Source organism: Gossypium hirsutum, chromosome D12 (genome assembly GCF_007990345.1).
Source record: "Gossypium hirsutum isolate 1008001.06 chromosome D12, Gossypium_hirsutum_v2.1, whole genome shotgun sequence".
Lineage (NCBI taxonomy): Eukaryota > Viridiplantae > Streptophyta > Magnoliopsida > Malvales > Malvaceae > Gossypium > Gossypium hirsutum.
Genome location: NC_053448.1, coordinates 6,411,435 through 6,474,321, shown reverse-complemented (window position 1 = coordinate 6,474,321; position 62,887 = coordinate 6,411,435). Strand labels below are relative to the sequence as shown.

Genomic DNA, 62,887 nt, shown 5'->3' with positions numbered 1-62,887 from the left:
CGTGTCCCGAGCCACATGGGCGTGTGACCCTCCAAAACATGAAAATTTTCTTAGTGTTCCAAAGTTTTCGGTTTAGTTTTGAATCACTTCCAACGTATATTTAGGGCCTCATAGGCCCTTATAAGGGATGGTATGCATGTGTATGAATAGTTTTAAATTGAATGAAATTTTATGGCCTGGTTTTGTATGGTTGCTCGTGTTTAAGACCGGTAATGCCTCGTATCCTGTCCCGGCATTGAACATGGGTAAGGGGTGTTACAGTTTTGATAAAGGATTTATTGCTATGAATATCACAAATCGGGTCGGTTTTGAAAATTTTAATTTCCTGCTGTGCAAGAAAACCATTTTTAAACCGAATTTTTTTCAATATTTCGAGCTGTGTCAGATATAGTAGGCATATTATAGAACCGATTTGTGTACGGGATTATGTGATTATTCTTCATAATGCACTTCGTGTGCCAAGATACACATCGTGTGCCAGATATACGCTTCGTGCACTAGGATGCACTTTGTATGCCAGTATGCACTTCGTGTGCCAAGATGCATATCGTGTTCCAGATATGCGCTTCGTGCGCCAGGATGTATTTTGTGTGCCAGTATGCACTTTTTGCGCCAGGATGCGTTTTGCACGCTAGTATGCACATTACGTGCCAATTACCCTACTTTGGTTTATTTGATGATGCACTTCAGTGCCAGTTTGGTGTGTTGGTTGGACGATCTGGGTATCTATCCCAATCTAAGTCAGGTTAATAGGGGTTGTAAAATATACAATTGGTAAACTATATGAATATGATATCAATTGATGCTATTGGATTGAATTATGTTTAATTGTGAGTGGAATACTGAAAATTATACTGTTGATTAAGCAAATCAAGTGAAAACGAGCCCTAGGGGTTGAATGAATTACGAATGAGTCGATAGACTCCAAAAATGAGTTGAATGGTATGAAATCAAAGTAAAAGAAATAAGTACCATGGAACATGAATGTCTTAGTATTAATAACATATTGTAAAAATGCATAAATGAATTCTTGATTTTTGAATTGATATGGAATTGATATGTAGTGGATGATTGTCAATTGTTAAACAAGTTGCAATTGGTTATATATGTTAAAATGTTGAATATGTTGTTTTGGTATTGATATAGGTATGCTACATATACAAATTGATGATTGAAAATGCTTGACACTTTGGAATATGAATTGGTTGGATATTAGATGCATATATGCATATTTGTATCTTGAACCATATTGTTAATGCTCTTGTTATTTATATCTTGAATCATGAATGTACCACTGAGCCCTATTGTTCAATGTACAATTTGTTTCCTCTGTGCGCCGGTATAAGTGATCCTTGGGATTACGAGAAGTAGTTTCAACATCCAAGAAGCGATTCACCAACTCAACAAAGTTTGTAAAGTTCTCTCTTGGTTAGTTAGGTTGGTTTTATATTGTAAATAGTCGGTTGTGGAATTTGGTTGACTAATGTTATCTTGAAGTACTATTTTAGCATATTTTGGCTTGAATGCAATTGGTATATTATTTGGTATATTATTGAATTGATGTATTGGGGATGTTTAAATGTTATTACAGGTCTTTCAAACTAGTACTAAGTTGGTTCTTTTGGAAACAGTGAGTCGCGTCGCAATGATGTACTCCTAAGGTCATGGCGAGATCAACCAAAGAGTTACGTCACGACGACATATACTCAACGTTGCGACAAGCACAGACAGTGAGTTGCATCACGACAAGGAACTCCTGAAGTCGCAACGTCAACCCAAAACTTTGAAATCTTTACAATTTGGTTTTAATTTGACCTCAAGTTAGCAATAGAGCTTTCCTAAGCTCGTATAAAACCGAGAAACAAATGTATATCGTATCATATGCATGTATTACTTGAAATTAATTATTTAATGTACAAATAAAATGTAGATTTATCGTAGTTGCTCTGGCATCAAATGTGCCACCTTGTAGCTCGGACCTGGTGATCGGATCGAATATCGAGATGTTACAGAAACAATTTTTCATAAAAACATTATTAACAATTTGTTAAGTCATTTTCAATAAAGTAAGAAAATCATTTCAATAACAATTGAAAATTTTCCCAAGTGGTGTAATTTAATAAAACATTTTTAATAGCAAATTGCATTTTTTTTTCAATTTCAATAAATAAAATATTTGATTCATTTAAATATTTCGAGTATAACGGAAATAATTCAATAAAGCGTTTTGTAACCAGCTTTAGAAACAATTTAAATATCTCAGGTATAGCAAGTTTGTTTCCGTATTACATTTCACAATAAACATCGTTAACAATTTATCAATTTTTTATAATGAACTGATACAAATTCACATTTTAAAATTAAACGCAAGTAACACAAAATGCAAAGACATTCAAACACACGAGTGTCCAACCAAACACAAAACGATCGATGAAAATGGTGCAAGCACCAACAATGATAATACTCCGTTGTGTGATAAACACGACTTAGTCAACGACTAACTGAACACTAAATGCGCAAAGTGCAACAATGACAATACTCTCAAATGCTCTAGGCAATCTGCACAATAAACAATAAGCAAGATGGGGACCCCTACACTCTATGACATCTCGACTATATCCGATGAATTTCCTACTAGTTTTACCAGTCATTTTTATCATTTAATAAAAAATAGAAATTCAAATAGAGTATCATTTAATCATTGAAGAAAAATAGCATTAAATCAATTATTAGAATGGAAAGAATCGCAAAATAATTTTAAAATATCAAACAATTAAATTAACCACAATATAAGGCAATTGAAATTTAGAGATCACAAACCGAATCTTCTAAGTGTTCGAGGCTTAGACACGAGGAATCCTCAACAACATTCACTTTCAACGATTCACCTAACTCTTTTGTTTCAATATAGAAAAATATATGAATTCATTAAAAACAATTCAAAGTTATCAATTCTAAGGTGATTAATCTGATTTTAATTTTTAAACAAATTTTAATTATTTTAAGTTAAATTAATCTGATTGTATATCTAAGTTAAACAAAATTTCAATTTAAATATTACTCGAACACTAATTATCTTACATCATGTCTACATGTGTCGATTCAAATAAATTAGCTTTAATATATACAAATTAATCTACCAAATTAATTTATAGTGATTCGAATTAACTAAACTTTAATATAAGCAAATTAATCTAAATTTAACTCAAATCAAATTAGCTTGAACTACACCAAATTCAATTTAATGATTACAATTTAAATATAACTCAAACTAAACATAACTTAAATTACATTAATCATTTTTTTTATACTCTCATAATTTTTTGTATTCCTTCGTAACTTTTAATAAACCTTAATGATTTTTTGATACGCTTTTGGAAAGAGGATTTGGGATCGAAAATATACTTTTTGAGTTAAAAATATTATTTTGCATCTTAATAAATTTTAATGGGATTTTGCCAACAGTAAAAAATTGGTAATTTTTAAATTACTAATTTTGCATATTTGTACTAAAAATATTATATATAATGATAAATTTAGTGAAAACAAATAAATAAAATAAATTTTATAAGATTAATCAATATTTGGTATTCCCTCTAATTTTTTATACTTCTAAATTTTTGTTATAATCCCTCATGTTTTTTATACTAGATACTATCAAAAATTTGTTGATCTTAATAAATTCTCTTTATTTAATTTTTCAATATTTTAAAATGATCATTATATATAATTTTTCCCTACCAAATATTAGCATGAAAAATTAATAATTTAAAAGTTACCAATTTTGAAATTTCTCTAATATGTAAATATATATATATTTGCTCCAAAATTATTACTCCTTAGGAAACCATACTAAAAATTCTTAATATGCCTTAATTGGTTCCCAGGTGGAAGCTTGCAAATGGCGACAGGAAGCGTAATAAAACTGCAAGTCATAAGTGTCAAATACAGATATTTTAAGCAAACTGAAAATCCTTGGATAACATGAAACCTAACAGTTTACATCCATCAAGCGGCACAGAGAGGGAAACATGTTTTGTATACCATCGATACGGTTGCAAAGAGGAGAAATGCAAAAAATAAAAATAAACATTATTGACAAAAGAAACAAGGGACTGAAGAATGCCACTACTGAGAAACAAGACCACCATGACAAAACTTTGAAGGTCCCTATCTCTCGGCAAAAGTAAATTTTCAACCACCTCGACACTTACAAATTATTCAGCTTTTTATATGAAATGCAAGTAAAACCACCCATGCATCAATCCCAAATGGACTAGATACCAAGCTTTGAAAGAAGTTCTCTCCATCTTGGGGTCTCTTCATCAAAAATGTAGGTCAAAGGTGATATTAGCACCCCGCTGCCTCCAATCTGTGCACCACACAACATCAAGTTCAGTGACAACACTTGAATCCTTTTTAAGGTTGGGGGAGGGCTGTTATACCTACGCATATAACCTAAGACTAACCAAAACTTTTAATAAACTACTATTGGTGTTGGAACAGGCCCCATTGCCTATAATGATAGCATGTACAAAGCGATCACTTCTTAAAACCCAACAAGTACTTATCTTTATTTTGGGACCAAACTATGTGCATAACTCCCCAAAAGTATATCTTTTCATAATGACCATCAGTAGGTGGGAAATCATTTAAGAAGGAAGGAAAAACACGAGGAAGTAGTGTGCTTATTGGAATACAGATTTAGCCTTGGATTTAAATTCAAAAGTGTAATGGATTAAATAGAGCAAGCACTTGAGCAACAGTAGCCATAACATATAGGTAGACTTTATTATAATTCATCACGAATTACCGCTCTCAATTGTTGTACAGACTTGTATAAAGCTTTCTTAGGTACGCATATGACTATGGCATAGTAGTCAGCAGTTACTTTTCCATCACGCTTACAGAAAACTGGACATACCGTGGGGCCCTGAAAATGCAAATATTAATAACTTTTAGATGTCTTTGTAGATTTAACAATAGCATTAAGAAAATCCTTTAAGTAATTCAAAGTAAATTTTGTAATGATTCCAAGTTCATTCCAAAAATGGATGTAGAGAACAAAATCTTTTCAAACTTCACCTGCAACCCGGCCAAAGATGGCTGGGTCAATACTCGCTCAGCCACTTCCTCTGCGCTACCGCCCCTCATATTTGCAGTTACCTGCCATAAGAAAGCATATAAACAGGAAGAATTCAAGGAAGAAAAGGAAATGAAATCCAAGAGACTGGAATCATGAATATTCGCACCGTGAACTGACCAAGTGCCCTCAAATGGGCCTCAAATCTTTCAAGAATCTCATGTGTGGTGTCCAGTGCACCCTTCCGCTGGATTAACGCTTTCCGGCTTGCAACTAGAACAGCCTGGAGTAAAATGGACTCTTGAGATTAGGCAAGGTACTCTAAAAGCAAATCCTTTTCAAATTGCATACTCCAGACTAGAAGATCACTATCTTGAACATTGAATGAACAGGAAAAGACAAAGATATGGTTACCTGGCTTTCTAATACAACTCCACCTTCAATTTCTTTCAAATTGTTCTCCCTCAATGTAGTCCCACTACTAACAAGGTCCAAAATCGCATCAGCTATTCCCATCTATATTAACAAGAGAAATGATTTCTATAAACATCACATAAATAAACAGAATCACTAGTTTTCCAGATTGCTTTTCCTTATCTAGATCCCTTTTAAAGTCACTCCCTTCAATACAGTAACAACAATTTGTCCAATCAAATATCAACTAGGTGAAAGACAGAAAAGAAAGAAGAGGCGGATAGACATTGAAAGGTGCATTTAAACTAATAAATGATAAGGAAAAAAAATCTTCGAAAGAAAACCCTAAATTACAGGTACTAGGGGAGAACTTAATTCTTACCGCAGGAGCTGCCTCTAAAGCTCCATCAGCAGTTGAAAATATCACATGCTTCAATCCATGTTCTTTCATAAATTTAGGACCAAGCTGTGCAGAAAGGCAAAAAAGAAATTAAATTCAAATAGAATTCGGTCAATAAGCTACTGCAACAGATTGTATGACAAATAAAGTCTGAAAAGCATGAATCAGTGAAGGACATATCATACATAAGTGAAGCCAGTTGCAACTCTTAAAGGTTTCTCAACAGTCCACTGGGGCATCTCAGCCAGCTCCCTCAATGAATTGATATTCTCAAAGATCCCATACTTAGGAATCTGAAAAAACAAAATACAAACCATCACTAGCAGGGATATCAGGAGCTCAATAAATACTTGTAACAAAGAACACTTACTGCAAGAGATAAACGACAATCTCCATAATCAAGGGCATCATGAACAATGATAAGATCTTCATTTCCCTGTAAATGTATTTAAACAATAAGACTTTAATCTGCACTCATTTTTCCAAGGGCAACTCTTTTTGCTTATATGAAGACAAGGATAAATGCAGTATTAGAACAAACCACATTACAACCGAACTCAACTCTAGATAACTCAAACAATAACATATAAGAGCTAGTTCTAAAGTTAACATGACATTTCAAGGCTGGAATTCTACATATTACATAATCACTGCACCGAATTGGATATTTCAGTTACTAGTGATATTTTCACAATGGCAAAGCACTACAAAGGATTACCATGGTTAAATGGCATCCTATACTTCAAAACTTACTTGTCCATATTCACTGACAGTATCGAGCCCCACGATACCAAGATCTAAATCTCCAGATAACAATTTGCGGACAATGTCTTTGGGCCGCTGAAACCAGACTTCTAAATTGGAAAGCTGGGGAAAGAACAGATTAAACATGGAATATCAATCATACATAAACGAGATACAGATGCCAAGTACAATGCAAATCGTGAGATCGAAAAATGACACAAACCTGAGGTATTTGTGCAACATACTGCCTCGGATTGACTTGCTTAACCGACAATTGACAATCCTTTTGTAGAGAATACAGAAGATCGAAATGGTTCAGAACATTATTTTTCAAAGAACAAAAAAAGGAAGTACAATTAAAGTGATTAAAATGTAACGCACATTCAAGCATAATTATTTGAAACTATGTACACATTTGTTACTTAGAAAAGTTACCTTTAAAATAACTTCTCATGGACATAATTAGCCTTAAAATCAAATTTCTAAACAAATAAAATATAATTTAATGTTGAACCAAGTAGAGCAGGGAGTTAAAGTGGCACCTTGAGTAGATCGAGAGTGTCGGCAGCCATGCGACCCTTGCTAGGCAAGCCGAGACGAATCTCATCCCTTTCAGCGATTTTAGAATCGACTGGGGAGTCGACAAGGGCCGTTTGGGACTGGGAGGAGCAACAAGAGATGAAGGTACGTTTAGAAACGGAAACGTAGAAAGAGTGAGAAGGGAATGAGATTGAGAAGGCTGCGGAGGCGCATTGCTGGAAATACGGCTGCAACAGAGACATCTTACAATGGCTGGTGAAAATAAAACCCTAACTATCAGTTTCTAAAATGATTTTGAAGCAGAAACAGTGACGACTCGTGCGACAAACAAACCAGCCGCCGCAAATGGAAGGAAGATACTTTTCAGATTCCTTTTTTCTTTGGTCGCGAATACTAAATTGTTGGAAGCTGTGATTGGATGCGGCCGGAGATATTCTGCTCGATGCTCTTCACCAATCACCTCTGACCCAAGGATAAAGTGCATACAAGCCACAAAAAATTGGATACGCACCCATTAATGGGCTCGGCCTGGCCTAATAGCAATAAATGGTTTCTTTTGTGGGCCGAAATAGCAATTTTTTGTTTATTTAACGTTGGATTGAGTTAGAAAGTTTTATTTTAGGGTTTAAAATATTTATGTATAGCCACGGTTATCCAAAATTTAAAGCGAGATTGTGAGATTAAAATTAATGGTGATAATGATCGTTGACAAAAATAATTATTGAAATCAATTATAAAATGTTACGTGTTAAGTTGAAATCATTATAAGTTAAAATGATAATATCACATATTATGTCATAATTATTTTTCTCTAATTAATTTAAATTAATTTAGAGGTAAACCATAAAAATTTATATGATTACAAATTAAATTAATTAAGGGATAATAGTAAACGAATATTTAATAGAGTTTACATTTCACAATAACTCTTTTAATTGAAGAACAGACATTAGAAAAGGAGGTTACCTCAAAGTCATTCTACACATTCACAACTTAATAAATCTAAAAGTTCTCAAAAGGGAAGATTTTACATACTCTAAGCTCTTTTTAGAATCTTGAGAAATTTCTGAAGAACTTGAAGAAATCCTGAAAAACATCATATTGGTTTTGAAGAACCTTATCTTCGAATATTATTTAACTGAAAAAAGGTAGCCAAAACCTATTTTTGAAGAAAGTCGTCTTTCCTCTTTTTTTACTAAAGAAAAAAAATGTCCAAATCTATTTCAAGAGCATATAACCTCTCAAACCCAGCCTAGATATTAAGATCAAATTCTGAGGGCTACAATGTCCACCAAAATAGCCTAGTAAATCCATTCAGTTTCAAAACATTTATTTGTCTGATTTGGAGAAAAAAAAACACTTTTAATAATTGCCTTAGGTTTTCCAAAACATCAGTTTTATAAGCTAGAAACTTAAAGTCCAGTTTATTGAAATTGTGTCATTTTTAGGAAACATAATTGATTTTGTCGTTTGGCCTTTTAAAACTCCATTTCATTGTTACTCGACGGAAAAAGTGACGCCTTAAACTTAATTCGAAAAACCGTGTTTTATGCTATATTAGGTCGGTTATTAAAAATTGTTCGATTTTTATCCAAAATTCCATGCATACAAAATCCAAATAAAAATGACCCATGCCATAGTCCATATTTAATAAAATTACAATCCCAAAAACACCATAATAAATAAAATAAAAATTTTAAAGTGCTTTATTAAATAATCTGAGACGAGACCTCTGAATCGTCAATTCTGATCCTAACCTTGAAGGTTATCTGTAAGAAGTAAACTAAAAGGGTGAGCTTAAAAAGCTCAGTGTGAGTCTTAACAGAACAACCAGTAGTTTTGCATATATTTAAACAATCATAGTAGGGCACGTAGCCAACAATATCAATGTTGATAATAGTTCATGGCAGTTCAGTAAATAGTGTATATACATGGGCATGTTCAAATGTAAAACAATGCAAAGGGCCTACCCATCCATCCGTTACACACTACGAGTTCCCTAGAACTCATCATTCAAACACCAAAACAGTAAAAGCAGAAGCTCACTGTAGATAAATAGTAGGTGCCTCGCCACATACACTAAGGCAAGTTGTTGTGCTTTAGTCTAATTCACAGCTCTGTCTGATGCTCTCCAACCCCTCCCAGAACCGTTACCACCCTTGGCCGAACCACGACCCCTAGGTGGCAGTTGGACTGCCTTCGGAGGCTAAACTGAACCCGGAGCTGTAGCTTGTACAGAAGCTTGCACCTGATCAGAATGAAGGGGGCAATCCCTAATGCGATACCCCATTGACCTGCATCGTAAACAGGCTCCTAACCTCCTCCAGCACTCACCTGGGTGGCATCTACCACAGCCACTACAAGCCTGAACCTCAGACGATGTAATCGGCACCTCAGCCCTTGGAGGCCCATCAAATCTAGCTTGTTTCTTAGGGTGTTGAACTGAACTAGAGGGACCTGAACCCCTCTTAAGCTTACTCTGACCCTTCTCCGCTACACACCATCTCCGTTCATCCCTACACATCGCATAGTAACTGCATGACACATTTGAGAATAGTTGCAAACTAGTTGCTAGATCAAAACGCAATAAATCCCCAGAATCATATATATATGGCTTAGCCACTAGAATCAACAGATCATTAAACTACCCACACTTTATTCTTTACACAAACCCCAACCCAATGCAAATACAAAGGGATCAGATATCAGAGATGCTTATTCAGTTATACAAATTCAGAGCATATTCAGATAGTGCGGATCATACTCATTTAACAAATATCACGTCAGATATACATACAGATAACAAAATTTTTATCATTAGGTCATCATATATCAAGTTATATAACCTAATTCAAATTATACGAACCTTATGGAAGGCCTATGTTTGATCCGAACGACGTTTGCGACCCTAGCAAAAAAATTAGAATTTTGGCCCACACGCCCGAGTGGATTCACACGGCCTACATAGATGGCCCGTATGGCCCACACGACCTGGCACACAGCCGTGTGACCTAAGTTAGAGAGTTATACGGTCTGACACACAACCATGTTACTCAAGTTAGAGAGTCACACGGTCTAGATACACACCCATGTCATTCGACCGTGTGACTCAAAAATAAAATAGTCCCTCACACAGCCTAGACACACGCCCATGTGACCCAAGCCAATGTCTTACACGACCTACCACACGGACTAGTACAAGACTGTGTGGTGTCGACAACCGTGGATTTTGGCTTTCGTCGTTCGCAAAATTCTCGGTTTTTCATTATACACCTGATATGAGTTTGACGTATAAGCAACAGAGATGATCCGATAACCTAAAACGTCATTACATTGACCAATCAGATGAATTAATCGAACCAATTCGCTAAACTAACAATCGAAACCGAAACTACGTCAAAACACTTCGACTCAAAGACTTGAAACGAAAACTAACACGTACCCTCACACTAAAACAGCAGAACGAGACTGAGAACGTTGAAGGATTTTGATTCACAACACCTTCGTCTAAATGAAGAAATTGAACAAAACAACAGAAAAACTCAATTTTGACAAACAACAAGCAAAATGAACATTATCAAAAATTCACAATAGAACTTACGCTATTAACCCTTCAATCGCACAAACAACACAATTTCCTTGACAAATCAGCAACAAGATCAACAGAGGAAGAAAAGTAAAATAGTAGAAAGAAAGAAAGAAGAAAAAAAAGGGTAAAAAGGAAGGATAAAGGAAGAAATAAAACGTGAAAGAAATTTTAACAAAAATAAAGGAATTTAATTACCTTAAAATAGACTAATTTTTATAAACTAGTATAAGATGTTTTCTCATAGCTTTTGCAGAAACTTGAACACAAGAGCAAAGGGTATACAAAAGTTTAACCATTAAACCAGTAAGCTCATTCTTAACACAAGTTTATGCAAAATTAATCTTAAGTCGAAAGTTTAAAAGTGAGGGTTGATTCAAAACAAATAGCAAAATTTCCAAAAATGGGACTTGAATGTGAAAGAAATAAAACGTGAAAAAAATTTTAACAAAAATAAAGGAATTTAATTACCTTAAAATAAACTAATTTTTATAAACTAGCATAAGATATTTTCTCATAGCTTTTGCAGAAACTCGAACATAAGACCAAAGGTTATACAAAAGTTTAACTATTAAACCAACAAGCTCATTCTTAATATAAGTTTACACAAAATTAATCTTAAGTCAAAAGTTTGAAAGTGAGGGTTGATTCAAAACAAAAAGCAAAATTTCCAAAAATGGGACTTGAACCCCAAACCTTAAGCACATAAATAAAACACTTAACCACTAAAGTAAATACTTAATTATGAAAAAATCTAACGAACTAAAGTCAAATTTTGGGGCGTTACAACAATTATGGAATCATGAAAAAAAAAGATATGAACACGAGGCAATTCGCACAACGACAAAAAAAAGAGAGAGTTAAATGTGTGATTAAGAAATCGACGAAAATATTAATACATTAATGATTTATATTACGACAAAAAGAATGATATATATATGATTAAGAAATCGACAAAATAGAATATACTGATACGAGGAATATATTATTAAACAGCAAAAAGAATACGATTAATAAATAGACAAAAAGAGTCAAAATTAATGGACAAAATAAGATGTATATTTTTTTATTATATAATGTTTAAAACTACCTATAACTCGTTCTCAATTTTTAGCGCGCTTAAGCTCATGTACTCTTGTATTGACAATAATATCAAAATCAACCGAACTAAGACTAAACAGCAATAAATTACATACTTAAAATCTACAAAATTTATCTGTACGTTAATACAAATTGATAATATATATATGTATATATATATCTAAAAAATTCATGAATTAATGGAAACAAATACTTGAAAAGAGAATACATAATAACGTGCATGTTACAAAAGAGAATAATTGGAAATAGAGAGAGCACTAAAATCCAGTGTGTGACACAACCGTCGGCTGTCCTTAGCCCCATTCTCCAGATACTTGTCACACTTCTACTCGAGAATCTACTTTAACTAAGTGTCGCAGCATTAAACACTTTTTGTTTGATTCTGATGACGGCCAAAACTCAAAAAACAGCCGTTTCATTTGTTAAAAGATGTGACCAATATATGCCCAATGCCAGTAAGTAGCAGTGTCTTTCTTTCATTTCTTTCATCATGGAAAAATCAATAAAAACTGATGAAATCAACAAAGCAGCTGTTGTTGTTGAAGTTGAAGCCAATTCTGTCCAAGGGATGGACGGTGATGGTGTTGATGAACAAGGCGGAGAGACATACATGGAATGCAGGCGCAACTATCTTGCTCCCATTGGAAGATACATTGTAGACGGTTGCGAGAAGTTCATGAAGAGATCAGCTAGCGAAGACCAAACCAAGGAAGCCCTCTTTTGTGCAGGGTGTGGATGCCACCGTAGCTTTCACCGGAAAGTAATGCCTCCACAGCCTCATGTCCAAGACAATACCAGATTCCACCGTATTATGGACTTTCTTTATTCCCTTCCCCTAACAAGGCTTGAACCTCGACCGCCAGCACCATGGCTGATGCGATCACTACAGCAGCAGCAGCTTTCTAATTATGAACTAGTTGAGGGTCAAGGGTCATCCTTAAGCCCAGAGGAAGGTGAAGAAAAGACTGACTCTGAGAGCGGGGATGAAGTTAATCAGGCAGTATAATAAATTAATTAGCTTTCCTTCGTTTCTTGTATGTTTTACTACTTTTTCTTGTTCTCTTCTGTAATCATGGATGAACGTTATGTATGTTTCTTCTAGCTTTTGTCTTCATGTTACTTCTAATTAAAACTTCATTTCTCAACAATTGCAAACTTAAATAAATCCTCTCTTTTTATATAACAAAAGGGAGGAACAACGATTTTTTTTTTGGGTAAAAAGAGAGTGCCTCACAACACTCTAAATACAAACATTTCTCCTCCCATACAAGCACTCAAGAGTTTATTCTCGAAACCCATAGGTGACTGATAGAAAATGAAAAAAATCTGGTAAGCTAGAACTAGATCAGTTGACTGAGTTTGCTTCATGATATATATGTGCGATAATAACATTCCGTTGTTGCTATTTAAGGTCATTTATACTTCTTGCTATGGAAAGATTAAACGCCTCCTCTTCCCTACCATTAAGCATGTAAACAATAACGTTATTACCGAATCCGAGGACAACGTTCTTATATTCATATCCCTATCATTAAGTTTTTTTAGTATCCCCTCAATCCATATAATTATAGGTGGATTAAAATTTTCTTTAATGGAAAGAACAAGTTAAGATCTTTGATGGAAAGAACAAATTAAGTGTTTAATCTGGTCACTAACTATGGATATAGCGATAAATGAGTTAATAATAATAATAATAGCTTCAAATACAATATTTTAAGTTGAAACATAAACGCTCAAAGAAGCCTAGAAACAAGCAAAAGCAACGACGTGACAGAGATTCAGTTACAATAACATAAAGAGAAAACAACGAAGGACGACCCTTGAAATAAACAGACAAGACAGTGAAACAGAAACCCTAATTTGAAACAAGGAGGCGAGATCTCATATAATTATTGTTATTTATTTCATTTATTCAGCCACATGCATATGCGGGGGATAATCACTTAGAACCCTTCCGGCTCCGACGCCTGTTGTTGTTCAACCAAACGACGAACACGCGCTTCGTAATTCCGACTTGCTCGCAGAACTGTCGGATCTCAGCGTCGTCGTGCCCCTGGGACCTCCACCCTAACTTATCAGCGAACCTCATCATTTTGTTCTTCTGCTCCACTGTTAGCCTTGTTCTTTTTGCTTCCTTGTTCGTGTTTTGTTCCTCTGCGCCGGGCCCTGCAACAGTGTTATTCCGGTCCTTAACGAACAAGGAAGTCTCGCCAGTGAGCCCATTGTGGGATGCTAAAGGCAAGGGTGCCAGGCATGATGGCATTAATTTTGGTTGAGGTGGAGGAGGCAAATAATCTTTGCGGTGGAAGCTGCGATGACAGCCGCATGCAGCACACATGAATACGTCGTCTTTGCAACAAATGAACTCCCCACAACCGTCAATAGCGTAGCGGCCAATTGAAGCGGCATGGTTGCGCCTGCATTCTTTGTACCTGCAGATTCTTTCATTACTCTGGTCTGAAACAAGACTGCAGCATCTTTGGACTGAAATGGGCTCAACATCTGATTCAGCCTCCACTTTGATCACAACATTACTTGTTTCTCCTTCCATGAGAGAGAGAGAGTTGATAATCAGCAGTGCTGTGTTTGTGGGATGGTTAGGCAAGTGAAACTGCTCTTTAAATGGAAAGAATTGCATCATGGGAATCGCCAGTTGGAATGTGATTAAGCTAGATGATTGACAGGTTTATATTTTGGAGTTCAAACGTGTCCTTAAACAAATAATGGTAATTAAGGTGTTCCTTTTGTTGGGAAGAAACCGAACAACCGAACAACCGAAACAAAGCGAAAGCACAACCGGTGTTCTTTCTCTCCTTATAACTCCTGTAAAAATTATGGCAAGCACAATAGCACAAGATATGTTCTCTAGCAACCTTAATCAACCACAAATCAACTAATGCAACCACAACAAACATAAATAGAGACACCGATATTTTTACGTGGAAAACCCCTCTAAATTAAGGGTAAAACCACGGGACTTTAGAGTCCGATAAAGAGCTCCACTATCATCAAATGTTCAACTACAAGATCACAATATCAAGCCTACAACAAGCATTCAACTCCGACAAGGCTAACAACATGTAATCTTTAGCAAAAGAGAGAAAAATGAGAGAACATCACCAAAAACGTAGCTTCTGAAAAATGGGTATTTCCGACGCTACAAGACTCGGATGAAAAATCCGACCGTACAAAGTCAAGAACACCTTATCGCCTAGCTGCTGTCCAAAAATCAGCTCAATCGAACCACGGATGAACCTTCGATCGAAGAGTTGATCACTGCTGCACCAAACTTGAAAAACTGAAATTTTCTTCTCTCTTTCTCTCTGTTTTAATTTGAGATTTTTTTTTTTTGCTCTCTACCGAATTTTCTGCCCAATACCCGTTAAAAACCCCATAATGGCTTTTGACAAAACATTATGGCAGAAACTATGGGTTTCCCACATAGTGGGACCCATACCCAACAAATCTCCCCCTCCAACTATGTGGGGAATGCCTCCATGCCGGAGGTCAAACAACATGCTTCAAACTTTCCTCTTGGTAAGGCCTTCGTCAACATATCAGCACCATTATCATTAGTGTGTATCTTCTCAAGCTCTAACAGCTTAGCTTCAAGAACATCTCGTATCCAATGGTACCTCACATCAATATGCTTAGATCTAGCATGAAAAGTTGAGTTCTTACCAAGATGAATAGCACTCTGGCTATCACAGTACAGGACATACTTCTCCTGAGTAAAACCAAGCTCATGCACAAACTTCTTCATCCAAAGCATCTCCTTACACGCTTCGGTTGCTGCAATGAACTCTGATTCGGTGGTGGACAATGCAACACACTTTTGCAGTCTCGATTGCCATGCCACAGCTCCCCCTGCATAAGTGATTAAGTAACCTGAAGTAGATCTCCTCGAGTCAATGTCTCCGGCCATGTCTGAATCTGTATACCCAACAAGAACAGGTTTCTCATTGCCGAAACAAAGTTTCATGTTGGAAGTGCCACGAAGATATCTCATAATCCACTTCACTGCATTCCAATGCTCTCTGCCTGGATTAGAAAGAAACTGACTAACTGTACCAACGGCATAAGCCAAGTCTGGTCTCGTGCAAACCATTGCGTACATCAAACTACCCACGGCTGAAGAGTAAGGAATTTTCTGCATCTCTTCCTTCTCCTTTTCTGTGGAAGGACTATGCTTAACACTCAATCTAAAGTGCATAGCAAAGGGAGTATTCACCGCTTTAGCTTTGTCCATACTAAACCTTTGAAGTACTTTCTCAATGTACCTCTCTTGTGATAACCATAATTTCTTGGCCTTTCTATCACGTGTCAGTCTTATGCCAAGAATTTGCTTTGCTGGCCCCAAATCCTTCATTGCAAAGGATTTACTCAACTCTTGTTTCAACTTCTCAATTCTAGAAGCATTCTGACCAACAATAAGCATATCATCAACATAGAGCAAAAGAATAATAAAATCATCACCAGAGAATCTCTTAACAAACACACAATGATCAGAAGTAGTCTTCTTGTAGCCTTGCTCCCCCATAACAGACTCAAACTTCTTGTACCATTGCCTTGGAGCTTGCTTCAAACCATACAAGCTCTTCTTCAATCTGCACACATAGTCCTCTTTCCCTTGTGCAACAAAACCCTCTGGCTGCTCCATGTAAAGCTCTTCTTCCAAGTCACCATGAAGAAAAGCAGTTTTCACATCCATTTGTTCAACCTCTAGGTCATAACAAGCTGCCAAACTCAGTATAGTTCTGATAGAGGACATCTTCACAACCGGAGAAAATATTTCTTCAAAATCAACCCCCTTTTTCTGAGTATAACCCTTGACGACCAATCTAGCTTTGTATCGTGGAGATGAAGACTTCTCTTCTTGCTTCAACCTGTAAACCCACCGATTCTTCAAAGCTCTTTTGCCCTTAGGCAGTTTCACCAATTCAAAATTATGGTTCTCATGCAATGATTGAAGTTCGCCTTTCATCGCTTCAACCCACTGATCTTTGCATTCACTCTCCATAGCCTCTTCATAACATTCAGGTTCTCCCCCGTCAGTCAAAAGAACATATTCATCATGAGAATACCTGACAGAAGATCGTCGATCTCTGGAAGACCTTCGAAGTGGAACTGCTGGTGGAGCTATAGGTGCTTGTTGTTGATCATTCACAACATCATCCATGGGAGTATCAAAGTCACCTATAGTCTGATGGTCACCACTAACATCACCATGCACATCATCCTGGATAGGATCTGGTGAAGAGTCTAGGGGAACCGGATTCACATCGATCAAGTCACCACTACCTTGTGAATCCACTTTCTCCGTCTTATCAATGTCATCAATGGTCTGATCCTCAATGAAGACAACATCTTTGCTTCTCACGAGTTTCTTCTGAACTGGATCATAGAGTCTATAACCAAACTCACCATCTAGACCATAACCAATAAAAATGCATTGTCGAGCCTTGGCATCCACCTTGGATCTTTCATCCTTTGGAACATGAACAAATGTTTTACAACCGAACACACGTAGGTGATCATATGACACGTCTTTACCAAACCAAACTCTATCTGGCACATCACCTTTCAAAGGAACACTAGGAGACAGATTTATCACATGTGTCACTGTATTCAAAGCTTCAGCCCAAAACGATCTTGGTAACTTTGCATCTGACAACAAACATCTGACTCTCTCAATCAATGTTCGGTTCATTCTTTCAGCTAACCCATTTAACTGTGGAGTCTTTGGTGGTGTTCTCTGATGTCTGATTCCCTGTCGCAGACAATACTCATGAAACGACCCTGTGTACTCGCCACCAATATCAGTACGAATGCACTTCAACTTCTTCCCAGTTTCCCTTTCAACTGATGCTTGAAACTGTTTAAACACCTCAAAGACTTGATTTTTAGACTTCAAAGTGTAAACCCATAGCTTTCTTGAACAATCATCAATGAAAGTCACAAAGTAAAGTGCACCACCATGTGATCTTACTTTTATCGGACCACAAACATCTCAATGGACCAACTCTAGCAACTCTGATTTCCTATGAGGAGGATGGCTTCTAAATGAAACTCTTTTCTGTTTTCCTGCTAGACAATGAGCACAATTCTTCAGTGTAGCATTCTTTAAACCCGAAAGTTGATTCTTCTTCACTAAACAACTAAGCCCCTTTTCACTCATGTGACTGAGTCGTTTATGCCACAACTCAGTTGAGTTGTCATTCAGTGTCACATTCACCGTCTCTCGAGAAGTCAAAGCTTGCATCAAGTACAAATTTGAGCTCTTCTTTCCTCGAGCCACAACCAAGTAGCCTTTAGTCAGCTTCCACTGCCCTTCACTGAAGGTGTTACAGAATCCCTCATCATCAAGTTTTCCTGCAGAAATCAAATTCAAACGGACATCCGGTGCATGTCTGACATCCTTGAGAGTTAACTTTGTTCCATTGTTACTTACCAAGCTAACATCTCCCATACCAATAACCGAAACCAAACCATCATTACCCATCTTCAATACCCCAAAATCACCAGGAGTATAAGATGTGAAGAATTCCTTCCTCGACGTGACATGAAGTGATGCACCAGTATCAATCACCCAACTAGTCTCGTCGCATGCTAGGTTGACCAAATTCTGATCACAAATAACTAACAAATCTTCACGAGTAACAGTAGCAACACGCTCGAATTTTTCATCGTCATTCCGGTCGTGTTTATCACCACCACTTTTGTTCTCTTTCTTCCACTTGAAGCAATATTTCTTGATATGACCTTTCTTACCACAATGATGACACTCAAGATTCTTGTATCTCGATCTTGACTTGCTTCGGCTTTTATCTCTACCCTTTCCATCTTTGTTTCTGTTTCTCCCCCTGTTCTCGATAACCAACACCTCGGACTGTGATGTAGAACCCTGAGATCTTCTTCTAACCTCTTCATTCAACACACCACTCTTAGCCAAATCCAAAGTAATAATACCCTGTGGGGCAGAATTAATGAGTGAGACTCAAAAGGTCTCCCAAGAGTCTGGTAGAGTAGCAAGCAACCAAAGTCCTAAAATCTCGTCATCAAATTTGACACCCATACCAAGCAACTGATTCATCATACTCTGAAATTCACTAACATGGTCAGCTATAGACATTCCTTCTTTATATTTCAGCGCCATCATTTTCTTCAGCAAAAATAACTTGTTATTGCCCGACCTCGAAGCATACAAGCTTTCAAGCTTCTCCCACAATGTTCGAGCATGTGTCTCCTGATCAATGTGATTGTAAACATTTTCTTCAACAAATTGCCGAATAAAGCCACACACTTGTTGATGCTCAAATTCCCATTCTTCATCACTTTTCGAATCGGGTTTTTGAGTAGTAAAGACCGGAAGATGCAAAGCCTTCACAAACAACAAGTCCTTCATTTTATTCCGCCAAAGTTGATAATTTGTGCCATTCAACATAATCATCTTGCTCGTATTAATTTCCATAATTATCTGACACAATAACCAAGCTCTGATACCAGTTTGTTGGGAAGAAACTGAACAACCGAAACAAAGCGAAAGCACAACCGGTGTTCTTTCTCTCCTTATAACTCCTGTAAAAATTATGGCAAGCACAATAGCACAAGATATGTTTTCTAGCAACCTTAATCAACCACAAATCAACTAATGCAACCACAACAAACATAAATAGAGACACCGATATTTTTACGTGGAAAACCCCTCTAAATTAAGGGTAAAAACCACGGGACTTTAGAGTCCGATAAAGAGCTCCACTATCATCAAATGTTCAACTACAAGATCACAATATCAAGCCTACAACAAGCATTCAACTCCGACAAGGCTAACAACATGTAATCTTTAGCAAAAGAGAGAAAAATGAGAGAACATCACCAAAAACGTAGCTGCTGAAAAATGGGTATTTCCGATGCTACAAGACTCGGATGAAAAATCCGACCGTACAAAGTCAAGAACACCTTATCGCCTAGCTGCTGTCCAAAAATCAGCTCAATCGAACCACGGATGAACCTTCGATCGAAGAGTTGATCACTGCTGCACCAAACTTGAAAAACTAAAATTTTCTTCTCTCTTTCTCTCTGTTTTAATTTGAGATTTTTTTTTTTTGCTCTCTACCAAATTTTCTGCCCAATACCCGTTAAAAACTCCATAATGGCTTTTGACAAAACATTATGGCAGAAACTATGGGTTTCCCACATAGTGGGACCCATACCCAACACCTTTTTGGGATTTGGATCTATCTGCATTATACATCCTTTTTTGTGTGATTTATCACATGAAATTCAGGATTCATCTTCTCAAATAAAACAACACACGAAATCTGTATCCCACTTTTCCCAGTTAAAGTTAAATTAAACACATTCATAAATCTTTACACAAAAAGAAAAGGGTTTATTTGAATATTTTACATTCTCCCACTAACAATATTGAAATAAAAACTGCGTATAAATCTAATACATACCGAAGGGTTAAAGGACATGAGCCCATACATCTTTACCAAACAAATTGATCTTCCTTTGCACTTCAATCTTGTATTGAACTCCATTACTAACGTCCCTTTTTAGTTGCTTTCGAAGAGTGATTTTGTCGCCAATTCTGAGGTTGTAATGGTGAGAAAATTGGAGCCAGCCTGAAGAAAATACTGGTTTAGGGTAGCTTGTCTTTCGAACGGAGCACCAAAATGTCCATAAACGATGGCTTCTGTCCCTAACCTTCAAATAAGCCCCTTGTCTTCCATTGAAACCTAGAAAATGCTCCAAACTGTTTGTGGGAATGGCTAATCTTTTCTCGATATCTGTTTTAGTTAGTCTTTTGATAAATACCTCCATGTTTTAACTTTTAAATGTCGAAACCGATGATCTTGCTAATTTATACTACCTACCTGACCCCGGTCCCAACAAGTTGACGAAGATCGGTTTATTATATGCGTAGAAAATTCCTGTAAGCTCGCTGTTAGCAAAAGGATTTGTTTGGTTTTAGGAAATAGAAATTGTTTTCATTTTTTTAATAAAAATATTATAAAATATATGTTTAGTTGAAAATTTTAAAAATGAAGTTTAGAATATAAAATAAAAAATATGTGAAATTTTGAAAATAAAAAAAATATTTTCATTAAAAAAAGTTTTTTTAGAACTGAAAATATTGAAAATAAGTGTTTTTTTTTATTTTAAATGAATTTATTTTGGTTCAAACTCATATAAATACAAATATATATATATTTAATATTAATGTCATTATAGATGGTTATCATATCTGTTTTTTTTTTATACAAAATTTAGAACTACTCATAGCCCCTCTCTAACTTTTTAATATGAAGATAATATGCTTCAGCGCACTCGAACTCACATCCTCCTATACTGACAACAATGTCAATGCTAATCGAGTTAAGATTCAATCGACCTTTTTAACTTTTTTTTTTTTAATATTACTTTAGTTCCAATCTATAGGAATGTAATAATTTTTTTATACAAATATTTTCATCAAACTTTTAAAAAGTCGTTAAAAGTTAAAAAGCAAACAGATATGTTAATTGGTAGGGACAAATATATTATAAATATTTTAATTCAAGAGAAAAGCATACTGCACGTCCAGAAACAATGGATCTACATGGTTTACTAATTGTGATTACATGACGGGTTTGAACAAATATTTTAAGATTTATTGTTCAGACAAGTATTTTATGACTTTTGTAGCCCATAAATGAAATTCAATGAACTACATTCTTAATTAGCTGTGACTCGAGAATTTCCAAGTGGGTCCAATCCCATCGAAATATTTGACTATTTGGTGTGAGTTCTTTTTTTCCATCACCCGATAATTGGAGAAAAAGGGAACATGAATGGCTGCTGCCTTCGAAGTTGCCTACAGACTCCATTCCCCTTCTTTACAAGCCTTTCCAATTTAACTTTTAATTCATGACCCACCACCATACCTATCATATTGGGGATTTCTTATTTCGAAATAATTTAATTAATTTACCTTTATTCTTTTAATATCTATCCATTACGATGCGTCACAACTAGAGGTGATCATGGGCCGGACCAGGCCGGGTTAAGCCCGTGCCCGAAATATGGACTTAAAATTTTGTCCAAGTTCAGCTCGAGAAAAAATTGTTAAGCCCAAGCCCGACCCGACGCGGCCCATATTATATATATTTAATATATATAATATATATTTGATTAAAAATAATATATAAATATATATTTAATATATAATTCGGGCCGAGCCCGGGCCAAAAAAGTTTTACCCAAAGCCCGACCCGTTTTCTAAATGGGCCTCATTTTTTTGCCCAAACCCATATTTCGGGCCTATATTTTTACCCGAACCCTCCCATCTTTCGAGTGGGCTGTCGGGCTGGGTCGGGTAGCCCAACCTATAATCACCTCTAGTCACAACTTATTATAAATATAATTTTAGATTTATTAATTATTTTTCTATAAAAAAATTCAATTTATTATTTTAAAATAGTTAAAATCCATTCTTAAGTACTTTTATTATATACTAAAAATTTTATCACAGGTGTATATATATGTGTAAAATCACGTATTTAAAATAAATAATTTTTGAAATAAAATTAAAATGTATAAAAATATTAAAATAAAACTTTATTTGAAGTGGTAAAATTTTGATTTTATAAATGTTGATGGCTGCATAGGTTCAAATATTAAGATTTGTAATTTTTCTATTGTTTTATTAAAAAAAAGAAAAGACAAAAGTAATAAAATTTATTTAAAACATGAAGTTTATTTTCATAATTTTATTAATTAAACTGATGTCAAATTAATTCGGAACACTAACTTAATTACTCAATTAAATAATAATATAGATATTACAATATACATGAAAATTAAATTAAATTAAAATTCTCCATTAATAGATCGTCTCCCAATAACTTGAATTTTTATATAACTAGAAATATGATCCCACGTTGCGAGGAATTTTTATTAGTTTTATATTTTCATAAAATCTTTGAAATTTAAACTTGTAGATTAAAAAGTTCAAAATTCAAATATTATGAACTTTACAAAATAAGTTATAATTAAAATAATAATATTATTATTATGTAAAATGCAAAGCTAAATCAATTTTTTGATGAAAAATGTGCCCAGGTATGTCAATTATATAAAATTTAAAAAAATTATTTAAAGTTAAACTATATACAACATATTTCATTTTTTTATATAAAAATGATTTAATTTATCTATAAAATTTTTATTTTTTTAAATTTATCTAGAAATATATATATATATGTATGTATGTATGTATGTATGTATATTTAAAATAATATTATCAAAAGTAAAATTTTCATAAAATTTAAGAGTTTTTATTAAATATGAAGACATTTACTGGAACACCCCATACCCAACCTAGACGTTAAGACCAAATGTGAAGGCTACATCAAAATGTTTAAGAGAAAACCAACCTTTAATTATTTTAAAATTCGTCTTATAGAAAACACTTAACTAATTAAACCAACATGGAAATCCGAGTTTACAAACCATAGTCCGAAATAAAACATACGTTAGTTTAAGTTTAAATAAATAGTAAAATATCTAGTAAGAGATATAACCGAGCTCCTGACACCCCGAGCCTTCCTAAGTGTGAGGTTTATTTGTAATTTAGTCACAAATAGAATGAGTTTATAACTCAATGTGTGTTAAAGTTATAAAGACAAGACATCAATATAAATATAATAGTGATTTTCTCAAACTCAGATACAAAATCGAAAACAGATGATACTCAATATTTTCGTAATAGTTCAGATAAAATGCAGAGTAGATCAGATACAGATACAGATACAGAACATATCAGGATCAGATGCAGTTTCCTACCCCTATCTGCTACACACCATCTCCGGCCATCCCAACACACCATATACGGTATCAAGTACCCATCTATCCCTACACACCAATTAGTGTTGGTACGTCACATTTTAAAGTGATTACAGACTAACTGTTCAATCAGTATGTGATAAAATCTCCAGAATCAGTTACAGATTTGTGGCTTAGCCACTCAATTTGGCAAATCATTAAACTGCTAACACTTCCTTCTTTATATCATTCCCACCCAGTGCAGATGCAAATTACATATATCAGATACCAATGATGTACATATAGTTATCTAAGTACAATTCATAATCAGATAATAAATATCATTGACATTTCAGTTGTCGCATCAATTTTACATATAGATAATCAATTATTCAACCTCAGATTACTGGACATCTAATTATACGGTCTAATTCAGATTGTATGAACCCTCACGGAAGGCCTACATTCTATTCGAACAACGCTTAAGGCCCTAGGAAAAAAATTAGTAATTTGACCCACACGTCCATATGGTCCACATGGCCTGCCACACGCCCATGTGGCCCTCTTAATGTCTCACACGGCTGTGTGGCTCAAAGTAGTGAGTTACACAGTCTAACACATCGCCAAGCGTACGCTCGTGTGACTCCAATCTCAAAATATCTCACATGGTCTTAACACATGCTCTTGTCTCTAGCCAGTGTGACACTAGTTCACAAACAATGAGTTACATGGCCTGGACACACACCCGTGTCCTTGGCCTGTGTGACCCTAATTCACAAACAGTGAGTTACACGGCCTAGATACACACTCGTGTCCCTAGCCCATGTGACCTTAATTCACAAATAGTGGGTTACACGACCAATAACACGGCCTGGTACATAGCCATGTGGCGTCGGCAATCATATTTTTCGGCATTCGAAATTTGCAAAAATTCAGGTTTTTGTTACACACCTAGTATAGTTTCGGTATAGGAACAACATAGAAGAATCCCTGAACCTAAAACGACCATCCAATAACCAATTAAACAACTTAAACGAAACAATTTACACCAAAACACTATCAACCAATTATGTCGAAAACTTCGACGCGAAACCCCCACAATGAACCAACGCTTACTGACGAGTCACAACAATCCCTTGCACTAGACAGTTGGAGGAACGTTAAACATCTCTCGGCCTTCTCCCACACGTACCAAAATAACCACGACAACAAAAGAAATTAAACTCAAATTCAAAATTAAAAGAGAAAACCCAACTTCACCACAAATCAAACGAATAAACTAACATTTGAACCTTACCTCTGACAATTACAATCAACCTTATAATAGTACAATCCGACAATAAACCACGCAGAAGAGCAAAAGATGGTTACACGAATGCAGGCGAAAAGAAAATGCAAAGAAAAAGAAAATAATAAAAAGAAACAGAGAAAAAGAAAGAAGGATAGAAAACGTAAAAAGAAAAGAAAAGGAAAAGGAAAAGGAAAGAAAGAAAGAAAAATTAACTAACATGTAAATTAACAAAAATAACTAACTACCACATTGCACAAAATATATCCCCATCACTTACGTAGAAACTTGAGCACAAGACCAAAGGCATCAGAAAAGTTTAACCATTGAACCAGCAAGCTTATTCTTAACATAAATTTACATGGAATTTAACTTAAGTCAAATAGTCCAAAGTAAGGGTTGAATCAAAAGAATAACAAAAATTTCTAAAAGTAGAACTTAAACCCCTAATCTCAAACACACATAAATAGAACATTTAGCCACTAAAACCAATTCATAACTATTGATAGAATTTAACAAACAACAATCCAAAATTTTGGGGCGTTACATTTACCCACTACAAATAATATAATTATAAAAGTTGGTTATCTAAAAAAATTATAAAAGTCAATAATCTAAATGAATTTAAGAAAACAAAAATGAAAAATAAAAATGATTGGTAAAATCTAAAAATATTTTTCAAGATTAATTTTTATTAGTTTATAAAAATATGTAAACGAATAAAAAAATTAAGACACAATAATATGTAATTGAGTTATTGTAATACCATTAAAAAATAAATTTTAAATATAATATATTTTTAAAAAATATAAATAATTTTAAAAGAATAATTAAACACAATAGATTATAATAACAATTTTGCAATGAAATCTATTAATGATAAAAAAATTACATGCAATGCTAAGAAAAAAAAATCATAGTTAATAGAAAATTAAAAGCGTGGTAATTAATACCGTTTGAAATTAATAAGTTTAAAAAATTTTAAGTAATTTATATGTTTTCATGAAACCCCTATTTTGACATTGGATTTATTTTAAAATACTAACATTACCTCAATTTGCTCCTACTTACTTAAAAAACAGTTGGTTTTATATTATATATTAAATATTTTAATGGTGATAACTCATTCCAATAATAAGTAAAAAATATTTTCATAGGAAATCATAATTAGAAAATGTTTGTAGTAATTTAAAGTTAAAATCTGTATATAATATATAAGAAAATATAAAAAATTAAAGATCTTTTTTGAAATAAAAGAAACAATTGCATGCAATGCAAAAAAAAAAAAGGTTAATACAAACGGGTCTATTTTGAAATAAAAGAAAAAAAAGTGCATGCAATGCAAAGAAAATTCATGATTAATACAAAATTAAAAGTATAGTAATTAATACAATTTAAAATTCATAGGTTTAAAATTTTTTTAAGTATTTTATGTATTTTTGCGAAACACCTATTTTGACCCTAATTTTTTTAAAATACCAACATTGCCCTTATTTACTCCTAGTTATTTCGAAAAGAAATTGCTTTTATATTATATATAGATTTCAATTACATTAAATTAAAATATTTTAAATATTTGAATGCTTATGCTTTAAAATAATTATAATTATAGTTTTAAATATAAGAAATTATAACTTTTGTAATGATATGTAATTGCGAAGAGTTAAGTCATGATACTACAGTAGAATGACTCGAAAAATACCAAAGGGAACTGTTGATGAATTTCTATCACTATTTTAGTATCGTGATTGAGCTTTCCTCAATTACATACCATTACGAAAGTAACTCAATCAGTGCTTGTCCAATGACCTTGTCATATGTGTGTTACCCTCATAGGATATCCTTAATCCCTTTGGGATAAATCTATTCTCCTAATATGATCCTATTTTATCTCACGATAACCATTACATCTTCTTTCATTAAAAGTCAATTACTATCAAATATTAATCAAGTCATTCATCACAAAGACAAACGACTTGTGGCCTAATTTACTTTTCATCTATCATGTATGCCTATTCACCCATTTCTCGAGCTATGAATTCCACTATTTTGAATGACACTACATATTACAAAAGTCATATACCCAATGCACCAGCTTTCGGTTCCTTATCTATTTGAACTCAGACTTTTACTTACATCAAAGTATATGAGTCATGCATATTTAGTCCGTCATCCACTCAGGATTAAGGTATGCCACACTATGAATGTCACAAGTAAATAAATCCATAAATAAATTCAAGATCTATTCTTTTTGGGTCCAATCTGATGTATTGGTAGTCCAATCATTCACATCTATCTCTATCTTCTAGAAGTCATCCGCTCCGATGCCCAAGATAAGGCATCTCCATAATTGGACTAGATAGATGACATATTAGTCTTTAAATCAGTTTCCTCATTTCTGATTTGACTAAGGACACATTTATGTTTGCTTACTAATATAAGTTGTCTTTCCGTATTACGATCTAACTACATAATATTGTTTAGGATTAGTTTAAACATTAGACAACCATTGAGCAAATATTTGCTTCTATTTTGATTTACATGAAAAAACCAAATAAGGACAATATAAAAAGGGTATTAATATAATTCATGAATAATTTTATTGACCAATCTATTTGAAAAGATTACAAGTGTACATAGACGAAAATACTACACTTAGGGCACCCGATCCAACAGTCTCCCACTTGTTTTAGTGAAACAAATGAGTCAAGTTTTGCATTCCTATGCCCTCCATATGTTTCCCAAAGAACTCTCAAGCTAGCAGAGTCTTGGTAAAAAAAATTCATAGGGTTTGTCCTTATATACGATCTTTGACTACATCCATTATTCCGTGCATAAAGTTATAGAAATCACATAAGGGCCAAATATATGGTATGGAAAAGCTATGGAAAAGCTATGGCATTATATAGATGCCCTCTTCAAGATAGTCGTTCAAGAATGCTATCTTGTGGCACCCTAAACCTAGTCAGAATGGTCCGACCTAAATTTTGAATTTACATTAGTCACCGAAGTGACTCCCAGTTTAGACCACCACAAAGCACACCAACCAACCATTCACACCACTCAATTATTCAAAGAATATTTAAAAAGTCTATAATCATGTTTCTATTGTGTTACTCTGATCATTCAATTAACAGAAAGAATAAACTTAATATCTAACAAAAAAAATACCCCATAAGCTTCAATTACACATCCGTGCATGCAAAAAGGTATTTTAAAAGGCTATGTTTGAAAAGATATTGGAAACTTGTAACAGCTCGATTTCGAATCTAATCAGACATAGTGGTTTCGGGACCACAAGTCCGAGTCAAAAAAATATTTTAATATTATTTTGTGTGCATTTGATTGTGTGAAATTTTCGTGTTTTAATTTCGTCGTTTAAGCGTCCGATTTAATAAAAGGGCTTAATCGCGTAAAATAAAAATTTAGGGGTTAATTATAAAAGCACCTAATTGTTGATGTCTTTTTAAATGGGAGGATTTATGATGCAATAAGACCATAAAGTAGATAGTGGGTGGCATATGACATAATTGACCTTAATATATATGTTATATATATTTATTATAATAAGGTTAATTTAGTCAATTTTTAAATTAAACATTATAATTAAAAATAAATGATGAAAAGATGAATGTTTTCATCTTTTCTTAGCCGAATGTTAAGCATGAAGAACCCAACAATGGCTTTCTAAAATTCGGCACTTTCATAGCTTGATTGAGGTTAGTTTTGTTTCGTTTTTTTTTATAATTTTTTTGTTTTTGAGATCGTTGCTTTGTGTACTACAAGACCCATGCTTTAATTTTAGAATTTGATGGTGATTTTGAGATATGCCATTGATGAATGTTTGAGCTTTTTGATAGTTGATGATGAAATATGAAAGATGGGTGAAAGATTAAAATGTTTTGTCTTTGAATTTTTAGTGAAATTGAGTAAATAGGGCTAAATTGTGAAATTAAATTTTTGGGGGACTAAAATGTGAAATAAATGAAATGTGTGGACTTGTATGAGGACCATGAATATTCGGCCCTTGTGTGGTATGGGCAAATTTTGTGTAAATTGTGTTTTATGCAATAGGGAGTAAATTGCAAAAAGTGTAAATATTAGGGGAAAAATAGTAATTTGCCAAATTATGTGTTTTTGGACTAAATTGAATGTGTTAATAAATTATCTCATTTTGAATATATTTAGATCGAGAACCAAAGAAATCGGAGTTAGATCGGGGAAAAGCCAAATTAGTCGAATAATCGTCCGTCTTCGATTTTCCATCGTCCGAGGTAAGTCTATTAGCAATTTAATGTTATTAAATCAGAATATATATATGTATATCTATTGTATATTTGATGAGCTATAATTAAAAATATATGAATTGAAATTAGTTAAGTATGAATGTTATATATATGCATAAATGAAGTTCGAATATATGTAAATATATATGTATATCTATTGTATATTTGATGAGCTATAATTGAAAGTATATAAATTGAAATTAGTTAAGTATGAATGTTATATATATGCATAAATGAAGTTCGAATAAGTATATATGAAAATGTATAAGATCTTGAGTTTAATTAAAGGTATGGATGATATATTTATATATATAAGGTTTGAATATATATGTATATACATGTATAAGTTTTTGAATGGAATTAAAAGTATGAATTCTATATTTTCATGCATATGTGTGAGGTTCGAATATATAGTTATGTGTATATATATAATTTTTTGAAATGAATGTAAAGTATGGACTTTACATATACATGTGTGTGGTTCGAATAGATATAAATACATATACAAATACTTGAGTTGGATTAAAAGTATAATTTGTAAATGCTTGTATGCTTCGAACATGGATTACAAATTTTCTGGAGATAAAGTTGAGGTTGTGAATTATACATAAATGTTATGAACATGTGTTGCTATTAAGAAATGTACGAGGAATCATCTTTGTATCTGTGAAATTGAAATTTTCAGGCTAAGCGCCTAGCAGGCTTAATGCCGGTGAATTTTTTGGAATTTACGTCTAGCAGGCTAAGTGTCGGTGATCTGAAATAGGCTATAAGTCTAGCAGGCTAAGTGCCGGTGATCTAAATCAGGTTATAAACCTAGTAAGCTAAGTGCCGGTGATCTGAATCAGGCTATAAGCTTAGCAGGTTAAGTGCCGGTGAATATGTTAAATTAAGTGATTATATGCATTTGATATATATAAATATGTAAATGATTTTGGGTTATATAATGGATAAGTATATGAACATTTATTTATATGCATTTGATGAGCATATAAATGTTTGGATCTATGTGTTTAGTGAATAGGTACATATATATTGGTTGTTATGAAGATTGTTGAATATATATGTAGGCATTTGGCACATGTGGATTAGAAGTATAAATGTGCATTTGGTTCATGAAGTTGATAAGTAAAAATATAAGCTTTTGACATATGTATTGAAAAGATCATAGAAATGCATTCGATGAAATCCAAATGATAAGTATATTAGAAATTAGTATATGCAATTAATGATTATGTCTGTAACTTGATTATAATCATATAATGTTTATACATATGTTCGTTTATATGTATTTTTAATTTGCTATAAACTTACTAAGCTATAAAAGCTTACTTTAATTGTTTTTGTCCATTTGTTTTATAGATTTTGGAGTCGCGTTACGAGCTCGGGGATCATCAGCATAGTCTATCACACTATCGACTTCTTTTGGTATTTTGTTAAGTTGATCTCGATTTTATAGCATGTATAGACTTGAGTTTATTTTTGGTTAGTTTTGGATCATAAAATATAAATAGCCATGCGAAAATGGTTTAATTTCCATGTTTGTGATCAGTTTGGTTTAAAAAAAATGTTTTGTTCATGATCATGTTGTTTAAATTGGGTTTTATGTGTTTTCGAATGTGTGCTTTGTTTAGTAATGCCTCGTAACTCTAATCCGGGCGACGGACGCGGGTCGGGGTGTTACAAAACTGTTTTATTTAAAAACATGTGCTTAGGTTTAAATTGTAATATAGTAAAATATCGAAAAAAATTCCATTTCACAAGGTTTGAAAATAATATTATAAGATTATACATATAAGTTTTGTTTCAGAAGATTAATTAAAACATTACGCACACTTTCATAAAATTTGTCATTTAATTAGTTCGCGGGCAACTAACAATTTATGTAATTTGTCCAATTTTACATCTCATGCATACAAAACACATGTTTGATTTCAAAACACAAATGAAACATTTTGGTCTTACCTCGATGATCAGCGGCTCTTCCACCTACACTTACAATGTAACAACCCGTTTTTCAGTGGTGTCAGAAATAGTGGTTTCAGGGCCACAAATTCAATGAGTGATATTGTAAATATTATTTAATATTTATGAGTCAAAAATAGTAATACAATAAATTTTTATTTGATAATTTATGTTATTTGAATGAATAAATAGATTCAAGTGGTATATCCCTAAAGTCAAGTGGTTTTCCAAAAAGAGATATCGGGACCTCGTTTCTATAAATCGAGCCCATAAATATTTTATTAAATATTTAAAGAGTGTTATTAGGGTCATATTAAAATTTGGTTAAGAAATTTTAACGTTTAAACAGTTAATTAAGTAAAAAGGATTAAATTGAAAAATGTGCAAAATTAGATTTCTATTAGTTAAAAGGGGTCAAATAGCTTTGAAAAGGTAAATTAATAGACTTGTATGGTAATTATACCATATCCTAAGTTAGTGGATGTTTATGGATAGGTTTTAGTGTTATTTTAATTGTTATTAAAGGATAATTTAGTAATTTGATAATTTAAAATTATAAAATATGATAAACAAAAGCCATTAAGCCATTTTTGTCATCTCTCTTCTTTCCTATGTTGAATTCACCATTTTTGAAGGGGGGGAAATTCGGCCAAACTCAATGCTTGTGCATGGTATGTGTTTGATGCCTATTTGTAGGGGTTTTTATGTTTTTGAGCTTGTATTAGCTTAAGTTAGCTAGCCTGAGAGTTAATTTGTAAAGTAGTTAAAAGTTTAGGGACTTGCCATAAATGAGTTTTTAGTTTTTGTGAATTTAATTGAAATATTATTAAATTTGGTTGTTAAATAGACTTGTTTTGTTAAGTGATTTTTTAGTGATTTTAAGGTTTAGGGATTTATTTGTTAAAATAGTAAAATTTCATGGAAATATGTGAAATGGAAAAAAATATGGGTTGTTTTTGAATCTATTAAAAATCGGCTAGCATGATTTTTAGTTTAAAATGGTGAATTTGTAAGTTTCAAGATTATGGATTAAATTGCACAAAAGTTAAAATATTATGGGTAATTTTGTAAATTTACCTTAAAATGAATTACATGCTTGAATTAGTTATTTTAATTTTTTTTAATTTTTTAATTGAATTAAATTACTATTTAGATCAAGATATGCAACAATCGGACTTGAATCGTGGAAAAGCTAAAGTCTCGGATTAGTTCTCGATTCAGTTTTTACAACTGTTGTAGTTGAGGTAAGTTCGTAGTCCTTAAACTCTAACTTTATTTATTTAATTAGTTTGATTATTAGTTAATTTGATAGTCAATTATATGTATTCAAATTATTAGTATTTTAAATGTAATGTTATGGAAATATATATATGAAAATGGTTATGGAGTGGATTATATAAATTTAATATAGAAGATTAATTTAAAGGATTTAAATTATGAATTGAAGAATTATGGAATGATGTAATTATGTGTGTATTTTTTGGTTTATCTGACTAGTGCTAGGCACACAATTGATATCATCGATTTATCCAGCTAGCGTTGGGTGCAAAATATTATCGGTTTATCCGACTAGTGCAGAGCACACCTATCGTTGGTGTACCCGACTAGCATTGGGCGCAAAACTTTGTTATGGTTTATTCGTCGGGCACCGAGTGCCAAGAACAGGTTGATCCATGTTGATGATGTATAAACAATCCATTGAAGAAGGTCGAAAAGGATATCAATGAAAATGTCAGTATCTCATCCTTCAATAGTTCGTTATTCAGGTAACATGTTTCGAGTGAGATGTGTATCACAAGTAGGAATATGAAATGAATGTTTGACTAGTATAGTTTCATGATGAATATAAATGCATTGTTGTAATTATATGTTTCATGAGTCTTTAAATATGTTAATTAGTTATGTTTGTGGTGGGTTTAGAGAGTAAAATGAATATATGAGTATTTTCTAAGTATTCGATGTTATTTTTTTAGGTACATCGGGTAATCAAGGATTAATGGAATGAATATGAATATATTTATGGAAGGTTACAAGGTTATAATTTGTAAATTGAAAATTAATGTTGTGAAGAATTGATATAGGATTTGATAATGGTGAATTAGGTGTTGAATGGAATTTGGAAGGCAAAGTTTATTACGCACGTTCAAGATTGGTTGTATTTAATGTCTTATTGATTCATTTGCTAACATTTGAAACGTGTGTGTATAGAAACGAAAGCTGTGCTATTGGCATATAAATGAATTCATGTTTGAACCTTTGAAACATGTATGTATAGAAATGAAATATGTGAAATTGGCATATAAACGAATTCATGTTTGAATGGTTCAAATTTTTTATGTTCGGTAAGACTAAGTTCATGTTATACGAGCTTACTAAGCTTAATGCTTATGTTAGTTATTTCATTTCTTTGTAGGTCATTGGAAAGCTTGATCGGTTGGGAACATCGTCGGAGCATGATCACATTATCCATCGATCTGTTTTGGTGGTTTTTGAATGTTTTAACATATGGTTATAAATGACATGTATAAGGTTGTATGTTAAATTGGTATGTTTTGGGTTGTGATAAGATTTGGTATGTTTTAATATATTTTATTACTGATTATGCATGGTCTTTTGAAATTAGGAAAGTAATGGTTGATTGATACATGTTTGGTTCATTGAAGTGATTAAATGATATATGTTTTTTGATCACATGGTTTGATCACATGGTGTATTTTGGCTCTTTTTATGTCTAGTAGTATATATGTAGTTCGATTTGGCTTGTATATGTTTAAACTTTTATGGATGTGGTCATTTTAATTTTACCTATCTAAAGTGGTAAGTTTTGATGGTTTAATTTGAAAAGAAATGGTCTTTTGGTATTCATGATATATGATTGATATATGATATTGTAATTTTAGTTCATGAATGGTTTTGGAGTGTGAATTGGAGAGTCTATTGATGACATATTGGTTAGTCATAGGTTGGATGAGAACTTGGCATGTTTCTTATGCTTTGAATGTACTTTTAACCATGTGGAATAGGTTAGATTTGGTGTTCATTAGTATGCAAGTAATTGAATTTGAAATGGCTTATTTTAGGGGCACTTTTTGCTACACACGGCTTGGGACACGGGCTGTCACATGATCGTGTGCCACACACGACCACCTCACACGGTCATGTGTCAAATTAATTTAGGTGCAGGTTTCACATGGTCTGGCAAATGGACTGCGACATGGTCGTGTGACCTAAGTCAGTGAGTTACACAGTTTGACACATGGGCTGGGACACGACCGTGTGTCCCATAGTTCAAATGCTCACACGGCCTAGCAACACGGCCATGTGACCCCTATTTTGAAAATTTTCAAGTTTGGCCTGAAATTTCTGATTTGTTTTAAATAAGTCTCTGATTGTTTCCAAACTATTTTTAAAGCCTCATAGGTTCGATTTTAGGCCCGAAAAAGTAATTATGCTATAATTTAATCATGTTATCAAATGTTAATATATAAATTGCATGTTAATTCCGTTTCAATGTTAAATATTCTATTTTTTAAGTAATGCTCCGTAACCCTAATTCGACGACGGAGACGGGTTAAGGGTGTTACATACAAGTTAGTTGATCAATTAATCAAAACATTCATCAAGCATTCATAATCTACCGTTCAATCATCCATCTAAAACAATAATAAAAGTTCCAAATCAAATCAATTAAAGAGTCCATAATGTCCAATTACAACCCAACGATTATAACAAAGTCTAATTCTAAATCCCACTATTTGGTCCCACATTGCCTTATTCATTTGGGTTGGGAACACATCAACATACCCAGGTGTAGTCTTGTTTTGGATCACTTGGATAGCTCACTTCCACACCTCCTCGCACACTATATCACTGCAATGTTTTAAAAGGGAGTGTCAGCTTATTGAAGCTTAGTGAGTGCTCAAACATACCACAAATAAACACATTAATCAGGTTAGGGTAGACATATCATAACAATTCACATAATATTATAGTTCATAAAAGACAGTGACCCATGCAACACAACAGTTCTCGTAAATAAGCAATGCACATAGACTAAACAATTTACATAAAGTAAGCTATTCACGTAAAATATCAGTTCATGCAAAATAACAATTCATACCACATTATAACTCATATATTTCAAATGATGATAAGTTGACATTTTTTTATTTTGAAACATATAGGGGACTCTATCACCATCTATAAGTGGACTCTATCACCACACATTGGATACACAAATCTCTATATAACACCTCGCTATTGACTCAAAAGAGCCATGCATTGTCTCCGATATAAGTGTAGCATGAATGTTGACACTCTTATTGTAATAGTCCGTTTTTTAGTGGTATAAAAAATAACGGGTTCAAGACCACAAATCTGATGAGTAAGTTCATATAATTAGTATTTAAATTATACGAGTCAATAATAAATTTTATAATGAATTTTGATTTGAGGATTTTAACTAATTGAATTAAAAGTTAATATAAATGGTTTGGTTAAAAAGACAAGTGGTTATTGAAAATAAGGTATTACGACTTCGTTTCCGTAATTTAAAGTCGTAAATATTTTTATTAAATATTTATAGAGTTCTATTATATGTGAATTGTAGTTTGGCCCGATAATTTGGATAATTTACTACTTTATTAAGGTAAAAAGATTAAATTGTAAAAGAGGTAAAAGTTAATTACTATAGATTTAAAATAGTAAAAGGACCAAAATGGTAATTAAACCATGGTCAAAAAGTCCAAGCGGTGATGGATATGATTAAATCCACTAGCTTTTGGCCTATTTGCTCATATAGTCCTAACTAGTTTAAGGTTAAATTGAAAACAAGCTTATTTAGTTAAAATTTAAAATAATTGAATGACCAATTGTGAAATTAAACCTTCCTTATATTGTAATTACACCATATTCTCATATGATGGAAAAATATAGACATGTTTTATTTATTTTATAAATCATAATGTAAAGGTTAAAATTGTAATTAGGTAAATAAGTAAATTATAACTAAAATAAAAGTTAAATCAATGTGTTATCTACTTGATTCTTCTTCCTAAAGGCCAAAACACCATATTTATACTTGGGGGAAGCTTGGGCTGACCTTGCTCTTCGAATTGGTAAGTCGATTTTAACCTATTTCTTGTAATTTTTATGTTTTTGAGATTATTGCAACTAGGTCCAGCTAACTCGTATTTTCGCTTTCAAAACGGTAAAAGATTAGGAATTGTGCCATTGATGAGTTTTGGATATTCTTGAAGTTATATGGTAGATTATTAAATTTGGTTGTTAAATAGAACTATTTTGTAAAGTAGTTTTTGATGATTTTAATGTTTAAGGACTAAATTGTTAAAGAGATAAAATTTCAAGGACTTGATGTGAATTAGCTATAAAAATGGGCTGCTGTAGGGTTATACATGATTCTACAAGGTTGGGTTTTATTTAAAATTGGTTAAATTGCATGTTTTAGGTTAGGGACTAAATTGCATAAAAGTAAAATGTTAGGGGATATTTTTAAAAATGTCAAAAATAGACTTAATTGCATGAAATGATTTAATTTTACAGTTGGAATTAGTGAATTGAATGAAATTGTTATTTTAGGTCAAGAACGAGTGAAAAACTGAGGAAAAAAGAAAATTATTGAATAGTCCCTGTGCTTTTGTCATTACTGCAATTTAGTCAAGTAAGTTCATTCGATTTAATTTTAATACATTTTTAAATGTATTATATAAAATTTAATTGTGTGTCAGATTATATTTATGCATGTAATTGAATATAGAAATAATGAATTGATATGATATCGAACACTGATTGAGAGATTCTGAGCCGATGAATGTTTGATTGTTGAACTAATGCTTGCATCAGGAATATGAGATAGTGAGATATTTACGTATTGTTCTATGATGGAATACCCTAAACTGATGAACGTAGGATAGAGTACAATCGGCATACCAATAGATTATTATGTGCGCGGTATGGTAATGATCTGAGTAGTGAAGATGATTTGTTTATTCTCTGTTCACTGGATATATCAAGGTCAAGCATTTGTTGCAGACTATCGTGTTATATTATAATGGTACCTGGTGTGCTAGATGGCGCTAGCTCTTATGAGCATCTGGTGTGTTGGATGGTTAACCATGTACCCGTATTCGTATATTGTTCATCGGGCATTATTTTAATGATCACTAAATGTTATTGAAATGTGGAAATGAATTTGTACTATTGTTTGAGCATTACTCACTTGTTGTAAGTTGTTATTGATAGGAACTCTGTTAAGGACCTTATTGTCGGGAACATTGTTTATAAATTATATTATTCGAATTATTATGCGTAATTTAGTAAGCTTTACCGTTCAATCGGTGAACTTATTAAGCTTTACGAAAGCTTACTCATATCAATTGTCTTATTTCTTGTAGATACATTCATGATCTGGAAGATCGGATCAGCACAAAGAAATCACACTATCTAGGGATCATTTGCTAGCTTTTGAATACATCTTGGATTATATGGCATGTAATAGGAACATTTGGTCATGATTGTAATGGTTCATAAGTATTTTGTAATGAGTATGCGATGTGCTTTGATGTAGTGGTATGAGTAGTTAATGTGGTATGCATGTTAGTTTCAAGATAAAGTAAATGGATGAACATGAAATTGTAAATTAGCATGAATTAGATATGATAGGTGAAATTGAAGGCAAAGTATTTTAGGTGTCTAAAGATGCATAATTGCTTATGTAGTATAATTTGATACGCTTATATCCTTGATATATTTATAACTACTTGATGCATGAATGTATGGTACCAACTTAGATGCAAGTGATATGGTTGTTTGATGTGATAGGGCAAAGGTTATAATGTTATATTTCATAGATAAGTGGAAATTTGATATGCTTGATGTTTGAATAATAGTCTTTATGGGATGTTTGTTAAACTTTAAATAGGTTTGTCTAAAGGGATCATGATTTAGAAGTAGCATGTTAAGTTGGTATGGTTTGTAAATGGTTGTCTTGATAATGAAAAGTATGAACATTATAATGTGATTGGTATGTGATACTTTAGTGTGTTTTAATGAATAAAAATGACATATTTTAGCTGTCCTAGAATGTATTTATAGACTTGTGAACTTGTAATATAAATTGGTTTAGGTACTTGTGCATTTGGGGTAAGATATAAGAATGAATTTGGACGTTTTTGTGCACACATGGCCTGTCACACGGCCATGTGTCACACACGGTTAAGCACACGGGCGTGCCCCTACATCACACGGCCTGGCCACAAGGCCGTGTGGCCCATGTTTTAAAATTTTTCAATTTTTCCCTGAGCTTTCTGTTTTGTTTCGAATTGGTCCCTGATTGTTTCTAAATTAATTTTAAGGCCACATAAGCTCAATTTAAGCCCATAAATGTATGTATTATTATAACACCCCTAACCTATATCCGTTGTTGGATTAGGGTTACGAAAGGTTACTGTACAATTGAAACATTTAACATACATTTCATATATGAACACATCTTATAATCCATACATTTACACACATATCATCCCTAAATCGAGCTTTCATGGCCCTAAAAATACCTTAGAAACAATTCGGGACCAATTTGGAAACATTTGGAAATTTTAAGAAAAATTTGCAAATTTTTTGCTACAAGGGTCACACGGCCATGTGGCCAGGCCGTGTGACTCACACAGCTAAGACACACGCCTATGTCTCAGACCATGTGGACATTTGAAGTAGGGACACACGACCGTGTCCTAGCTTGTGTCTGTGCCCATGTAACTCACTGACTTAGGTTACACGGCCAAGCCACACGCCTGTGTACCAAGCCGTGTAACTCTCGAAATGGCCTTACTTGCCCGTGTGTCAGGCCGTGTGCTAGGCTATGTAACTGCCTAACTTGCATGCAAAGGAACCTACAGGGGACACACGACCGTGTCACCAGGTCGTGTGTCACACAAAGCTGAGACACACCCATGTCTCAGGCCATATAGTCTAAAAATCACCTAAAAACAAGCCTTTTCCAAACCAATACAAGCATAACCAATCAACTACCTAAATTCACTTTAAAAAGGGACTTTTAACAACAATAAAACTCAATAAAACATGTTCAAAACACACCTAAACAAACATCTTAATACCTAACCAATGTGTCCTCATTGACACCACATTTAAAACATCCATCCACAACCAATATACCTTTCATATGTATCTCAAATAAAACTCAAACAATCAAATAACTGAATATAGTATAAACATAACCTGTACTCACTTTTTTTCAAAACAACTACTTTCATTTGACATTGTCCTATGAAATAAGCATATAGGAAAAAACCAACCATCACCCAAAAAATATGCAACATAACATATATCTATGTATATATATATACAAGTTTATAAACACATATCCAAAGTATTCAACTTCAAGGACATAGACACACCCTAGGTACATGCCAAAATTACAAAAAGAAGAACTCACTAATGTTGAGTACAAGATTCTTGAAGGATGCCAAGTCTGAGTGTACTATTTATCTAACCTGCGAACATGGAAACCAATTCACATTTAATAGATTTTATTTATATAATGAATCACAAGAATAACCAATTCATATGAGTTTCTATATCAACCAAATAAAAGTTATCATTCTTCTTCAAGAATAACCAATTCACCTTATATATCTGTTTTATAATTGTTTATAATATTTATATTATGTAATGTTATAATTGTGATATATATATGAGATGATCCAGAGTTGATCGATTAAAATATAAGAAGTGAGGTAATGAGAAAATACATGTGTTGTATTATTCTATTCACTTATTTAGGTTATTCGATTACTGTGAGAAGTATGGTAATGAGAAATGCATGTCTAGGATTAGACCCTTCTTAAGGTTCTTGTGATAAGGACAAAGGTCCTGCTGTTTGAACTTGCTACACTTTCTGGTGAGTTCATTCTTACTTACATATATTTGAAATGCATGTGTTTATGTTTTTGTAAGGTAAGTGTTTGTATTATGAAAAGATGTTGTGTTTGCACATGAGTGGTGAATGTATGGTATTACTAGTATGGTTTGGTTTGTTTGTGTAAAAAAAGTAAGAACCTTTCTTCGTGATTAAGCCACTACCCTCTTGCTTTTGATAAGATCCACATGGATAGAAAATGAAAATGAATTCATGGCATTGCCTTCAATGAAATGAGCATTGAATTGGTAGATCGTGATACATGAAAAGGATCATGTCACCTCTAGTAGGGCAGTAATTATTACAAACCAATTTGGAAAATCACAACAGACAAATGAAAAGAATGAAATGAATTATGTGGCTTGATCATGGACTTGGGTGTGGCTAACACGAAGAAGGTTGCTTGCATGGTTGCATGGGCATAGTATGTATACGCCAAAGGAAAAGTGTCTAACGTATAGTCTATTTGTGTTTGGTATTCGCCAACTGGTGAACTGTATAACTTGTTAAGTTGGATAGGTTCATTTGAATTTAATGTGCTCTCTAAAATGTTTGTTCTGGAATTCAATAAGTTCTTTGAACTTATTCAATTACCTTTCCTTCTCAGGCCTACTGACGAAGTAAAAGATCTGAAAACTACGCGAGAGGACTAGCGTCGTCGCAAGACTTCTAATATTTTGTATTATGCTTGGCATAGGGGTGGTGTCTAGATGATTTATTTTGAAGATCGATCTATGTATCTAAAATTATGCTTAAGAATTACAACTCCTAAAAAAAATTTAGTGAAATTTCTGTCTTTGAAAATGTATAATCTTATTATCTTTGAATGACAAATGTTTTACAATTCATATTCACTTAAACTGTATCTTTATGATGTCCACGCTAGTTACAATTTTTAATGAAATGATGTTCAAGTAGTGATGTGCCATTCCTGGATCCTCCTTAAGGATTGGGTTTGGAGTGTTACACATATATCTACTATATACTTATAACTTAAAGTTATCAAGCTTTACATTCTCAATACAAAATTAATACCAATTCATCCCACTTCAATACAATCCATACAAACATTTCATTATACTTATAATAACAACATTTCAAACCTACCACTTCTAATATCACTTCATTCATTCATTTCTGTAGTCTTCCAACTCGTTTGAATCCGTTTTGACCCCCTAAGTTTGGATAATTTGCTTAACATACTCTATCATATGACAATAACATTTCGTATGCCTTTAATCACAAAACACATTAATATAATCCAATTAACCCCACTCAAATTTTTAAGCTGAATACTCGAATTAGTCAATCTACATCTCAAATTGGCACTGTAGTGTATCATTGGTTAACCCGAAGTATAGACCTGTACATTTGATAAAGTAACCAATTTGCAATATAATCACACAATTCAGTTCACACCCCTATCATTCTCAATTCATCAATTCTTCATGTAATATAACATATTTCAGCTCAATTTCGTACCAATTTCCTATATCAATTAAGTCATGCAACCTTCTACTCTATTCAATTTAGTCCCTATTTCGATATTCAATTCCTACCATAGCATTTCACTCAATAACTATTATTATCTTACATCAGTATTGTATAATACACTATATCATGAAAGTTTAGTAACTAAATTAGTTTCGGGTCATAGAAATACAAACCAAAAGCTTGCATCACTAGTCATCGTCTCGTGTCTTTCCTTTCCTTTTCAATGATCTTGCATCATCTTTAGTTACAAATAATAATTTAGTAATAGTATGATATCAAATTCTATCCAAATCACATTCAATTACAAAGTCATCCATATTTTGTAAATTATTCAATTTAGTCTCCTATCTCCATAATCAACCAAATTCACACAAATATGATTCGATCAATGATAATCAACTATTAATTCATTAAATATCTCAAATTACTATTCATAATATTAAATTTATTATTTCTTTACGATTTAGTTCATATCTCACATTTTGTACCAAGTTGCAAACAATTCAAATTATTATTAAACATACATAAATTCATAATTAAATTATATAAAAATTTAAATAAAATCATACCATATGAAATTACCTAGTTAAATCAAGAAACAAGTTGAATTGCAAGGACTAATTGATAACTTTGCCTTTACCCCGATTATTTCCGATTTGGTCAAGTAAAATTTATTTTTTAATACCCTTAAATTTTTACATTTTATTCAATTTAATCCTTAAAACTAAAATTGCAATATCTTTCAAATTTGAGCCCCAATTTCGAAATTGATCTCAATCACATCTTTCTAAGGCTCTCTACTGACCAATATTATATAAATATTACACCAAGTTTGAAATTTATACACTTTAGTCCCTGGATTAAAAAACTAGCAATTAAACTTTATAAACTAGTCCTTTTTCATATCTAAGATTAAAATCTAACAAATTAACATTAATTTCATCAAGTATTAAACAAGGGAAACTTTTGAAAACTTTAACTAATACACGAGCTAACTAAATCAAACTCTCAAGACCTCAAAAACATAAAATTTAAAAGAAAAATACTTCAAATCACTTCCTCTGCAAGGACCGAAACTTTTGAAGCTTAAAGCAATTGCTTCCTTAGGTATTTTCTTTGTTTTCGGTGGAATAAGAAAGATGAACAAATGTTTCATCTTTCTAACTTTTATTTGTTTTGTTATAATTATTATTTTATATTTTATATTGTTTTAATTAGAATTTTAATATTATTATATCATAATAACTTACCAAACCGTCCACTATAATTCTAAAATGGTATATTTGCCATTTTAGACCTTGGTTTAATTGCTTTATAGATCCTTAGACTTTTGGCTCAATTATAAATCAATAGTTGCGAACTTTTACAATTTAGTCATTATAACTTAATTAACAATCAATACGATAAAATTAAAGAAAAAAATTTAATATATTTTATACTAACCTATTTAATATTTACAGACCCGAACATCAAAAATGGGGTTCTGAAACCGCATTTTCGATACCACTAACTTTCGTCTCATACAATTTAATTAACTTTAATCTATTTAATCAATCCACTATTAGCATCACCAACCAGTAACACTCACCTTGACATGGTCTAATTTTTATTTTAGACCTTAAGCCATTTTTAATTAAAAATTTATAGTGATTGGACTTTACAATTTAGTCCCTGAACCTTAATTAATCACTAATTCGGCTAAGTTATCTATCCAAAATTCAATTCATATATATAATAAATCAGTAACTACGTTTATTAAATATTTACGGACTCAATTTACAGAAATGGGATCCTGAACCCGTAATTTTCAGCACCACTAGAAATCGGGTCGTTACAATTTTATATGATATTTTACCAATACAATTGGTGTGGGTTCAAATATCTAAATATGCATATTTTGTTAATTTTTAAATAAAAAATAAAGTACACTCAAATAATATAACTTATTTTAAATACGAAAGGATATTTCTGTAATTTTTCTAATTGAATGCCCAGTTGGCTCATGACAACAACTTAGTCAAGGTCTTAAATAATAGTATAGATATACAATTGATAGAGGTAATAAAGTGAAGTAATAAAGTGTGCATAATAAAATTAAAAATGTATAATAAATTAAAATAAAGCTTTAGTTAAGTGGTAAATTTAATGTTTTACCAATGTAATTAGCATGAGTTTAAATCCCACAATATGTATATTTTTTATAAAAAGACTAAAACACCCTCAAGTGAATAACTTATTTTAAGGACGCAAAAAAATATTTTTGTAATTTCCCTAACTGGGTTGTTGTCTAATTGACTCGTGACACCCACTTAGTTAGAGACTTAAATAATAGTAAATATAGATATAAAAAATTTATAACAAATATATTTATTAAAAATTTATATAAAAAAATTGCTTTAGCTCAAATGGTAAAAGAAAAAATTTTATATACATAGTGTCTTTAGTTCAAATTTCATTATGGACAAATTTTTATTAATTTATAAAAATATAAAAAATCAAAAATACCCATATAATTATATAAATTACTTTGAAAATAATTTTTTTTATAATTTCCTGCCTGAGTTAAAACCCGATTGATTGGTAACACCAACTTAATAAAAAACTTTATAATAATATAGATTTGTTAGAAGAAAATAAATAGTACATTCAAAATAGCATCAAATTCTATTATATTTATATTTAGCAAATATGAGCTAAAGAGGCCTTCAGAGATAGGTCTAAGTTCTTAAATATTCAAGTGTGATATAATTTATATTAATTTAATTTTATATTATAATTATTCGAATATATATTTTTGGGTATTACATTTGTATATTATATTTATGATAGCGAAAGTTAAATAAACGTGAAACATTACTTAAAACAGACCTTTATTTACTAAGAAAAGTCTACGGCTATAGTTGGTTCACTGAACAAAGGACAAGGCCAGTTTCTTTAACTAAAATGGATGCATCGCTCTTTGGGAAAAAAAATATAATAACTTATTTGACCCAAAAACTTTACAAAATGATCATTTTAGCCTTTTATTTAATTTTGTTTGCCTTGTTTAACCTTTAAACTTACGTTGTTTGTCAAATCACCCCAAAATAAATAAAAATGTTAATGTCTACTAACTTTCTTGGTAGGGCATACATTTGGATGCTATGTCAGCAATATTTAATTTTTAAATTTTAAAAAATTTAAAAAAATTATTTTAAAATTTAAAATTTATTAAAAATAATAAAAAACATAAATCTTTTAAAATATTTTTTAATTTTCAAAAAATTTATTTAATTGTTACTGTAATATATACGTGGATGTCATGTCAACAAAGTTAACAAGTCTTGATTTTTCTATTAATTTTTGAATAATTTGACAAACAATACAAGTTCGAAGACTAAAAAAAAGAAAAATTAAATAAATAGTTAAAATGAACTATTTTATTATAAATTTAATAAATTATTATAAAAAATTTGTGATTTAGAAAAATCAGCCCAAAGTTAATTGTTCACGTGAGTCAACGCAGCAACTTGACAAAACTAAAATTGATATAATCCACTAAACGAGTTTCAACTTGATTAAAAATTATTAAATTATTAAAAAATAATTTTTAATAAAGTGATAAATAATGCTATAGTTTTTTTAAATATATTTTTACATATTTTTTTTAAATAGACATGATAAAATTTAAAACTTACAATATCAATTCCTAAAAATAGGCATAATTGTAAAAAAAAACCTTTAATATTTGGAGTTTTTGGTTTTGTGCATTTACCTTTTTTTTATTGACACCCTTAATGTTACGATTTTTTTAGAAATCAACCCAATTTTAACGGTAAACATGAGTTGACCGTCAGTCAAACGGCAAGTCAACGAAATAGCCTATGTGGCATGGCACATAAGCACGATATCATAGATGACGTTATCAAAATATTTTTTTCATTTTTTTCCATCTTTTTCTCTCTTTCTCTCCTCCCTTTTAAAACATTTTTTGTCAACGCTTTCCCAGATTTTGTCTCTTTCCAAACACATCTTTAGTTTTTTCTCTCTTTCCAGATTTTCTCAACGCCTCCATGAGTTATTAGTTTTTTTCTCATCAACACATCTTTGTTAATGGAATGACATATAACAAATATCCAAAAGGGCATGCAAACTAATGAAATCCATTTTCTTCAATTTTCTCACTAACCAAACAGAATAAAACGAATCCATACAACAAAAAGAAGTTAACTTTCTAGTGTTTTAACAAAAACCCAGCAAATCCCACATCCCATTTTATACTAATTTAGCTAGATCTACCAACTTTAACCTCCAAATTCAGCATTGAGAAAAAAAAAGTCTAGGAAAGCATTGAGAAAAAAAAATGTAAGCATGATTAAGAATTGTTGGAACACATACTTTTTTTCTCGATTTGAAGTTCAATTACATAACAAGACAATAAGGCTTATCTAGTTTTAAGAAATGTTGGGGATGATTTTGTGAACCTTCTCGCCATGTTTGTCTCTATTAATTTGAAGGAGCTTGTTTGGTTTGTGCGGTTGGCCTCTATGGAAGGCCAGAAACTGTTCTGTTTTTTAGAACATTCCTAGGAATTTTTTTGAGTTGTGTGAACAGGGATCTCTCTGCCTTTTTCTAGGGCTAGAAGTGACGACAAAGATTTACTAAATTGGCAAAAACCTCCTTCGCATTTGATGGAAGCTTAATTGTGATGCATAATTTGATATTGCAGTGATTTGCAGGGACACTAATGGTGATAATGCCCTTATACTTCTGCTGAAACCATTGCAATTTGTCAACTCTGCTCCTTAGCAAGTCGGAGAGGTTGGTCTCATGTTATTGTGAAGTTTTGACTGCCTGCAGCTTATCCAAAAATTAAATAACTCAATTTCTTGTAAAGATTAGAGAATATTTGGCTCTTGTTGTAATATTGTGTTTTCTTGGTTAGCTGGTTTGATAGGGTAGATAATTCAAATCATGTTTTCTTTGTTGAAAGATTGTAATATTGTGTTTTCTTAGTTAGTCACATGTTTCTCAATTTCGAATCATGTTTCTAAATAAGATAATCCGAATTTGGGTGTTTGGAAAGAGAAAATTTGGGAAAGCATTGAGAAAAAAATGTTTTAGAGGGGAAGAGAGAAAGAGAAAAGAAGAAGAAGAAAGAACATGGAAAAAAATGAAAAAAAAATTGATGACATCATGCTTATGTGGCATGTCACATAAGCTATTTTGTTGACCCGTCATTTGACTTACGGTCAACTTACGTTTACTGTTAAAATTGGGCTAGTTTTTGAAAAAACCGTAACATTAAGGGTGTCAATAAAAAAAGGTCAATAGCACAAAACCAAAACCCCCTAACTAACCCTCCATTATTCTTTCGTAAATCTTGTAGCACATTAACTCTGGATCCCGATGAATCTACCCTTTTTCTTATCTTGTCGATCATCACTTTGTTTCCTACTATTCCTCTTACTCTGGCGGTCAACTAACATCCATGGTCCATACTTCTCATTTTCAACACCGTTATTAGTAGTATCTAAAATTCCTTGATCCATGACTAGAACCGGTTCCTCACCTTTTTGACGTTCCTGTCCTGAACTAAAACTGCACATATCTTTCATATGACCGTGGAAACCACAAGCAAAACACACATTGGGCAAGGATTCATACTCTACTCGTCTGATACGACCATCCACTTTGGTTCTAGAAATCAAAGGTGTAATACTCGATTTTGGCCCGGGTAAAAGGCTCAAAATACAAATGGGCCGATGTGGCCCAAACCAAACTACAGAGGCCCAAAACCAATGGCCCAAAATCATCAGAAACCCTAGGGTTTCTAATCTTCAGCCGCCACAACCACCAAGCATCCGCGCCGCCTCGTACGAGCCTCGTACCTACAAAGCAAAGAAGAAACAAAGCAGTATATGGCAAGAAAATATTGAAATCGAATCAAGCAGATATAGAAAGATTTCTTTTTACTTTTTCTTGTTTCATGATTGCTATAAAAGCAATCTTAATACACTGTAAAAAGGGGGGTTGACATATACTGGATACAAAAAAAAAAGCTATAAAATACATCAGTTTTCTTTAAGGTGATTCTCAAAGTTTTTTTTTATTTTTTATTTTTATTTATTTATTGATCTGTTCTTGAATAAAAGAAAAAGAAAAGAAAGAAATTCTTACCTTCATACCAGCGTCGTCGAAATCTCGTTTACTCTATCCAAATCGGGGTCTGATGAAGTTTTGGGTTTGAAGGCGGCAGAAGAGTGTGAGAGGATTTAGTTTTTTTATGGTTTAATGAGAATGGAAAATATTCTGATTTTAGGGTTATAGATAGCTTTTATATTGCACTTTTGGGTAATTTGCGCATTTAATCCCTTTTATTTTGTAGTGTTTTCAAATCAGATTTTATTTATTTTGAATTTCAGCTTACATTTTTGTTTTTGTTTCATTTAGATCCTAAGCAATGTGCAGCGTTTTGGGGGTGAGGAAATATTTCCAATCTGCCCTCATGTAATCCGTATATTACACTTTAGCCCATCATCTTATTTATAATGCTATTCTTTTCTTGTTAATTTAGATTCAATTGTGATTTAATCTGTTTTTAACATTTTTTATTAATTTATTAATTATTTTATTATTATTATTGGTGGTATATTCGGCCATATTTTCATTTTTTTATATACATTATCCTATTATACACTATTATTTTGAGTTTTACTTATATTATTATTGTATTTTTTTATTTAACTCAACATAATATATGTTTTTTTGTGGTTTTATTTTTTATAATATATTTTTTAAATCCATTTTTATATTTAAGTACTTTATATTTAAGTATTTATACAATAAATATTCTTAAATATTTTTTTAAATATTTTTATACGGGTGCAATTTATATCAAATTATTTCTTATACATGCATAATAAATCATCGATTACATGTTATTATATTATTTCCATTTATTTCATATATAATTTATTTCTTTTTAAAATATTCCATTATATACTTCATTTATTTCAACCTTTTTTTTATACGTACTATTATATATATACTGTTATATGATTTTTTTTTCAATCCCTATGCATAACTGATTTAAATATATATATATATTATTTTATGTATTTTGATGTATTTTATATATAATATCTACTTTTAAATTTATTTGGATACTATATTTTTAGATGGTATTTATTTTTAACTATATTTTTTATTTATTTCAAATTTCCATATATGTATATATTTATATATTTTTCTTGTTTTCATAAATGCATTACGTATTTTATATATAAGTTTTATAACCCTAAAATTTTATGTATAAGTTATGTTTACGTTTTCATAATTTCCATGTATATATTTTGTGCCTTTTTTTTTCTTTTTCTCTTTATATTTTTTTATTTCCTTCATTTGCTTATTGATTTGTGTTTTCATTTATATTTTATTCATTTGATACTTTACATGTCGTTGCTTTTTATGTACATTAATTTCGTTTATTTCTATGCCATTGTTGTATTTATTATTACATTTTATATTTAATGTAGCATCACATCATTTTTTTTCGATTTTAAAATTTTCAAAATTGAGATAACACTCGTATTTACGATTTTCAAGGAAATTGAGCCCTAACGTATTGGGTTCCGATTTTCTTCGTTAAATCCAAGGATCGAGGGTTGCTCATTAATAAAAAATATATAAAATAAAAAGCTTGTTGTTGGGGAGTTAAATATGTTGTACCCTAACGTATTGGATGTGACGTATTGATTTCTCGAGACAAATATTTTTTGAAAAAATAATAATAAAGGAAATATTTCAAGTTTGGGATTTTGAGGAATTGTGCCCTAACGTATTGGGCCGCGATTTCTTAAATCTTAAACAAATGAATATTCTTTTAAATTTTTATTACACGAGTTTTAGACTAATTCATTTTTGAGGAAATTAGAATGTTGTGCCCTAACGCATTGGGTGTGACATTTTCTTTCTCCGAAATGATAAGGGTATTAATAAGTAACCTTTTTAAGTTTTTGCTAAGGATTATATTTTTCAAATTTTCGACATTAAGACACTAATTAATTAACTAGGTACCAATTTTGGGCGTTACGAGGGTGCTAATCCTTCCTCGTATGTAATTGACTCCTGGATCCGTTTTTCTAAAACTCGTAGACCAAAGCCATTTTTTTAGGTGATCCAATCACACCTTAATAAAAGATTGGTGGCGACTCCCAATTTTCATTTTTTAAAGTCGACAACCTAAGATTTTTTTTTTCAAAAAAATGGTTTTGACAGCTTGGCGACTCCACTGGGGACACATACAAGAGTCGAGCCACAAAGTTGATTAATTTCTGTCTTATTGTCGAGAAAATAAATTTTTTAAAAACAAATCATGAGATCATTGTGCATTCATTCATTTTCTTGCTTAATTGATCTTTGCATTATTCATGACTTGAGTTGAATGATTTTACCCTTCTAAGTGGGAGTGAGAAATTATTCCTTCGTGAGGTTTTCACCTCCGTATAGGATAATGGATCGCTTTCGGAATACATCGATACCTATGCCTTCGTGAGATTATCATCTACGTATAGTCATAGGGAAAATGTGTTCCCCTGAACCGAACTTGATCTATATGAGCCTATAATGGGTGAAGATCAAGGAATCTGTTGGTTCGGGTACCCTTACTTTAGAACCGAACCACATATAATGAGCCTTAGGAGCCCACCTTAGGTAGAATCACACCGAATGCCTAGAGGTCACCCGAAAACTTGGTTTAAATTTATGATCATTTTATTGTATTTTGTCCATTTTTGTTACGATTATAATTACTTCAGTTTGTAATTACTTTATTGGTTTGAATTTTGATCTTTCTGCATATTGCATTACATGACCACTCGATTATATCCTTTTAAGTGGGAGTGAGAAGCTATTTCCTTCGTGAGGTCTTCACCTCCGTGCAGGATAGCGGATTGCTTACGGGATACATCCGTACCTGTGTTTTCATGAGATTTTCATCTCCGTGCAACCATAGGGAAATGTATTCCCCTGAACTGAACTTGGTCCGTATGAGCCTATAATGGGTGAGGATCGAGGAATCTGCTAGTTCAGGTACCCTTACCTTAGAGCCAAACTACATATAGTGAACCCTAGTAGATATCCGACTAGGTATTTTTATTTCTTGATTATATTGTATGGTTTTATATGATACTGACTTTTTGTGTCTTATTTTAATTGCATGACATGGCATTTCATTTCATTATAAAAGGTGTCGGTTCATATTCAGTTGCTAGATAGAAAGCTTATCATGGAAAAAAGGTTTCTTGATAAAGTGGAAAATAATACGGCTGCCTGAATATATTCTAAGAAACATAAGAAGGGTGATAGAAGAGTTTGTGACTTTACTTTGTGGCCCGAGGATTTAAGATGATTGTCTAAGAGCTTTCGACGTTCCAATTCCCTTAAAGAAGCTGATGAGAATTACAAGAATAGGAAAACGATGGATCGTGACCAGGACCAAGAAAAAGGGAGCTAGCAGTGGCATCTATTGGAAATTTGCGGGATTTATCTTAAGCATGCTGATGAAGAAAAAGATCGATGTTGTCTATTGGAATATAAGGGCGTGATCGTACATATATCTGCTTTATGTAAAGAAATTTGCTTTCTAGTAAAGTTTTCTAAATGTAATTGAATCAGAATCAACGTCTTTTTTGCATTCATTTCATGCATTGCATTACTTCATATGTATTTAAAAATATTAAAAGATTCTAATTAATTTAAATCACTCCTCAGTTAATCTGGAAACCAACCAGCCTACTAAACACCGCTACGGTACTCGATCAAAAACTAAGGACATGGATCAAATGATGGAAAGGCTAGAACAATTCCAAAAGGAAATGCAGGAGCAGCTTCAACAGCAAATGAATGAGCAGCAAAAAATGATAAACAAAATGATGGAATCTCAAGGGAGTATGATAGCCCAGTTAACTCAATGGTTGAACAAGGGAACTGATAAAGGAAAATGCTCTGTGCTCAATGTTGAAGAAGGAGACAATGAGGGACCTGTCTATCCTCCAGACTTTACCTCCCAGCAAGTTGAGATATACTTGCGTAGGTCCTCTGTTACCATTAATTCTCAGCAATTTCAGGACGACACTGCAACGCTAATAAATCTTCAGGCAAGATTAGGCTCTAACCCCGGAGCCAACCTTGTTAATCCTGCTATCCCTGACTTCGATGAGACGGCTGGAAAGGAGAAAATGAATGATGAATTGCCAAAACAGCTAGAGGAAAAGTGCAAATGGCTAGAAGAGAAATTTAGAGCGATAGAATGTGCGGAGAGCTACTATGGGATAGATGCTAAATAATTGAGCCTGGTCCCGGATTTAGTACTCCCTCACAAATTCAAAATTCCAGAGTTTGAGAAGTACAACGAAACCAGTAGCCCCGAAGCTCATATTACCATGTTTTGCAAACGAATGACTGGTTATGTCAATAACGACCAACTACTGATACATTGCTTTCAGGTTAGCCTCACAGGGGCAGCATCCAAGTGGTACAATCGATTGAACCGTACCCAGATTAATTCATGGAGAGATCTAGCATAGGCGTTCATAAAGCAGTACAGCCATGTGACTGACATGGTACCTGATAGGATCACTCTACAGAACATGAAAAAGAAACCCGGTGAAAGTTTTAGGCAGTACGCACAAAGATGGAGGGAGGTTGCCGTCCAAGTTTAGCCATCACTTCTAGAAAGAGAGATGACGATGCTTTTCGTTAACACATTAAAGGCCCCATTTATCACACATATGTTAGGGAGTGCCACCAAAAGCTTTCCTGACATAATCATGAATGGTGAAATGATTGAAAGTGCCATAAGGAGCGGAAAGATTGATGCTGGAGGGAATAACAGAATGCAAGCCTCAAAAGAAATAGAAAATGAGGTGAACAGCGTGAATATGTACAGCAAATAGATTGCTAATCAGTAGGGTTCATCAAGACAAGAATCATGTGTGAAGCAAGGTACTGAAAAACTTCAGTTCACGCAAATTCTAATGTCGTACAATGAGCTGTATCTAAGCTTATTCGATGCACATGTTGTTTCTCCTTTACATGTGAAGCCTCCACAACCTCCGTACCCCAAGTGGTATGATGCGAACGTACAATGTGATTACCATGCGGGAATTACGGAGCACTCAATAGAGAATTGCATTACCTTCAAAAAGCTAATTGAAAAATTCATCAACATGGGTATTGTCAAGTTGGATGATTCATCTAATCCACTACCCAATCATGATTGATAATGGAGTGAATGCAATATATGAAGATGTGTTTGGAAGGGTTCACATCAATTTCATATACGAAGACATAATTGAGAGGGACCTTATTGGATGTCCGCCCTTATAAATTTGGGAGTGTTCAAAATAATTGGATTGCGGAAGAAATTTTTGTAGTTTCTAGAGCTTATTTAGAGTAATGTTTAGAACATTCTTGTTGTTTTTAGCCTAAAAATGATAGGAATTCCTTTGTGAAATAGGCTCATGTCTGAACATCATTATTCTAATAAAATACATTTTTGCATTTATTTTTGAGCCAACATTCTTTCATTCTTTTGAATTTTCTTCTACATCATTCTTTCATTCATAATTATATTATACAAATAACTATTTGTAAATTCACACATTCTTTTGTATATTCTTTTGCGCTTACTATGGGTCCCCAGATATCAATGACATGAGTGACGCTGCTACTGACTCAGAATCTCCTTCTGAGCGAGACATGTGTTTAGAGGGATCTCATGACTTTGAAGATGACATAGATCGTAGCCTATTTCTGGACCTATTAAGGATGGTAGAACAAGTCGAGAAATAGATCTTACCCTACAAAGAATCATTAGGATACATGACTTCTCCTTATGTGAGGCATGAAGGTCATTTGGTCGATCTCGCAAAAAAAAGTTTGACGGTCACCGATTCATCTTTGTGGTCGTCAATTACTTTACTAAATGGGTGGAAGCTGCTTCATATACCAATATCACAAACTTGACAGTTAGCAAATTCTTGAAGAATCATATGTCAGTTTGCAGTCTGTTCACGATTAATTCCATATCGCCTAAACAAAATATGACACAAAAAAAACCTCTGCCGGGGCAATACCTTTCCCTTGGGCCCATTGTGGTTTTGCCTATTGAAGACAATATTATTTTTCTCTGAGTTTTTAGATTAATTTCGATTGAAGAGGAATGTTCAAAGTTATTCATTATGGTCAAATGCGTCAAAAGCAAATGATGTGAACTCACAGAAAAGGGTCTGCCCTAAAGAATTCCTTGAGAGAGACCTGGTATTGAAGAAGATCTTTCTCATACAAAAAGAACTTCATCCCAAGCTGGGAAGGACCTTATGTTGAAGGCCTTATCTGGAAAAGCGTCGATCAGAAGGGATAATAAGGACATGTCTAATCCTATGAGTTCAGATTCAAAAAAAAAAGGAGGTCAAAATCAAAATCAAAATTAAAGTGATAAAAAGAAAAAGAAAAGAAAAATAGAGAGGCCAAAGTGAAAACCCGCAAAGGGCACCTTGAGACCAAAGGGGATTTGAGTTGAAAACCTAAAAAGGGTAGCTCAAATATTGATCAGAATGGGGCACGGGGTGATTAGAGTAACTCGAATTCTAACTAGATTGGGGCATGTAGTGATCTTGTTATACCTAAATTATCAGGAAAGGGTAGGCAACATCTTGGGGCATTGGCAGAGTACTGTGGATCTCCTAAACACATGTCAAACTCAAAATTGTCTTCAGAAAGTTTGTACACAGAAGTTCAAGCTGTGATATCTGGGGCACCCAATTTTCATACTATTGAATTAGTTATTCTCGGAATACCTCATTCTTTTCCAAGATACACATTCCCAATCAATTTATTTGTTACCATTCTTTACTATTTTTGATAATTTATTCCTTTTGAGCTATGCTCAGAGTTAATTTTATTCTTATCCATGGTTATGACCTTTTTGCAAGCATGTTGCATTGGAATAATGATTAATGGACTAATAAAACTTTCACAAGGGAAGTTTGGCATATTACTTTAGAAGTTTCTAAATAATACAGGAACCTGAAACAAGACTATTGTTTAGAACACACTAAGTTTAAAGGTTGGAAATTTAAAAAGGAAAAGTCTAAATTAGAACTTTCTCTCTGGATTCTGTTATAAAAAACATTGATTGAGCAAGGTGACAGGATGTCAGGTTGGTGACAAAGCTAAAATAAACAAGCAAGCAATGATCACCAAGCAATAGGAAGAGGTTTTCTCGGAGAAGAAAACATTTATTTGCACATGAGCCTTTAGTGCGACACCTTAGGCATGGTGTAAAGGACCAAAGAATTTCACATTCTGTATCCTTGAATTGCATAGGAGTGGATTGAGAAAACACCATATATTTCTACCCTCAGGTTCCAGTGGGAGAATGATGGTACAAATTTTTGCGTTCCAGTGGATTAAACTTTGAGTGGGGGCAATCTGACTAAGTGTTTCTTGGGAGACGCCAGCAGAACAGAAAGGCGTTGTAGCACGTCAATGATAAGGCCTTAATAAACTTTGAGCAGTGATAACCTAAGAAGGATCATTCTCAAAAAAAAATTCCACATTCATACAAACACCATTCACACATATCTAGTTAGGAGCATTTGATGCATTTTGATCATGTCATCCTAATATTAGGCATAATTAGGTTCATTATACAGGTCATGTTCCCCAGAGAGCAGATTAGTAAAAATAGCAGATCTTGCATTCCTACACCGACAGCGAAGCAGATCAAAGACACCAGCCTTGCCTCCCTAGGTTGCAGCGAAGCAGGTTAAAAATAGCAAATCTTGCCTTTCTGCACTGACAGCGAAGTAGATCAAAGACACTAGCCTTGCCTCCCTGGGTTGCAGTGGAGTAGGTTAAAAATAGCAGATCTTGCCTTCCTACACCGACAGTGAATCAGATCGAAGATACCAGCCTTGCCTCCCTGGGTTGCAGCGGAGCAGGTTAAAAATAGCAGATCTTGCCTTCCTGCACCGACAGTGAAGCAGATCGAAGATACCCAGCCTTGCCTCCCTGGGTTGCAGCGGAGCAGGTTAAAAATAGCAGATCTTGCATTCCTGCACCGGCAGCGAAGCAGATTGAAGACACCAGTCTTGCATCCCTAGGTTGCAGCGGAGCAGGTTAAAAATAGCAGATCTTGCCTTCCTGCACCGGCAGCGAAGCAGATTGATGATCCCAGCCCTATCTCCCTAGTCAGCAGTGGAATAGGTTAAATATTGTGAATCCTATCTCCCTCGTCAGCAGTGGAATAGGTTGAAAATTAAGAATTCTATCTCCCTGGGCAGCAGTGGAATAGATTAAAGATTGTAGATCCTATCTCCCTGGTCAGCAGTGGAATAGGTTGAAGATTGAGAATTCTATCTCCCTAGGCAGCAGTGGAATAGATTAAAGAACCCTATCTCCCTGGACAGCAGTGGAATAGGTTAAAGATTGTGAATCCTATCTCCCTGGTCAGCAGTGGAATAGGTTGAAAATTGAGAATTCTATCTCCCTGGGCAGCAGTGGAATAGATTGAAGATTGTAGGTCCTATCTCCCTGGTCAACAGTGGAATAGGTTGAAGATTGTGAACCCTATCTCCCTGAGCAGCAGTGGAGTAGGTGGAAAATAGCAGATATTGCCTTCCTACACCGACAGTGAAGCAGATCGAATACATCAGTCCTATCGCCTTGATGTTGTAATGGAAAAGATTGAAGCCATGATGACGAATCTTATCTCCCTGGCGTTAAGGCTTGGATTAGCTGAAGTGGAACAGATTGAAGCTGTGGGCAGCGAATCTTATCTCTTTGGCATTACAGTGGAGTAGATTGAAGCTGCAACGGCAAATCTTACTTCCCTGGCGGTGTAATGGAACAGATTAAAACTACGACGGCGAATCTTGTTTCCCTAACATTGAAGATGGCAAATTTTATCTCCTTGAAGTTGCAGTGGAGCAGATTAAAGCCGATAATCCTATCTCCCTGAAGTTGCAGTGAAGCGGATTAAAACCTTGAATCTTATCTCTCTGAAGTTGCAGAGAGCAGAACGCATCTAGTCTTATCTCCCTGAAGTTGTAGTGGAGCAGACTAAATAAACAAATCCTATCTCCTTAAGGTTGTAGCGGAGTGGATTAGAATGATGGATCTTATCTCTCTGAAATTACAGTAGAGCAGATCGCATCAAATTCATCTTTAAGTTGCAGCAGATCAAGCCGAAGCTATAGGTCTTATCTCCCTAAAGATGCAGTGGAGTAGATTGAAGCGCTAGTTCCTATAGCTCTGAAAATGCAATAGGAAGGAATGAGGCTACCTGAAGAAGAAGAGTACCAGAGCCCAGCACGACCGGGCAAAATTAGGTATATTTTAAGTCTTTGCTCTGTCCCTGTTACACGATAACGAGCAAAGAGGGGCAGCTGTAATACCCGATTTTGGCCCAGGTAAAAGGCCCAAAATAAAAATGGGCCGATGTGGCCCAAACCAAACTACAGAGGCCCAAAACCAATGGCCCAAAATCATCAGAAACCCTAAGGTTTCTAATCTTCAGCCGCCACAACCACCAAGCATCTGCGCCGCCTCGCACGAGCCTCGTACCTACAAAGCAAAGAAGAAATAAAACAGTATATGGCAAGAAAATATTGAAATCGAATCAAGCAGATATAGAAAGATTTCTTTTTACTTTTTCTTGTTTCATGATTGCTATAAAAGTAATCTTAATACACTGTAAAAAGGGGGGTTGACATATACTGGATACAAAAAAAAAAGCTATAAAATACATCAGTTTTCTTTAAGGTGATTCTCAAAGTTTTTTTATTTTTTATTTTTATTTATTTTTTTGATCTGTTCTTGAATAAAAGAAAAAGAAAAGAAAGAAATTCTTACCTTCATACCAACGTCGTCGAAACCTCGTTTACTCCGTCCAAATCGGGGTCTGATGAAGTTTTGGGTTTGAAGGCGGCAGAAGAGTGTGAGAGGATTTAGTTTTTTTTATGGTTTAATGAGAATGGAAAAGATTCTGATTTTAGGGTTATAGATAGCTTTTATATTGTGCTTTTGGGTAATTTGCGCATTTAATCCCTTTTATTTTGTAGTGTTTTCAAATCAGATTTTATTTATTTTGAAATTCAGCTTACATTTTTGTTTTCGTTTCATTTAGATCCTGAGCAATGTGCAGCGTTTTGGGGGTGAGGAAATATTTCCAATCTGCCCTCATGTAATCCGTATATTACACTTTAGCCCCTCATCTTATTTATAATGCTATTCTTTTCTTGTTAATTTAGATTCAATTGTGATTTAATCTGTTTTAACATTAGTTGTTATTAATTTATTAAATATTTCATTATTATTGGTGGTATATTCGGCCATATTTTCATTTTTTTATATACGTTATCCTATTATACACTATTATTTTGAGTTTTACTTATATTATTAGTGTATTTTTTATTTAACTCAACATAATATATGTTTTTTTTGTGGTTTTATTTTTTATAATATATTTTTTAAATCCATTTTTATATTTAAGTACTTTATATTTAAGTATTTATATAATAAATATTCTTATAAAATTTTTATACGGGTACAATTTATATCAAATTATTTCTTATACATGTATAATAAATATCTTTAAAAGACACTCGCTCATCAAACAGTCTATCAAACCCCTTAGGACTCTCAAAATCATCCACTGCGGTGGTATGATCCACCTCTTCAGACTGGTCATCTCTCATACGAACCTTCTTAGTGGCCTTATCTTCTACCAATGACGACAGAGAACGGTTTGGAGCGTCAACCATGACATGACAAACCACTATTTTTAAACCAAAACTTTTGAATTTCATTAATTTAACATCATAATTTCAGTCAATCCATTATTTATTTATTTATAAATATCTTAATCTAATATATATTAATGACTGATTTACATACAATTAATGAATCCAATTAAGTCAATGTTTTGTTCATGTTAGCGGAAATGTTTGATCATAGTAAAAAGGTTGAAAAAGTCGAATGTTTAGTAATTACTTAATTTGTAGATCCATTGCATTGTAAAAGGTAGGGCATGCATGAACCATTTATTAGGAACATATATGTCTTAATATAATCAATCTATCACATACTGTTTTTTTAATTTTTTTTAAAATAATTAAATCTTTTTAAAAAAAACTGAAATAGATTGATGGGAAGTTACTTAAACAATAATAGTAGTTTAAATAAAATTATAAATTCTATAACGCGTGAAAATTATATATTTAAAATATAAAATATGAAATGAATGGTTTAAAATTAATTAATAATAACACATAATATATGTATAATATTAGAATAAAAAAAATATTAAATTATAAATAAAATTAGATTAATATATACCAAATATGCTTATTAAAGTTTCATATAAAAACTAATTATTGTTTTAATTTAAAGGTTTAAACAACAAAATAATACTTAAACTATACTAGTTTTCCTAAATTGATACCGTTTTTTTTTATCAAAATGGGTACTTAAACTATTAAACTATACCCTAACTGCTAGTCAAAAAAATTCAGCCAATCATAACTTGTCACGTAGACTTCTATTTATTTTACTCAATTTTTTTTATATTTTCTTCTCGTCAAACAATTTTTACCATATTTTATTATATTTTCTTATCAACTAAACGCCCAAAAAGCTTCCACCATTTTATCATTTCCAAGCATGTCAAGTCCTGGTAAGGTTCTTCGCTTTGCATCAAATTAAACCACATGCTCTACCGCTTGTGCGGGCCCCCGTCAATTCCTTTGAGTTTCATTCTTGTGAACGTACTCCCCAGGCAGGATACTTAACGCGTTAGCTACAACACTGCACGGGTCGATACGCACAGCGCCTAGTATCCATCGTTTACAGCTAAGACTACTGAGGTATCTAATCCCATTCGCTCCCCTAGCTTTCGTCTCTTAGTGTCAATGTCGGCCCAGCAGAGTGCTTTCACCGTTGGTGTTCCGATCTCTACGCATTTCACCGTTCCACTGGAAATTCCCTCTGCCCCTACCGTACTCCAGCTTGGTAGTTTCCACCGCCTGTCTAGGGTTGAGCCCTGGGATTTGACGGCAGACTTAAAAAGCTACCTACAGACGCTTTACACCCAATCATTCCGGATAACGCTTGCATCCTCTGTATTACCGCGGCTGTTGGCACAAAGTTAGCCGATGCTTATTCCCCAGATACCGTCATTGCTTCTTCTCCTAACTGCTTCTACTATCTTGAAGCTTTTAATTTCCTTTTTTCACCCAATTCGTTCCTTACATTTAAACGGAACGGATTTAAAAAGACTCAATTGGAAAGGAGCTGGAAACTTGTTGAATTTTGGGACTTTGTATCTTGTTTGGATAGGAGGAAAATTAACACTAAAAGAGAGAAAATGAGAAAGAAAATCTTAACTCGATTGATTTGCAACTAGAGAAATACATCACCATCATTGCCTTTAATTCCTTCATATCTAATGTAAACTGTTCGAAAATCTGTCGATTTTCATATTTTATAACATCAATTTTCTGTTTGATAAAATTCCCAGAACTTTCATTTTGTTTTCCTTTATATCTTATCAAGGTTTCTTTTTTCATTTTTTTAATCAAAAGAACAGTGCATTAATCACTAATCACTCCCACTATAAAACACATTCAATTAACATGTAAAACGACATCACCATCATCATAAAACAACGCCGGTGGGGGTAACGGCGGCAATGCCCGGTGAATTTAGTGAACCCCTTACGAGTCCCTTTGGGGAATTGGCGACTTATTGGACTCGGATCTCCGAGAGACGGCTTAAGAAATTAAAGTAGAAGCAGTTTGAAGTTTGAAAATGATAAAATGATGGAAGCTTAAATGGGTGTTTGATTGATGAGAAAAATGTAAGAATATTTGGTAAAAATTGTTTAATGAGAAGAAAATGTAAGAAAATGAGTAAAATAAATAGAGGTTTATGTGGTAAGTTATGATTGGCTGAAATTTTTTTTAACGGGACTAATAGTTTGGGTAAAATGAGTAACAGTTTAATAGTTTAGGCACCAATTCTGATAAAAAAAAAGTTTATGTACCAATTTGATAAAACTAGTATAGTTTAGGTGCTATTTTGTTGTTTAAACCTAATTCAAATGATAAAAGAAAAAGTTGTATATACATAATGTCTTTGGTTCAAATTTTATTATGAACATTTTTTATTGATTTAAAAATATCAAAAGTAAAAAACACCTACATAATCATATAATTTACTTTGCAAAAAAAATATTTTTTCAATAATTTCTTAACTGAGTTGGAACCGGTTGATGGGTGACATCAACTCAGTAAAGTGATTTATAAATAGTATAAATAGATGTTAATATTTTTTTGAGAAAAAAAAGCATAAGTGCTAGTTATTTAAAATTTTGAAATAAATATTTTAAAAAAAATTTAAATACTTAATTATCCTCATTTAAAAAAAAACTTATTGGTTTTGTTGTAATTTCACCAATTAAGTTGGTTTCACTCAACTTGTGATAGCAAATTCAAATGATAAACTAAAATAACTAAAAATTTTATCACATGCGTTTGCGTGTGGAAATAACATATTTGGAACATAATTATGGGTTTAAAAATAATATAAAATAAATAAATAAAATTAATGGTTTGAAACTAATAAAAACACATAAAATTTGTACAAAATAAAAATAAAAATATTAGTTTAAATTGTGAGTAAAAAGGAATTTAAATAGGTATAATAATAAGAATATTGAATGTACTTCAAATTATTTATCATGGTATCACCATTTTTCTGTAACACGCCAAAATGTTATCATGTTGGTGAATAAAAATTTCAATATAAAAAATAATTATAAAACATTTAATATTGAGCTTACTTGTGACACAAACTTAATAAATGACATTATAAATATATATTTAACCATCGAGTGAAAACTTGTGTAATAAGATCGAAATATAAAAAAAAAACCTAATTAAAATTAAGTTTTGGTTGTAGCGGTAATGTTGAGATTTTATGCATATAAATACCATGAGTTCAAATCTCATCATTTGAAAATTTTTATTTATATTATTTAAAATATAAAATATAATTTATTTTAAATATGTAAGGATAGTTTTATAATTTCTCTAATTAAATTAGTGTCAGATTAAGTTATAGGTTTAAATAATGGTATAGATATAATGAGTGAAAATTAAAAATTATATTAATAATAAATGAAAAAGAAGACTAATGATGGTGGTTATACATATAGATAGTAGAAAAAGAATGGGTTGTTTTTAAGTAGTACTAGAACTTATATCATTTGCGTTTGCGTGTGAAAATTGTACTTAGAATGTAAATATTAGTTTAAAAATAACATATAATAAATAATGAAATGTATAATTTGAAACTAATAATAACATATGAAACAAGTATGATATTAAAATGAAAAAAAAAAGATTAAGTTGTGAGGTAATGAAATTTAAACACGTAAATACATCATATTAAGAATACTAAAAGTACTACAATTGTTTATCATTGTGTTGTCATCAATATTGAATTAGTGTCGAGTTGATTTGTGATATCAACTTAACCAACAACATTATCAATACTAGAAATTCTATCACACGTGTTTGCATGTGGAAACTACCCACTTAGAGCAAAGATGTTAGTTTAAAAATAACATACAATAAAAACGATACGTATGATTTGAAACTAATTAATTATAACATGAAATATGTATGGCATTAAAATGAAAAAATAGATTAAATTGTGAGTAAAATAAAATTTAAACACGTATTAACAATATTATTAAAATATACAACTGATGGGAGTAATAAAATATGCATAATACAATTAAAATGTAAATATAATATTAGAATAAAACTTTAATTTAATGGTGAAATTAATGCTTGGTTAATGTAAATAACAAGAGTTCAATCCCGATTAGGTGCAAATTTTTTTTATTGTTTTTAAAAATAAAAAGATTAAAACACTTTCGAACAATATAACTTATTTTAATTATAGAATGATATTTTTGTAATATTTCTATCCAGGTTGGTACCTAGTTGACTCGTGACACCAACTGAATGAGAAACTTAAATAATAGTATAAATGTTTTATTTTTAATTTTGAAAATGTAAAAAACACATAATTCTCTTATAACCATGTTTTTAAAAAAAATTGAGTGAGTGTGTTGATACCCAATTGACTCGTGAGATTATGAAT

General features: G+C 32.7%; 3 protein-coding genes across 3 annotated transcripts; 1 reads left to right on the top strand and 2 right to left on the bottom strand.

Moving 5' to 3' along the window:
* Positions 1-3,954: 3,954 nt before the first annotated feature.
* Positions 3,955-7,651, bottom strand: LOC107913812 (ATP phosphoribosyltransferase 2, chloroplastic). The gene is made up of 11 exons (XM_016842459.2): positions 7,184-7,651; positions 6,865-6,924; positions 6,651-6,764; positions 6,268-6,333; positions 6,083-6,190; positions 5,880-5,963; positions 5,498-5,599; positions 5,253-5,366; positions 5,086-5,166; positions 4,814-4,933; positions 3,955-4,372 (listed from the first exon to the last, which is right to left on the bottom strand). Exons 1-11 carry the CDS (start codon positions 7,421-7,423, stop codon positions 4,277-4,279), a joined length of 1,185 nt encoding a protein of 394 aa, XP_016697948.1. The 5' UTR covers positions 7,424-7,651; the 3' UTR covers positions 3,955-4,276.
* A 4,632-nt stretch (positions 7,652-12,283) lies between these two features.
* LOC107915218 (zinc-finger homeodomain protein 2) lies at positions 12,284-13,033 on the top strand. The gene has a single exon (XM_016844383.2). The coding sequence runs from the start codon at positions 12,359-12,361 to the stop codon at positions 12,872-12,874; it is 516 nt and encodes a 171-aa protein (XP_016699872.1). The 5' UTR covers positions 12,284-12,358; the 3' UTR covers positions 12,875-13,033.
* Positions 13,034-13,541: 508 nt separating this feature from the next.
* Positions 13,542-14,510, bottom strand: LOC107915219 (zinc-finger homeodomain protein 2). The gene has a single exon (XM_016844385.2). It carries the CDS (start codon positions 14,507-14,509, stop codon positions 13,808-13,810), a length of 702 nt encoding a protein of 233 aa, XP_016699874.1. The 5' UTR covers position 14,510; the 3' UTR covers positions 13,542-13,807.
* Between the last annotated feature and the right edge of the window lie 48,377 nt (positions 14,511-62,887).

What these genes read in the sequence shown, in the direction of transcription:
- LOC107913812 (XM_016842459.2), bottom strand. Translation starts at nt 7,423, where the DNA reads ATGTCTCTGTTGCAGCCGTATTTCCAGCAATGCGCCTCCGCAGCCTTC. An exon ending in TTGCAACTGGCTTCACTTAT is followed by an intron (nt 5,964 to 6,082) that starts GTATGATATGTC and finishes CTTTCTGCACAG; the next exon opens with CTTGGTCCTAAATTTATGAA. An exon ending in CATCTTTGGCCGGGTTGCAG is followed by an intron (nt 4,934 to 5,085) that starts GTGAAGTTTGAA and finishes TTGCATTTTCAG; the next exon opens with GGCCCCACGGTATGTCCAGT.
- LOC107915218 (XM_016844383.2), top strand. Translation starts at nt 12,359, where the DNA reads ATGGAAAAATCAATAAAAACTGATGAAATCAACAAAGCAGCTGTTGTT.
- LOC107915219 (XM_016844385.2), bottom strand. Translation starts at nt 14,509, where the DNA reads ATGATGCAATTCTTTCCATTTAAAGAGCAGTTTCACTTGCCTAACCAT.